Genomic DNA, 56,065 nt, shown 5'->3' on the forward strand with positions numbered 1-56,065 from the left:
TTCTCCATCTGAATGTTGGTCCTTTATTCCTAGAATTCAATTTTATTACTCATTTTCTCATCCAGAAGCATGGAGAACACAAGTATGAAAGGCTGCTTTGAAGTAAGATGCAGTAATCTGAAAATTTATACCCTCTCTCAGAATTCTTCTTGAAGCTGGTAATCTCAAATCATACCTACTTTAAGCATAAACAAATTCCCTAAGTATGAAAAAATGTATCTACCATACAACCATATTACCTGTGGAGTAAGAAAGTACTAAAGAACAGGTGATGTATCAGATCCAGGTCTTCATCTCACCAGTATTTAACTCACATTTAACTGCTATCTGTAAATTTATCTATAGGGACTTTTAAACTAATTCTTACCACTCAGTTCTCATATGTATGAAACACATAGGGTTTCCATAAGGCTACAGCATCTGACCAGTCTTAGCTTAGAGTATGAACCTTAAATATCAAAAGAGATCCCAGCAGCTGCTCAGCTTCTTGGAATGCCAATACCAATCAATACTGATTTCTGCACTGTTGACTGAAAAAGGGTGATGTAATCAGGCTGATTTGACACCTAAGAAATGCATGCTTTGGCTGCAATTATGAAGTTAACTGTTTGCAATGATGTTGTATTAATGTGTCAGCTTCTACTCAAACTCAAATCTTCCTGCAAATGATTGTTCAAGGACATGAACCTGCTTTATCAGTCTCAAGAATCTAAACCTGCTGCACCCCAGCTCCCTCCATGGGACCTTACAGCTCTGCTACCTTTCCCCCCAGACACACTGCCAAGAGTTTTGAGTTCTTGTGCCGAAAGCCAGCTCTGGTAACAGTATGGCCAAATGACTGGGGATCAGACTGCTTTCAGAAGAGCAGTGTGAGAAAGACCCTTGAACAGCCTTGCCAGAGGCCTGCTCCTGCTTTGCCTGGGAGCTGCATCACCTCAGTCCTTGCCTACATGATGCTGCAGGTGTGTCAATCCTGACCTGCTCACTTCACCGTGGACCTGCCTTGTCATTACAAACTTGTCTGTCTGGCATGTTGGTTGAACCTCACTGCTGTCACCCCACTGCTGCTCCTTGCTAACTGCAGGGCTGCACCTCCTGTCAGGGAGGACACTGCCCCTGTCTGCCTGAGTCCCAAGCCCGCCTTCCCTCACAGAGCTGCCCACTTGCTGCTCCTCAGTACCACAAAAACAAGGCTTGCAAGCAATCTTCATCCCAGTTTCACCAAAAAGCCCCTGGGCTCGAATGGGTGCCAGGCACAGCCTACCAACTACAGCTCACCCCCCTTTGCCCCAGAGTTCCAGCACTGGGCACCCTGAGGAGCCACGCTCGCTGTTAGCAAACACCTCTCCTGACCAAAGTCAGCAACACAAGGAGCACTGCCCTCTTTCAAACATTCAATAGTCCAATCAAAGCTAAGAAATCCACATTTCTGTGTGCCAGCTGCTGGCTCATGGAAGAAAGCACTGGGAGATTAAGTATTCGTTAAATTAATTTATGAATTTTAAAATTATATACTATAATTATATTTATAAACACTATACAAGCAGTATACATATATGATACTATAATTATATGTATAACTAAAATTATGTATTTCTTGTTTAGAGACATGCTGGATATTCATCTGCCTATATTAGAATGATGTGTGCTTCCTTCAGGATATAATGCAACAGGGAAACATCTCTGACACTGCAAGCCTGTTTCTGGTTTACTCTCTGTGGTCTATGAAAATCTGTACCAGCCACTCTTCATCCAGTAGAGCACAAACAGAGGTATAACTAAGATGGAGACTGCATAGAGCTTTTTATCTTCACCCCACACAAATGCCCAGTTCCACCCTGATCTCATGCAAACCCTCAGCTATTCAGAGCAGAGAGGAAGAAACTGTAATGAAGGACTGTTCACAAGGCAGGTGTTCCTGGACAAAGACAAGCAGATGAATTCACAACGCAACAGTCTCACAGCCCACCACCAACCAGTTAAGTTAAACATGCCATTCATGAATATTCAGATTCTTAAGCCAACTCTCACACTCTCATTCACAAATGCTATCTGTAACCTCCAGTTTTCCAGGATTCTTCTCTATAATGGCTGTTATCTACTGCTTGCACAATTATCTCTCATCAGCCTTATTCTAGCAAGATTATATAGTTACACACATTGTACATATAAATACAGCATACCTACAGGCAAAGAAAGCAGTGCTTTGGAAATCCCAAAGAGTAGGGACTATCTTCCAAAAAATAAGCTACTTAAAAGGACATCCAACCCATCTTCCAGCTTCCACATTTGCTTTCTATAATATTCAAATTGTGGTCACAGTCTTATCTTTCCAAGCATCTCACTGCTTTATGCCTCATATACTTAAACACTGTTTGAAGTGTATCCCAAATATCTTCTTTGTGAAATAAATGGTGTCTAAGGACAGTTTGCACATGCCTTCTCTCTAACAGTACAAATTATTTTCCTTTAATCATACAAGCTCCAACTGAAATACATGATCAATATTATCATAAGGTCCTCTGTAAGTGCATGAAAAGCAAAACACTGAACTACACCAATGTCAGAAGAATCTCAAAACAGACAACACACACTTTTTTTAAGCTGAAAGTTAATGGTTTCAAACACAGTTCATTGCCACCCTGAAGTCAATCACATCTCTTTTTTTTTTTTTTTTTTTTTTTTTAAATGTAACTCTAGCTCTTAATCAAGTGTAAGGAGCAAATTCCTTCAAATCCCTGCTCTTACAGCACCAGTTCTGCTACCTGATCCCCAGTTCTCCCTGTATCAACCAGAACAGTGGCAAGTTTTCACCAGTAATCTTTCTACATTCCACATAGCCATGTGTATGAAGTGAACACACCTGAACTGCATGCAGATCATTTTCAAGAGATAACAAAATGCTCCAGGGGAAAGAGGTTGCATTAGTACAAACTTTAACTTGTCATTTCACTTGGATTTCAAAGGCTTGAATGTTATAAAAAGATGACATTCCAAAAAACAGGGACATAGCCTGGAACAACCACAACTGCATTAAATTTTCTCAGTGGCTAAAGAGAAGTAATAATGGTACTTCTTGATATACAGCAGCAGTGAGACTGACACTGGAATAATGGTTAGTTCTGTGTTAAACAGAATGAGAAGCCTATGGACGCTGCAGAAAATTGACAGCTGGGGGTAAAAAGCAGGTATTGAGAGACTCATCCTTCAATTGAATGCAAGGCCAAACAGGTGGTGATTACAACTTTGAAACATAAAACAAAAATACCAGGTGTAAAAGGCATTTTTAGGCTAAAGTAAACAGTATAACTAAAATCAGAAGCAAGGGATTAGAGCAGGAAAAATTCAATCAAGGAGAAGAAAATAAATTTAACCATGTGGCTGATTCGTTAAATTAAATTAATTAATGTGGCTGATTATTCTACCGTCTAACAACAACAACAAAAGCATCAGGCTATGAGAAACCAAGGGTTTTAATTAAATAAGTGAAAAAATTCTACAGTAACATTGTTCAGGAGAGCTAATCAGATTAATAACCTCTCTGGTTTATAAAACAGAATGCTTGAGAACCTCCAGTTCTCTTCTCCCAAATCATTGACTCTTGTTGAAACCAAAGTTCACAGTTTCTTTGATATAGCAAAAAGACAATTTATAAAGCCTTCTAAGAAGCAATAAACAAAGCTCCTTTTGGATCAAAGGTAAAACCTGATTTAAGTAGTGAACTGCTTTTGTAAATTATAAAAGATAAAAAGATAAAAAAAATCAAGAATCTGCAAGAAAAAAAATCAAGAAGAGATGCTGTATCCTGATCAGCAACAAGCACTCTTCTGGGAATGAAAAATGAAGACATAGAAAAGAATAATCATTTCCTTGAAGTAGGTTCTAGTTTCTTTAGTTATTTAACTAAACAAACTTTTTGAAGAATAGGAGGCTGCTGACATGACCTTAGTGTGCTTGTGATTTAAACATATACCATGGCTGGCTTAACAAAGTATATTAAACCTGGTCTTAATGATTCTGAGTGAATGCAATACTCATAAAATTTAACTTAGTAAGACTGTCCTACTGAGAGTCCCCTCTGAACATCAGTGTGGCAAGAGAAGTTTCCTTCTTGAATGACTTAGAGGAACCAAGATTCAGGCATTCTCAGTTGCTCTCACAACAACCAATTTTACCTGCTCCTGGCTACCAAGGCAACCCAAGCATATAACAAAGTCAGTTTTTGAAAAACACAATTGGATGTCATCCTTCAAGAATCACAAAATAAAACTTGTTGTGTCCTTGTAAAGATACGCTTTAGACAAAATAACTTACCCTTGATCTTCCATCTAGGCAGTCACAAATAAAGATTTCATAAAGCAAAAACCCAGAGTTAAATAAAAGACAAGCAGCCTCATTGTATACGTAAATTCTTATATAAAAAATATCCAGGGTTACACAACAGTCAGTTGCTGGTGGTTCCTACACAACTACAGTTCATGCTGCAGTTTATAATTCAACATACTTGTACTTGCCTTTGGTCAGTATTTTTACTTTTATAAGCTTTTCAATAATTAACACAGGGTTTAGCAAGTCCTGGGTTTTGTGTTCAGTCAAAAATTTGTGGATCAAAATACAAATAGATTGGTACTGTGTCCCAATTATAAAAAGTCTTTTTCAAATTAAAAATGAGGTAAAAGAAGTTTCTTTAAAAATAACATAAAATACATCAATGGAACAGTCGTCCTCTTCCACGTTTACTCTTGAGATGACTTGCAGAACGCCTGAGGTTTCTCCTCTCTTGACGATGTTGTTTCTCAGCTTCCTGCTGTTTCTTTTGCTGCTCTGACTGGAATATTAAACAAAAATAGCCTCAGGTTCTTGTAAACTTACATATCACCTTAAAGTTCAAGTACCTATATATCAAGATAGAATTTCATTAGGTAAATCTGGAAATGCTGCAGAAAATGGTCCCATGCTATCTTGTCTTTCACGGTACCTGTTGCTTTTGGTTATTCCCAGGCATTATTGTTCCAAGTAGTTCAGAGCAAACATTTAAGACAAAGATATTGAAAACCAGTGAATAAAATCATGTATTTCAGATGAAAACCACTGTCTAACAATAGACTGTAAAGTTACACTCCAGAATGTATGTTTAGATGACCTTAAAAAGGTAGAACACGATTTGAGTATCTATGTTGGTTGAATTATATTATCATATTTAATATTTCCACAAATGGATATTAAAAAGACAGAACAATTAAGATTTGCTGAAACACAACAGGTTTCCCAAAAGGTATTCTTATGAGTTCTTGTAAGTGTTTTATATGCTGTATGTCTAGAAAGACAATCCACATGAAAATCTCTACTCCTATGGCTCATGTTCTATTAATTTTCACCTCTTCATCAAAACCACATTGAACCTGCTAACTACACAGATGAAAAGGCTCCTACAGATATGTCATCTTTGGAAGACTAAAGCTTATCTTCAAACGAAGCATAAACTGGAGATAAAAGACTTCAACGAGGCAAATTCAGCCAACTGTCCATGCTATAAAATACTTTATTTAGAATAATTGCAACAGCAGCATAGGATAATTGCATTAGGAGTGTGGCAGAATTACTGTGTATGCAGCTGCATCCCCACTGCACCAGAATTACTGTGTATGCAGCTGCATCCCCACTGCACCTAATTCTGAAACCAGCAGCATCCAATAATCAGGCAAAACAAGTAAGGCAGAAATAGTCCAAGAAATCCAGTTACTTTAGATTTTTCAGTCATTCTTGTGACAGCAGTTTTACCAGTAAGAATAATATTTGACTACTGGTAAATATTTGACTACTGGTATAGCAAAGAGGCTTACCTGAAGAACACAATTTTAAACTGAAGTTCTTTTATGAAATAATATGGGTCTTCAACTTTTATAATGTGTACTTTCTTTAGTTCTAAAGCAGATTTCTACCCCAAAATCCCCAAGTGTTCTGCAGCAGTAGCAGATGCACACTTGCATTTAACTCTGCCCATACGATAAAGGAGAACCTACAAAATTCCTTAGGATGGGAAATTAAAATCCTTTGGGAAAGGTAGACCACCCAACCACACACTTCAAATGAAATTTGGCAACGGCACCAGGACCAGACCTCATTCTTGTGATCCAATGTACACCAGTTCAGTGGCAAAAGGTCATCAGGAGCTCAGTTTTCATCCTGCTGAGATCCAGCAACATTTTCAACCAAGAGAAAGCCCCTGTCACCTACCGCATCCTGACTGCATTTGGACCTGCAGACCAAGATCTGATCAGTCTTGGTGCACAAGTCAGGTAAGGTCACAAACTTCTGATGGGGTGTCTGCAAATAAACTATTAAAAGATGGAAGCCAGCATTTTCCACCGGAACACAAGATTTTATGAGAGCTGCCTGAGTTATAAGGGTATAAACACACAGGAGTACTACCGGAGGCTTTCATTCTCTTGGCAAGAAGAGGAACAGTTGGCAGCTTATAAAGAAATGAAGAGGGACATTTGTTTGACGGTTTTAAAGTTCCTGTTCTTTCATGCAAAACTAAAGTTACTTGTGTATTATCTTAAAAAATTATATATATAGCTCACCTTCTTTAATTTGAATGTTGCCTGTTTGCTGCCTACTGTGGTATCAGACACATTGAGTGTGCCAAGTTTTTCTTCAAGCATTAAACGATCTCCAAGAGTTTTCCTGTGGAGAATAATTAACATTAGTCCCTATTTTTGCCATATTTTTATTATAATAAAGGCTGATAATGCAGTCAAAACTAAACTCAGTTTCTCTGAAACCCTGAAATGCCAAAACTCTAAAAAACCCCCAAACATTCAGTACAAAGAAAAGACGAGTTCAAATAATTCCATCCAAATACTGCTTTCAGTAGAAACACTGATAAAATTTATGTAAAGTTCATAGTTCTTTTCTGCTAAAAAAGCAACAGGACTCCTGCTAAAAAAGAAACACAACCTTCTATTGCTATAATTTTCTATTGAAATATCAGAAAAATTCAGCTACAGTAATAGATACATGCACAAATTTTTTAAAAGCTAGACACGTGGTTTTCTTGAAATCCTGCAATTTCTGGATTTGAAATACTTCTGAGGGAAGGAAATAATGTTAACTATATATAAGAATGAATTCACCACTGAATGAACCACTTCACTGTCAAAGATGAACTGTTCAGATACTGCACCTGCAAACAGTTTTCTAAACTGCAACGCAAACAAGTGAATGGGATAAATAAGACAAATCCTGACCCCAGAGAGGAGCTCCACACGAGCATAAACCTTCAAGCACATGGTGTTCATCAGTTTCTGTAAGCCAGCTGGTAGACAGCCTCCCCCTCTGGCACTGAACTCCAACTAATTTCTAAGGAGAAGGAGTTGGCTTTTGTGGTCAGAACTCGTACTGCTTCCAGCTCTTCTCCACTGGAAGTTGATGGCCCTACAAAGGCAAGACAGCAGGATATGCCCTAGTGGCTCCAACTTAGAAGCTGGTACCTAATATCATCCTTACTGAACTCATTTAAGCTTGGTATAAACTGGGACAGTTGAGGAGTGTAAATCACAGAACTGTCACTCTTAGAAAAGACCTTAAAGATCATTATGTCCAATTATCAACATCCCCCCTCTAATAAAAGAAATATCTGTATCATCATGCTCACTAAAGCATGTCCTGAAGTGCCTCATCTACATAATGTTTAAATGCCTCCAGGGATGGTCATTCCACCACTTCCCTGGGAAGACCATTCCCACACCTAACTACTCTCTTAGTAAAGAATTTCCTCCTCATATCTAGTCTAAACCTCCTCTGGTGCAACTTCAGGCCATTTTCTCTAGTCCTATCACTTGGAAGAGGCCAGTACCCACCACCTCACAACCTCCTTTCAGGTGGCTGTAGGGAGCAATAAGGTCTCCTCTCCTCTCAGCCTCCTCTTCTCCAAACTAAACATCCCAAATTCCTTCAGCCTCTCCCTACAGGACTTGGTCTCCAGACCCTTGGTTTGCAGCTTTCACCAGCTTTGTTGCCCTTCTCTGAACTCACTCCAGCAGCTCAATGTCTTTCGTGCAGTGAAGGGCCCAGAACTGAACACAGGACTCAAGGTGCAGCCTCACCAGTGCTGAGTACAGGGGCATCATCACTTCCCTTCTCCTGCTGGCCACACTATTCCTGACAGAAGCCTGGATGCTGTTGGCCCTCTTGGCCACCTGGGCATACTCCTGTCTCTTATTCAGCTGGGTATGAACTGGCACTCCTGGATCTTTTTCTGCCTGGCAGCTTTCCAGCCACTCCTCCCCAAGCCTGTAGAGTTGCATGGGGTTGTTGTGACCAAAGTGCAGGACCTGACACTTGGCCTTGTTGAACCTTACTGGCCCTGGCCCAGTGGTCCAGACTATCAAGGTCCCTTTGCAGAGCCTTCCTACCCTCGAGCAGACCAGCACTTCCACTCAACTTGGTGCCATCTGCAAACTTATTCAATCCCCTCATCCCCAAAACTGAGCCCGGGAATACCACAGGTCACGGGCTGCTCATTGAATTTCATGCCATTGACTACAATTCTCTGGGCCTGGCCATGCAAATACACCTTATTCCCACTGAGTCTGCAGAACAGGGGTGAAGCAAGCAGGGATGGTGCTGCCTTCAGCCATCCTCTGTAAAGGTACCTGGGAGTCCTAACATGACTCATCCTTTTTCTATCATGTTGGTCCTACCAAGAGGCAGTGCCAGCTGGGAATATCACATGGCTTGTATCATCAGACAAATCACTCTGCAACACACTTAAAAAACATTCTCGTAACTGTAAACGAAATTGGCTTCAGCAATTTGAGATGCTCCTAGTTGTGCCTTTTTAGGTTTCTCTGAAGAGGGCTAAAGGACTTTATTTTTTTTTTTTTAAAGTTTTCACATGGAAAATATGCCATCATAAAAATATGGACAATTAACAGTCACCGATGTCAATGGAATTTCCTATGGTTGAAGGGCTCATGAACTGTGACCCATGCATGAAGCCTCTGAAGTCCACTAAATTTTGGTTAATGAGCCATTTTATGTAACAAAGACTTTCTGAGATTAACAATGAAAAATTACTGTCAAGAATTACTTTATTTCTCATGACTAGGTACTTTGTACTTTTTTCTATAGTATATTTTTCATTGAGTACATGTAAAAACTTGTTCCATCTGTGTGAATTGGGAAGACAAGCTAAGCCTTAGAGCTAACTATGGCAGAAGATCAGTCACTGACATTGTGGTGGGATTTCTACATTCAAGTAAAGTCCCATTTATTTCCCCTTTGAAAATGAACCGGAGAAATATGGCTACTACCCAGCAATTATTTAGCATGACTGCCTAGCTACTGCTTCAGTCAGGAGAAAAATTAAAATGAGAAGATACTAGTAAAATGCTGTGGGGTTGCAATTTTACTGAATAAACGCTGGTATGGCTACATTTATCTAAAAACATGCAGACCTCAAATGATAGTGGATTGCACACACTGATACACAACCAAGTACAAGAGCTGGGTTGTTTGCCTTTGTGTTTTGGGTTTTTTTTAATACACCAAAAACATCCTCAACAAATTGATTCAAGGGATACATGAACAGTGTTATTAAAACAACTTCCCATACTCTACAGTAAAACCCAAACAAATGAAAGAATTGCCCAGGCACTTCTTTTTTTCCTACTGAGGAAAAAGAACAGTTTTTGAGGGCTTTTCCTGCTGTTCTACTTTAGCAATACCTAAGAATGTCAACTATGTTTTCACTGGCTTTTGTTGACTTTCTTGGTCACCTCTGAAGACATACACATTGACTGTCTTACTTTATAAAGCATGACTACTGTAGTTTTAAATTTTGACATGGCCTAACTTCAGTAATAAAACTTTTAAAGGGACACAAAGAAAATCAAAATGTTCTTAGCACACTGATAAAACCCCTTTCCTTTTATGGGCTCCTTTTAAGTTACTATGTAAGGAACTCGTGTAGTAAGTAAACAAAGCAGAGTTTTGCAGGTTTTCATATGTAATCACAGGAGTGCAAAAGGGGAAAATTAAATGCAGACAGATTTGACAAATGCATTTTTCACAACCGTGAGTACATTTTGCAGCTTTCCTGAGCAAAGAAATGTGTAGACTGTTGGTCTATGAAGAAATTTATAGTACACACCACTGCTCTAGAAGTTGGGCTTGGAGCCATGCTGAGTCAGTAACATGTCAAAAGAAACACCCAGTTTTATATAAGTCATAAACTGTTTCCTCAGGTAGAATATTATATGATTAGAGAAAAAAGAACACCTAGCCATTAAATGCATACTGAAGGTATTAAGGTGCTTAATTATATTGGTCACAGACCATCATTCTGTAACTCGGATAAATCAAATCCAAGCCATGCCAGCCTCACCGGATTGTACATGCCACTACAGTCTTTCCAATTTTCAGTACATTGCCCAAATTAATTATTTTTATGCTGACTACTTATCAATGAAGGACAGCAGAAAACATGTTTAAGTGTTTTCTACATCACATTCTGATATACAAAAATGCTTATTAACCAAACCACTCACCTCACAGCACATGAAAGTCATCATGATTACAGAATCGTATCAGCTATACGTTCTAAGAAATGGATACCAGCTGTCAATTTTTAAATTTCTTCTAAGAATTTGAGGAATATCAAAATCCATACTAAGAACAATGCTTGGATAAGCAGAAGTGGGATGACTGAATATAGAGCTAACTGCCTAGAGAAAAAAAATTTAAAAACATGAAGAGAATTTGATGACAGCAGCTCCGGAAGACAAAGGATGTAATGCTGTCACATTCTTTCTTTTTGTCATCTGTTTCTATCCTAAATTTTTTTAATTTTTTTTTTAAACTTTACATCCAATCTGTGTATCTACAATACAGAGGTTATCTTGCCTAAACCCCCCTAATTATGCACCACTCCTTGCAAAATTCTGCAGAGAATTAGTAGCTAATCTTAAAACAGATCCTCTTTTCCCTAAAAGTAATCTTTTAAAAGACTTTCCATGGTTTATTTCATCACTGATATTCCTCCATCCACTGGCCTGGCCTGTGGTACTTGCTTTCATTTTTGCCCAGCTGAAGCCATGATTCTTCTCCCTCTATGCACCAGATGAAGAATTTAATTTGTCTGTGTCAACACTGTGCTCATTTTTCTAAATGTTCCTCTACCTGGCACCTTGTTCACATTTAAGCTTTCCATATTTCAGACAACATGAAATCTTAATATTTCAAATTGAATGTTTTGATTATAGGTATAGTACATATATATATATTATTATAAAACTTCAAACTGAGCATTTCTGTTAAAGCTCAGCAGATGAATGTGTGTAAAAGAACAGTACATGAGTAGGCTGCAGCCATACTGCCTTGTAGGATGTATTTCAATGGCAATAAGAGTACAGTACAGTGTCTCAGGCTCCTTTCAAGTCACCTGTTAACATGACTAAAAATCTAAGTACATGTTAAAAATATCCTTGAACCTACAATGCTCTGTCGGAGTGTCCAGAGTGGATTTTCTCCTGATAAAGAAGAAAAACTGACAAAACTAAAAAGTTGCTACATCTTCTAAAAGAAAGAAAAATAATCTGAAGAAAGTCGATGGAGAAATCTAAGAAAATCAGAGTCCAAAATATTGAGTATATTCAATTTAAAGAAATTAGAAAAATCCCTGTGTGAAAACACTTGGTGACAAAAAACAGCTAAGGAAAACATGGCAATCAGTGCTGCAGAACAGCTATAAATGCTAGCTTATAAAAAATGTCACTTCTATTTACAGAGGTCTTAAGGTAAAACATGGAAATCATAGACTACTAGACTACCGCAGAAACACTCAGTAACACTAAAAAAATTATAATTTTATATAATAGTTGAAATTAAACTATTTTTTTAATAATAGCTCCCTCTTTTAAGGTACAGGCTAAAATTGTATCAAATCTTTCTTTACATATCTCCAGAAGATTTCCAGCATGAAACAGCCAGGTTGTAGAGTCAGTCATTAGAGACACAAAGAAACAGCCCCATTACATGTATTACTCACTTCCTTCTCTTTGACTGTATCATTTCAGTCTAAGCCATAATGGCTCTTAAGAGATCCATTTAACTCAGCAACTCATGTTTCCAACATAAGTCAAAATTCTGCTTTGCATTTAGTGTGCTGCTTTGAAGCTATTGCCTTTTATTATTTTAATATTAGTGTCTGTGCTCCAAATAATAAAAGGTTATTAAATCTCATCTTCTGAAGGGCTCAACTCACCTCCAAAAAAATAAAAATAAAAAAAATCAGCGATTTGCAGGCTTTAAGCAGCCCTATGCAAAGTCCTTCATTTGCTCTTTATATACTACCCAAATACTACAATTGATCATCAATTTAAGGAAGTCCGTAAAGGGTGCCATAAAAAATAACCAGACAAAATAATTTTCTTTTACCACCTTTATCCTACCCCCAAAATTGTGGCTAGTCATGCAGTATTCTACATCCCTTTTGGAGAGTCAGATGAATAACATACAGACTATGAACCTCATACTGACACTGGTGGAAAATACAACCAATCTCACAGACATCAGTGACGCTATTTGTGAGAGCTGCAATTCACCAATACCAAGTAAGGGATCCCCCAAATCTGTCTCAGAATATCAACCTCTCACTCATCTCATTTGTGTTGTCTTTCTGCCATACTTCCAACATCATATTTGTTTAACTGCAAAACAAAAGCTTTCAACAACTCTGTTGCTTTAAGTTATATCCCTGACTTGCCAGATGTGGCTTTACCAGTAAGTGCTCCCAAGCCAAAATGCCACTGGCCTGCACTGTAGAGAAATACTTGAGAACTGTTCACCCCCAGCTATTAAAAAAGGAACATATGTCTTACTTCATTAATTTTTGCTTTTTGGCGGAGTCTTTGAAGCTTCTGAATTCCTCTCCTTCTTTAATCTCATAAAACTGAGGTTTCAGTAATGTTTGCTGATCCTCCTTGGACCTTTCCCGCCGCTTTAATTTTTCCTCTTGGCGCAGAAGTTTGCGCTGTTTCCTGACCTCTTCAACCCAGCCTTTTTCATCATCTGAACTCTCAGAACTTTCTGCATCACTTGCTTTTCCTTCTGGTTCTTCCTCCTCTTCCTGCAGACAAAAATAGTATAAAATAAGAAATCATCAACTAATTTTCTTTGCAAACCATTCCTGCATTTAGAGTACGTGACAGCTTCTACATAGATGCAGTTGAAAAGAACTAAACCAGAGCAAAAATAACAAATGAAGAAGACATATTAAACAACTGCTTCCACCTATGTTTTCTACTTTTCAAACCTGTATTCATGTAGACACAACAGTGTTCACATCTAAAAAAAAAAGGATAACATAAATTACACTTAATTACTATAGCTGAGAAGGCATTCTTGCATTGCCTCCCATCTTTCTCCTAAGGTGAAATGCTTGAATTAAAGAAGAAAAAAACCTAAACCTATGGATCTTTCCTAATCCAAATGGAAAATACTTTACCTGTTCTTGTGCTTCCAGTTCCTCTAGGATCTTTAGTTTCCTCTTTCTTTTCTCACTTATTTTAGAAACAAGTGGGTTAAGTAGCCTAAATTCTTCACTCTGCTCATCCACCTGGAAATCTGGATTCTCAAACATGACCTTAAAACGATCATCTTTGAGAAGACTAGGCAGATTCTGGAAAAGAAGCAAAGCATGAATGGTGAGTTATAAAATTCTAAACCAGCTGCTGGTAGAGTAAGTAACATCACTTTAATTAAACAAAACTCAAAACTAGCATGGGAAATGCCAGTTGCTTAATCCTGCCAGGTCATATAAAAATCAAGATTTATGCTTATTATATTTTATTACTTTTACAGGATCAAATAAATATAAACCTAAGCTACATGTAAGCAAGACAGGCTTTTTTTTTACACTCACTATAGACACCTTAAATACATAATTACCAGCATTTTTGAATTAATATTTCTCATACATTCAGCCAGCTAGCCTGAAAACGTGTTGATATCTATCGACTAATCAGCAGTACCTCCAAGGCAAATACACTGTCTGATGGGGATGATTCTACAACATGTACAACAAATTATCAGGGTAAACATGCCTTTATGCAATGCTACTACTATTTTACTGTAAGTATGTAAGAGTAAGTGTTTCTATACAACTTCTAACACTTTTTATTCACTGCCCTCACAAACAGAATGGAAAAGGCAGCTTCATACATGTCAAAGTACAGTGCAAATTATGATACTCTTGAATGAGGAACAGTTGGAGCTAAATTTCAGTTTATATGAATGCCTGTTGTGATAACTTTAAAATCACTGAATACATAGCTTTTTATAATAAAAAGTTGATCTTTCAACATTGCCAAGCTTGTACCAGCACATCCAGCCCCCCCACCAGCTTTAACTTTTCATTGCTACCTGACAAGTGCAAACAAAAACAAAAACAAAAAGATACAGAAAGCAAGTATAAATTTCAAACACAGAAACTGTTGCAAATGTGTGACTTGTAGTCATACAGCCAAAAATTAAATCCCAAAGCCTAAAATAAATTGTTTTTCACAAAAATAATGCCATTTCAGGAAAATAACTGGAACCTGTCATTTTTATGTATATTCTTTTTCATCCTCTTAACGTCTCTATGGATTCCCAGAAAAATCAGCCCCCATTTATTGAACTCATATTGTCAATGTAACACTGGCTTAGTCAGTCTACATTTAACCACCACCTACCTTTTTATGCTTTCTACTAACTGTAACTCACAGGATTTTTTTAGATGCTGTATGAACACCTGACAATAATGAAAGCTACATTCCTGTGAGAACAATCATGTCATGAGTACTGCCTAGAGAAAGTTGTTGTGTCCCTCGCAGCCCTGATAATAAATGTTAACTTTCAACATCAGGAAGAATTCCTGTTTCATAAGGGCAAATCATTTGGGCTATAAAATGTAGTTAACTATGTGCCAAAAGAAAAGCCATTGTATCTTCAGTTTCACAGACACCACCTATCCTGTCCAGGTCACCACCAAAACACCAACAAATGTAAACAAAAGGTCTTTTCCAAGGAACTTTGGCTTTGACCCTGCATTAAGCTAGCTTCTGGAGTCCTATGAAGCCCATATCATCTTCACAGTAAGTATTTCATAACTTTAAGCTTTAAAGCTTACTGTATGCCCTTTTTGGTGCTGCAGCTACAATGAAGTCCTCCTTAAAGCCACCCACTAGAATAAGTTATTTATGAGAATAACAAAAACAATGAAATTTTTAATCCATCTGGCCACATAACAACAAAAAACCCAAACCAAACCCCGACTACAGAAAAATCAATAATGTAAACATTATTAGTACTTTGCTCCCAGGCAGAGAAGTCTCCAAAAGCTTACCTTCTGCTTTCTTTTTCTAGTAAGGTGTTGCTCTTCTCCTTCCTCTTCAATCAGTTTGAGTGCAAGCTCTTTATTGACTTTTGGAAGTTTCTAAAGAAGAAAGCAATTAATCAGGAAATTGTTCCTTTAAATATGTAAAGCCCTACATGCTTTATATTTGTAAGCATGGTGAAGAGAGAATTCTTATTCAGCTGTGTAACTCTCACTGAGAAGGCTCCTTGACTGGTTCAAAATATTTCTAGGTACAAGAAAAGCAGCAGAGTGTGGAGAGAACTTGTGCAAAACTTCTGTACCACCTTTTCCTTGTAATGCATCAGCTTTAGTGCTTTAAAAGCAATTATTTCTCTTTGTATGCTAAGCAAATTCAATTTAGAAAGGTACTAGTTAGAAGCAATACTATTTCTATAGATCTCTTCTCAGAATATTATGTTTTAATGGCTTAAGTAATTTAGTTCAATGACAGAGTAGAAACCACTGGTTTATCTGCTAGTGGCAAAATGTGATGAGAGCTGCTCTTTTCCAGGCTGGTATCAGTCTCCCTCATCTGTGGGAATCACAACGTATGGGCATTCTGCAGTTCTATGAAAAAAAATCTCTATACATTACTTTGTGTCTCTGATGATAAACAGAACCAAATTCTAAGTCACTGCACCTCTGAGATACACTTAAGGATATATTACTCTTTATGAAGAGTTCACCTAGAAGTATACCTAATGTTTACAGGATTTACCTTTAGTTGAACTCTTTGTGCACGTGTTTCTTCTATCTTCTGCCTTATTTTCTCTCTTCTGTATTCTTCATAGGCAAAGGGGTTGGCCATCATTTTTGCCTTTGAACGAGCAGAAGGAAGTAAAAATAAAACACCATTAATACAGGACACAGTCCATTATTTGGAAAAAGATCACAAAACCCCAAAAAACTTATCAAACTAGAAACAACCAAAAAAACCCCAACATACATATTTTATTGCTAAGATTAAAAATGGATAAGGATCAGCCTTATTTACCTTATGATAAAGTCGTATGTCCATGAAAAATCCATGCATATAGGCTCTGAGCAATGATGAACCAATGAGATGAGCAAGGCCTGGGAAAAAGTTACAGATGATTTTAAAGAACTTTCATATATAAAGAACTTCTATTCCAAGCCAGCCACTTCACTTACCCGATTCAAGACAAGCAAACACTGTCAATGCAACACAGTCTAACAGTCACATCCACTACATTAAGACTAAGTAAAACAGCAAATAAATAAATAAATAAATAAATAAAGCAGTTTGACCAGCAAGAAATTGGAAGCTCTTCAGAACAACAACATCAATTTTTCTTCACTTAATACATGTTACTGTGTGCTTTTAAAAAATGTTTGCATGCAATATACTCCATAAAAGTTTACAAAGAAAAATTTGAGAAGCATTTTTTAAAGTCCATAGATGCTTGACAGTCAACTTTTTTAGTGTGGTATAGGAATGTTTTTAATTAAAGATTTTTGCCTTGGGTCACTACCTTTGAAGAATTGACAATATGAAAAAAATACACTACCACATCAGGTCATAAAACTGTCACCCTAGGCCCTAACCTTAGCAAGAATGACAATACTTAATTAGTTCTCTGATTTTCCTTCCATGGAATTTTACAAAATTCCAAGACTGAGAAAAGGAAAAGCTTTTTATAGCAAAATATCCTTTACAGATCCCCAAATCTTTAGAAATTACGAATTAACAAACTACTTCTAAAACTAAATGTCAAAAAAGTGTGAAACTGCTATGTCTCTGAAAACAAAGTTGTCTCTCTGTATTTTTTTAACTGTTTCCAGGAAACAATCTTCCTGTGTGTTCCAAAATGAGAGCATTCCAGCTAACAACAATTAATAAAAAGAAACCCTGACATATGGAATACAAAATGTCCCTTAAGCTGGTTCTTCACTTAGAAGTCTGCATTTATGGGCAAAAGAATTTGACTAAGATACAGTGAATTTAAAGTCTCTGTAGATTAATACTAGGATTGCCTTATTTCCTTGGGATCAGGACAGGGGTCTGTGGGCTACATTCAAGCCATACACAATTCCAAAGCTGAAGATACAGGAGCTTTGGACAGTCTCCCCGTATAGCCTCCTGCCAGGCTAAACCCAACTTATGATATTCAGAGTTAATGAAATGAAACATTGTGAAAAACTTTGCAATCAAAATATGTAATGAACAGAAAGAGAACTAACTACCTTGGGAGAAGCATGCTTACCTTCTCTGCTATGTAATTTTCTCCCTTCCAGTTCCCTGAAACTGTATCTCTATCTCATCTAGAATGATTTGTATTTTCTGGAAACCACTACTCTATCAGGGTAGCCTTTGGCAAATTCTTCTCTGAGTTCCAACATACTATTTGAGCACCTCAAACTTACTTTAAAAATTAAACCAACTTCTCTTCCCATGCCTTCCACTCAGTTCCCAAAAGCACACATCACAGATTCCTATACATACTAAATCAGAAACTCTCATCATATCAGAATTACAAAATGTACATGTGTAAACAACCAACTGAAAAAAGAAGTCAGCTGAAGAGGATATTAAAGTGTTTTTACCAAAATTTTCAAGCTCTTTTCTGGTAACAAATTTGTAATCATCATAAACTGTGCTCTCTGGATTCTCCTCCAGCTCTTCAGTTAAGTTGTCCAAGAAGGAACACCATTTTGGGGCAGGTCCTAAAACCTGTGGATGAAGTTCAAATATTGTACATTCTAGCAGAAAAAAAATCTAAAATTAGGCTCTGGATCTCTCTGAAACAAAACAGACCTTCAATAGCAATAGCAGTTAGAGAACACAATTAAACCTTTTGCTTGCATTAACCATAAAGACTACTATGGATTATGTAAATGTTATTTTAATCTAGGTAATTTATTTCAGACCAACAGTCTAGAGATTTCAAGTTCAACTGTTTCAAGTGGTTCCAGTCTGATTTATTAAAAACTCAGAGCCAAATATCAGAGATAGAATTATGAACTAACAACATTAGACTAAAACTACCTGTAAAGCACTGTTGGATCTTGAACTCATTAGTTTCACTAGGCAAGCCTGTTAAATCCCATTCTTCCCTATTTATTTTTCTTAAAACACCACAGGTATATTTCATGTATTTTTATTCAAGGACAAACTAAGGCTGAGGGTAATATTACACAGATAATGGGAAATATTTAAAAACTTGCTTATCTCCACCACGAGGCCAAGGATTTATTTGAACAATACTATGTTGCACTATCAATGTCCTCTTCCATATAAGCTTCCTCCAATTTCCCAAGTTGATAATTAGCCCTCTTCACTCTTCCCTCTTGCTGTTCTGATTGAAATTCCTCTCTACCCTGATGCACAGAGTCATACACAACTGTTCCAGTTTATTTATTTTTATTATTATTTTTGAAGTTGATTTAGCTGCATGGAAAAATCCAACACTACTTTTTTCCTCTAGAGCAAATCAGGTATCATTTTAGAATGTAGGGTGGACAGCTAAATCCTGCAGTGGGACTTCTAATGAGGTTTCTGATTTTCTTGCAAAAAATTAATCTTACAAATTCTGCTGTCAACATGACCACAGGAATGGTTGGGATTCAACAATGACATTTTAAGATTCTATTTGATTACAGAAGCAAGTAGTTTGTTTTAACATGATAGTGTGGTAACAGTGTGAGATAATGCTGTTCATTTTAAAAGAAGTGTGTTACTGCTCATTCAAAAGTAATTTTTAAAGACAGTTATACACAAAAAATTGTACAATTGTATTCTAGACTATAATATTCCAGACTGTAACACTCCAGACAATAATACTGTCTTGCAGATCACTATTGTCTCTGTATCAAGTATGGTTTCCCTTTTTAAGTTTTCAGCCCTAGCTGAGAACCATAACATGCCAAATGAAAAACTACACTTTTTTATAGTGCTGTATATTTTATTCCAACTAGTAAAGGCTTCCAGCAAAAGACCTAAGATGTCAGTAACAGAAAAGACATTACCTACCTACTGAATTAGCCAAATCGCTGTCTGCTCCAGTAATACTCAGCTTAAACAGATTAATTTCTTGCCAACATTGCATAAGCTTTTATCTCCATCTTGTCTCCATAAGATTTTACCTTTTTCAGTTATTTCCCCAAACCCATTTCTTCAAAACTAAATGCCAAACTTTTACATTAGAAGAAAGCAGCCTAGATATATTTCATGCCATTTAAGAACGCAGTTACCTGTGCTTCATTACCAGACCATCAAAGCATGAGTGAGGTGGAGTAATCTTTTTTAAAGTTTTAATGCAGTTTTGTCCTGGATGAAACTGTTTGTCCTTATAAAAAACAAGTTGCTTACTAACTAAACAAAACTTCTCTTGTAATAAAATTTACACACAAGTTTCTCTGATGAAGATTATTAGAAATTACTTGAGAATTCTTGGCTCACATCTGTTCCCACTAAATAAAAATTTCCCCTTCATTCCATCTAACTGGCTCATCATGTCAAGATTCTCTATCACTTCACTACACCTTTTTCATCACTTCCATGTCTATGACACTACCGGCTCAAACCTCACAAAGCACATGTCACTTAACAGAACTCCAATCAGGTGGGGTAATACCCACAATGGAATCTTGACTGGTACAAAACATTGAACAACTCACTAAAGCAGAAGTTTCACAAATAAATAAAGAAAAACAGTTTATCTGCTCTTCAGCTGTAGCTCCACTCACTGTTCCAAGTACCACTGTACTCAAAACATGATACTGAGAGCAAAACCTTTCATGGCACAAATTATGTGCCACACACCAAACTAGAAGACCTGGTTATTCACTATAATCTGTGGAGTGAGTGGGATGATCAGATCAGAGAAAACAAGAGAGGGGAAATGAGATAATTAACGGAAAAAAAAACTGTGGCAAAATACCAGGAAAAAATAGAAAGTTCAACCATTATTCAAATTTCCCATGTAAACCGACAAAAAGGAAAACCCTACAGAGATGTCTATGTTTTATTGCCATATTTCCCTCTCTCCCACACTACAGAAACCACTTGCCTGCCTATTCTAGGACACCTTTTTCTTCTATACGAAAGCAGAATATTTTTTAAGCTTAGGAAGAAATTTAAAAATAGAAAAGGCCAACAATACCAGCCACGATGACAAAACCATAAACAAGAAATATCCCTCTCTTGCAATGGTAATTCTTCACAGAATTTAATTGCCACTGAATTTTAATTGCAGAGTTTCATGCTCTTCTGTCGTCCACCGCTAACCAACTGTTGTCCTAGGATGGTGACAAGAGCACTCTGAGATGGCAGGCTCTGATGCTCCCTGCCCAGGTACAAATGCCACTGTTCAGAGAGTTTGTCTGTACTTGGCCACCAAGGATGCAGCAGATGCCTGAAACCTGTCTGTCCTCTCCAGCTCAGGGGTTTCCACGCAGCAGGCACTCTCATCCTAAACCAGCCGGAGACAGCACACGTAAGGTACCAAAACACATTTCTCTGGCAGGACAGAGTGGTGGCTGAGTCCTACCAGGTAGGGAGGAGGCAGGTGAGCCATATGGACAGACTGAGCACAGGAGGATTCCAACTGTGATACACAGGTGATACAGACATCCAGCAATTGACTTTCATGTCTTATATCAAGCTACAAGAACTAAAGGTATGGACTTCATAACTACTATTACCATAACACCTAATCCAAAATTTTTGGCAGTACACATTAGAATGTTGTTTTTTTGGTTTGTGGGTTGTTTTGGGTTTTTTTTTTGGTGTGGCTCTTTTTTGTTTTTGTTTTGTTTTTACTTTAGACACAGAAAACACAAAACACAATGAGTAATTTAGCATGCAACTGAGTAAGGATGACAAATGCGAGGCCAAACTGTTCAAGAAAAGGAAAACGTTGCCAGAAACACATTTTTAAAATATTGCGAAAGCTTCAGTTTTTTGTATTCTGTTTTTGCAAGATGTTTAACTGAATAGTCTTGTAGCACCACACATTTTATGTGATACAGCTCTGCAATGCTCTGTTCTTATGGCTATGCCTAATTCCTGAGCACTTCTGTAGAAAATATCCTGTCATTGGTCTGTAATTCTCCTGAAATTCATGAAACTTAGGACAGAGCAGGTATTACTCCCACCCCACAAAAGACGTTCCTTATCTTTAATCTGAAACACCAGACAGCACTTGTACACTATTAAATTACACTCAGCAATTTGACAGCCAGCTCCACAGAGCCCTAAGAGAGACAAAAAATCTGGGTCTAATCCCAACTAGTACTAAACATGCTCAACAGTTTAAAAGAAGCCCAGCATGTGTCAAAGCTTCCAGACTCAGATGTCACAAGATTAAAATTAAACAACTTTGAATGCACATACACATGAGGATTGTTAAATGTCTGTCTGAAAGTTTCAGGGATCAATTTCACACAAGTAAACTGAACAGCTGCTCCCCTCAGAAAGCCAAAACAGGTTCTAAAATACATTTTTTCAGCATGTTAAACAGCAAATGCCTCTAAGTTTTCATACAAGGAAGTGATAAATCCTTCAGCTGTAAAGAAGATGCCAAAATATATTAAGACTCAACCAGCAGAAACTCCTCCCCACCTTCATTGTAGTGTTTTAGCAATCAAAAATATGCACAATGTTCACAGCATAATTATTTTTCAAATCTGATTTAACTAGATTTTGCAATGTTTATGCTGCCTGAATTCCCTCTAGAAGACTAACTTAATAGATGTGGACATCATTCAACAAAACACTTCCAAAGGCTTTAGAAAGCAGCTGCCACAGCAGAACAGGACAGCAAGATGCAGTTTCACAGCAACTTTGCAAATTCCACAAGAATTAACTCTGCAGTGCCATATCACACCATACCATAAACATAGCATTAATAACATATATGTAAGGAAATACATCATATCACTGCTCTTTCATAACATATTTTATAAGAAAAATCTTCCTTCAAAATTCTTCATATTGTTTGTTCTGCTACCTTCTTTGAATTCAGACTGTATGAGCTTTACCAGGTAGCAAAAATGTGCAAGTTAAATCATTCCCTGCCATACTGATTGAATACTGTCAATTACAAAAAACATAGCATATTTTTAGGACCTTCAACGGAACTCTGGATATTCTTAAGATAGGAATTTTAATAGCTGTAAGGAAAGTTAGGAATTAGCCAATGAAAAACAGCGTATGGTGAAAGGGGTGCTAGTGCACAGAGAAAAGGTTACGTGAAGCTCCAATGATTATCCTGTTAAATACTTTCAGTAATGACTGCCATGTATAGTGGGAAAATGCCAATAAAATCTGCTGATGACAAACTGTCAACACTAGAAGGGTCAAAATTAGGGAAAAAAAGCTACCTTGAAAATTAAGATGCTGAGAACTGGATGAAAAATACAGCACATCACTATCAGATGTAAGGAACAGAATAGGAAAACACTACACTATCTGATTATAAAACAATAAAAACAGTCATTTGCAGACATTGTATTAGTATAGGGTAGGAAAAATGACCCAGTGTAAATCTTGAACAAGTACAGGCAATAACATTCAGGATACATGAGTGCAAACTGCAGCAAGTACAGTGACAGGATGATAGGATGATTCCTGAAACAGCAGTGCTTGCACCAAAAAAAATTCATGCAAAGTTACACAGACACTGTAAAGTAGAAAAGTTAGCTAAGCATCACAGGAATGACTCTTCAACAGCCTCTAATGGAGATAACGAGGAAGAAACACAGCTGGTGTTCAGATGAAACCTGACATATTCATGGGAAAGACTGTACAATCTGAGTGTGATAACATAAGACTGGACTCTCTGATCCAAGGAAGCTCCTCCATTCCTTTGTTTGCATTTAAAAAAAAAAAAACCAACCAATGCATTTTAACAAAGAGAAATTCTATCCTAGGTTATTAGTTTTTTAAAACAAATATATATTATACATATTTTATACATGTGATTCAATGATTTCACACACCTATTTACTTGTAGGAGCCAAAGCCAATTCTTTGTAGGAGATGAATAACAAGAACAATAATAATAAATCTCCACTTTGTTGTTTTGTGGTGGTTTTTGTTTTGTTTTTAATAAAATGGCACAATAAAAAGCATTTTAAACTTTTAACAGGACACATTTCATGGAGAAAGCAAATGCACACATTTACACAAATATTCTCAGCTTCAATCATGCCATCTAACAGGAGGAGAAGATTATAGAAGGTCTGAGGGAATAGAAAAAAACCAAGCAATCCCCAGAGTGGGCAGTGATTGAAAAGTGCAATTGCATTTTAAACATAGTTAGGTCCCTAACTGCATAGCCAAGTTTAATTAATGCTATTATGCGAGTAATTAAATACTATTCATTTTAAGAATACTGTTTTCAATGGTTTGCACTCTAATTTTAAGAATTAGCTCTCGATACATAGTGCATCAGAAAAGGCAAAAGAAGAAAGAACAAGGTTACACCAATTGCAATAGGTGACTTTCAAAAATCAGATGGATTATTTCTAGTTTACAGACAGGAAAACCTGTGGCTCTCCTTGTTTCCATGCTTCTGGGCTTCAGCTATACCCATCCCAAGAAGCTCAGCATCACCTTGTTATGTTTCTATCTACTGTTTCAATATACACTGCATTTCCCTTAGCAACCAACCTACTCTGAACAACTTGTAATGCTAAATTTTATTCTGCCATTCCTTTCTCATTTTCTTTCTCTATGACAAACTCCAGTTGTACCCTGGTAATCTCATAAGGAAAATCCATCTAATGGACTGAATAAAATTATTTAATTCTCTAAATAAAATTGGGCTAATGAATAAACTCCAAACAAATCTTTCATATATTTTCATTTTTCATAATGCCATGCTCTCATTCACCCTTAGCTATATGGTGTATATTTGATGCTTTTATGGTAACTGAATTCCACAGCCATCAGGTAGCTCCCTGGAGTAGGGCTATGACCAGGAGAGACTGAACAGAAGATTTTTCTGTTTCGGCACACTACTGACAACATCACTGGGTTTGGTTTTGAGCCCACACACTCATAAATTTCACTGAACTATACAACTAATTGGCTCTTTCTCTCATCCTAACTCCAGCACATCCAGACATTTTTGGCAGATTCATTAATCTGAGAGAGGTTGGGTTTTCTACCTTTCATTGTGCTATGGAAGCTGCCAAATCAGCAATTTTCAGGTTTTACTCCTTAGACAGCATGCTAAAAGAAATGTTGCTTTTAAGGTCTTCCCAGTATTAAACAAAAATTGCTGCAGGAACTTGCACACATCTTCTAGGAATGAGACACTAAATCTTCCTGCCTTGGTAGTTACCAGATGGTAAATACTTTTTTCCTAATTGTAAACAGTTTGCTTTATACTGGATTTTTAAAAAAATCTGATATTCTCTGATTTGTCAGGCATCACAGTCTGTTATTCAGGCACAGGCTTGCTCTCATTTGAGTGCTCACCATCTTTCAAAGGAGGCAACAGTCCTATTGCTCAAAATGCCAGGGAAAAAAATGCCCTCTGAGGTAGAAACAGCAAACAATTTTTCAGCAATGAAAGTTACTCCTTAAAACCGTAAATAAATTTAGCAGAATAGTTCTCTTGCTCACAAGACAGGATGAAAAAAGAACACTTCTTACAAGTCACCTGTAACTTCAGGGGCATTAAAAGCAAGGAGTCTGATGCTCTCACCAATATCCTTATCACATTCTGACATGCTGACATACATAGAAGATAAAACACCCACCACTATTGTTACGACAATATATTTATCAGACTCCCTACAGGCTTTAGGTATTTAGCCAATTGGATATGAGATTCAAGATCTGAGGTCAGAAAATAGAAACCAGAAGTACAAGAACTCACTACCTTCACACTAAGGCAACTAATCAAATGAAGCTCAAGAGGTAAGAAGAGAAGGCTTTTCACAGCATGCCTTACAAGCATGATCTGCTTCAGCACTTCCTCAGATATATCAGCTGGAAATGAATTAAAAGTTGCCAAAAGTGTGCTCCTGTCCTAACAGAACACCTTCTGTTGCAATAACTTGGGTAAGTTACTCAAATTGTGTGCAGCAGGATCAGCTGAGACTCACTTCACAGTATTTTTATTTACCTGTGAACATTTGCTACAGGTCTGTCTCCTCTGGGAAAGAAAAAAAAAAAATATATATATGAAAGCATACATCAGAAAACTGTATCTCAAGATATGATACCATTTCTTGGAATACTAAAGGCACAGGCCATCTATGGACAAATCATCCATCTTACTTGTATGAGAGTACCATGCCTGAGTCACTTTAGTATGCACATAATAGCCTCTGATCGAAATCTAAATTAGCAAGTAAGAAGAATTAAGAATAAGTCAGAAACACTAAATCCCAGCAAGTTCCCTTTTCCATTTCTCTGATGGGATAGGGAACTTCCCACTTCCCACCATGACACTGTGTGGGGACTTGCCTCTTGTCCTTTTAAGTGGCCAGAAAAAACAGGGCTCTTGCAAAACAACAAGATGCCATGGGATGTCAGAGCATAAATGGTAATGAAAACAAAAGTTACTGTACTGCAGTTCAGAGAATTTTAATGCATTTTAATGAAACTTGAGGGATAGAAAATAATGGCCAAATCCAGTGGTATTTCTACCATATATAACTGACAAACTACTAGAAATCTAGGAATTAGTGAGCTTCTAGCAACTGCCCACCATGGCAGCTTAAATGCTCTTTGCAGAGCTGGGAGAAAGACTCTCTGTGAGTTCATACAGCTACTGCCAGGCAACACTAAGGGAAGGAAATGCAACTGCCTGTTGGGAATGTGCAGCTCCCCCAGACAGATACTGAAGATAACCTCAACATAAGCCTACTCTTTACAGAACATAATACTAGTGAGAAGAAATTTTATATAACTTAAAAAACACTCGGCTTTGAGTAGGAAACACCTTTCAAATATATATCTGAAAGCTTCCGTGTATTTGATTGGGTTTTTTCTTGCTCAGGTTTATGTGATAGAAATCTTAAATCAAGACTTTTTTTACTATTTTAGTATAAAACAGTCGTAACTCACAAAACATTTGGTTCACAACTGAGTGCAGTGCAGAAAATTATGATACAGATAAGCCACAAGTGCCACTTGCCTCTGCTTTTAAATATAATGAAATAGGTAGTTGAAATTACCAAAGAATACTGAGATGCTTTGTCCTCTCTGATCCAAAAGCTAGAAAAGACACCAATTCTTACTACATGAAAAACACTCTATCAGCAATTACATCTTTTCATTATCTGTGACTGTTTCCTCTTCACTGACTGAAGCTGAGCAACTGCACCTCTAAATCGTACAAAATCAGGTAAGAAATAAAAGGTCCAAAGGAAGGTACAACTACACCTAAAGCAACAAAAAATTACCTTTCAAAGACACAAGGCTTAAATTTGCTAACACTTCAAACAGGAACCAAAGAACAGAGGGGCCCATACAATCAATTTCTATCAAACATGAGACTCTCTCAACTGGCAGAGCAATCACCTTGTAATTCAGTAAAAATTCTGTTTTTAAGAATTTTCTCCTTTGCTCTACAAAGGGTATGATGTAAATTATAAGGAAGTACAGACTTAACAATCAGCATGCTGCTATCTACTGAAAAAAAAAATATTTTCAACCACTAGAACAGTGATGAGGGATCATACACCTTAATAATCTTCACATTATGCTGCACTACTACGTCACCAGCACAAAAAAAAACATTTACAACAAATTTCAGAGGAAGACCAGAAATTGTTTCCTGATCATCGCACCTTGGGTGTTTTCCTTCTATATCCATGTGATAAGTGGTACAGTGTCTCTCAGCTAGGGCATGGGAAATGCAGGATATCCTTTGTTGGGAATAAGCCCAGAATGTTATTTTTCACTTTGAAAGTGTTTAGGTTAAGGTAGGAAGGACACATTTCTGTTTGTGATGATAAACAACTTTTTTCCTATGCTTGTTAGTACTGCGAGAACACTAATGTATCATTCACCAGACATTCTTTTTGTATTATTTGCACAATTTTCTTTGTAAAGGATTTGACTCAGAATTAGCTTTTTATTAAAGGCAGGTTTTTTCTTTTAACACTTGGCAGACCCAAAGCACAACTGCAATATGCTAATTCATGATAACCCTGCATTCTAATAATTTCACACTTCTCAAAATAGGCAAATTAAGGTTAAGAGCAACATTTGCCATTCTATATTGTAACTAATATATTTTTATTTTTAAATATTTTTTCACAGGGCATGAAACACACTGTTTCGGGATCAAAAAAAAAAAATCTCAGCACAATTCAGTTTCACAGCTGCTTTCCACTTTACTTAAAACTTCTTAGCCAGGGATGTATAGAAGAAGAACAACTGTCTTCTAATAAATATACAGTCTCATGATACAATCTTCAAGAAGACAGCTGAGGCAGCATTAATTCAGAGTGATTCAATACTGCCAATCAGAAAACATGAGAACATTTCACACTCTCATCCTAATTTGTTCTATTAGTGTCAAAATGCCGGCCACAAATACAAAAAGAATTGCAACATTTCTTCATAGCCAAAAATCAGTTCAGAGGATCTTGCTTTAACTCCAGCAGCAACCATAAACCACTTGAATGACAGCTGATTCTACAGAACATTGGTCTTAAGGGCATGAAGTAACTGGAGTGGTGTTTTTTTTCTCTTATTGTACCCCGGCATATAAAGACCCAAGAGAGAGAAAAAGACAATTAGTAGAAAACAGAACTATGAAAGGATGAGAAAGCAAGTCTTAGATTGATAAAATTCCTCTGCAAGGCTATGACAATAGAAGTAAGTATGGACTGTGCCACACGAGAGTCCTCCCAGATCCTTTAAAGTGGAAAAATGACAGATTGTAAGGATAAATACCTGATTATTATAAGCCCTTGTAGAGAACCAGTGAGAGCACCGTCCCCAGACTGACAGAGAATTCCAACCTATCTCAGATAAAAGCTTTTTCTGTCAGTGAACAGAACACAAATCTTCAGTCAGTTCAGTTACAAGAAGTTTCATAAGCAGCTAACTTGGAAGCCCACAACTGAAACAAAGCATGTTCATCCTTAATTTACAATGCAGAACTCTCCCATACCAGACAGAAACAAAGGAGGTGAATTAAGGTATTAAAAAGCCTATCTTTACTTGTATTTCCTTCAGTATAAGTTCTCTCTATATATTTATTTCATTAGATACCCAGTGCATTTCATGAAAACATAAGCATTAGTAGAATTTGGTGCCTTAGCCTGTGATTATGTTTTTTACTGCAGTTTATCTAAAATATTTTTCTCCTAAATCTAAGAAAACTGCCTTTTTTTAATTTTTTTTTTTTTTTTTTTTTTTTTTTTTTTTTTTTGAGAGAGAGAGAAAAAAAAAGGACCATTTTTGTTGCATAGTAAAGGAAAAAAAAAGATGATGGTAAGGAAACAGTAATTAAAACAGGCAAGTAGGGAACCTGAAAAAAAGAGAAATAAATTATCTAAAATAGTATGTGTGAAAGAAAAGTAGTACCAGAAACGAATAATTTAGTTGAAAGCTATCTAATTTAAACAGGACAAAATTAATAAATATTTAAAGTGATAGAGACCCACATACCCAAGTAGGTATAGTATTAGAAACCAGACCTATTTTAAAGATATTCTTGGTTAAACTGAATCATTGAGTATGCAAGAAATACCCGTCCTTGTAACATTTCCAGTTTATAAGTCTAACCACCTTGAACTAGGAGAGTGCTAGGGTATAAAATGATTTTCCAAAACCACCTGAAAAGAAGCCAGAGACGCTTCAGGATTTATTTTTTCTTAGAGCTTAATATCTTCTCTGCACCAAAGGTACATTGCTTCTAGCCTCAACAGGGAGTTTTCTGCCAAGACTGCAGGAAAGTAAAGAAATCCAGAACACAGAATATTACACTCAATTAATTACTTGCTTAATTGCTCTCTTCTTTTAGCAGCCTAATGAATAGAGCAAGTTTCAGTTTCATTATGTATATGCAGCCCAAAATTTCAAGTCCAATAAAGGAGACAGGACTGATTTAAAACGTCTGAGCTAAGATCAGACATGTTCATGTAATCAGTAGTAAACACAATAAATAACACCTATCCCCCTTGCTTCCAGAGCATGCAAGAGCTCCGTAGGAGTTTTTCTATACAACCTGAAAAGAGAACATTTTATGTCATGGAAGCTAACAAGCTCAATTAAATCTATGAGAACCCAGCTTATCTTAGATGCCAGGCCAGAAGACCACCATGTGCTGGTAGAGCTTCTCCCTCTCTTCACTTATTTGGCCAGGACCTGGTTGCACTGTTGATTTAACTTACATTTCTGAGTCAGTAGTCTGAAAAGTATCCCAAGGCACACACAACTTTCATTTCAACCTTCCTGAGGAACACATCAAAGCAATATACCAGGAAGCCAGCTGGCAACAAGTAGGTTCCAAATGTTTGCATAAACTGCAAGTTCACTATTAAAGTATTGGCAAACAGCCCAATTCCAGTCAGAGGCACTTGCCCTCATTAAAGCCCAACAAAATAAAACAAAAACAAAGTCTCTAAGCTAAGCCATGTAAAACAAACATCCCATTTTAAGGGTCAGATTGAATTTGGCTTTTACTCACTCCCCACACTGTGTACCTACATAAGGCATCTTCTTGCCATTTAAAACCAAAACTGCCTGTCCTTTCTAGTAAAAAAAAAAAAAATCAGCTTGCTTTCCCTCCACTAACAGCTTTGCAAACACAGGAATCAATTCTGGTGATTTTTCTTTTTTTGTAAGAGACGCACAGTTTTCTCAGACATTCCTAATCTCAAATGTCATACTTGTTGAAAATTCTTCAGGAAAAGCTAAAGCATGCTGCTTCATTTACAGACAGCAGTATGATACCCATTGTCAACTCTTTTATAAGACTAAAGTTCAAGACACAGAAATTTTTTTGGTTTTGCAATGGAAATTTAGCTTTGGCATTAACAATGGGCACACGTACACAGATAACTCAGTCAGACATGAGCTCAGTCAGACTGTACTCCCAGCTGGCCAGACAGGAGCCAGCTCTGGTTCACAGGTCCTGTGGCTGTGTTAGCACAGCACTGTGCCCACACTGAGCAAGCCTGCTGAGAGCCTGGGTGTATCAGGCTGGGCACAGTCCTACACTGTCTGGACAGTTTCAAGGACAGAGGATGCTGAGTATGGCTGCACCCATACACATATATATATTTACTCTTGCTCTGTAAGGCTCTGGCTTCTGTGTATGTCTTCTTCTGAAGACTTTTTTTTTCTTATGCTGTAAACAGCACCATACGTTTGAGCTTTTAAATATCCTGTATCCTCCTTGACCATGATCAGGGTAATTTCTTGTAGCTGTTCCATAGAAGACTTTAAAGAAAAAGAGAGAGAATTGCTGGCACTACAGGGCAATGAGGGGCCAGGCAACTGAATGGATTCTATTTACACAAAAGTACTTCCATGAGTTCTGAAGCACAACTGTCCTTTATAGTAGTAGCATTTCCCCCAGGCATTTATTCTGTTGTGGAATTCAAGAATTATAACTCAGTTCCTGTCAACATCTCAAACACAGAGGATGCATTTTAAGTAGTATTCACTTCTATCTCTAAGTAAACAAACAGAAAATTAAGCTACTCATTGGAAAAACAGTGAATCCTAATTCTTACAAAAACCCAGAAAATGACACCATTAAAAGAGATCAGGTAATACAGCAAATAACAAGTTCTTTTAAGTTTTACTCTAAAGACACATGCAACTAAACTCATCTGCACATGCACAAGGAAATTAGTGTTCCAAGGATAGAAAACACCCTTGTCTTAATAATCTACAGACACAGAAACCAAAGGACAGGTGTGCATCTCTGAGCTCAAATAACTAGCACAAAAGATTAAAGAATAAAACTGTAACATGAATAACATTAATAACATTTGAGTTTCCTTAATAACAAATGCCCCATAGCAGCTTAAAGCTGACATGACTTTTCCATTTTATATTTTCTGAATTTAAAAAGATTAAAAAAAGAAGTGTCTCTATTTCAAAGTAACCTCTCACTACCATAAGAAAGCTTTCTTATTCTCTAAAATAAGCATTCCATGTTTTGAAATGAACTACAGATTGATGACTGAAAAATGTCATGCCAGTACTTACTGTTATCCTCAGCAGCCTTCAGACTAAAAGCCATTTACAAACTGAAGAAGTTTAGCTTATTCAAAACAGAAATTTGATCTGGGCAATGGCCTTTGAATAAAATTTTTAATTTTCTTACACACAATAGTATTTAAAAAATAGAACTTAAATCAGGATTTATGCTTTAACAGTTATCATCTCTATTCCCATGTGTCACTGTGGGTGTAAAGCCCACAAAACAGTGTGACCCAAACAAGTTCAGGCAGACTCAGATACTGACAATCAGAGAACAGTGAAAAAGGAAGATGGTTTAACTAATGATTTGCGTTAAGTTTCATTGGAATAGCCTGCATGCTGCAAAAATAGCAGTATTTGTCAGTATTTAGGTTTGCAATAATCTCTGTTAAGTATGATATGAGATCTACTACATACTGCTTATCTTTCTTAGCTAAAAATTACTTACCTAACTTTAGAAACATGGAGTTAGTATTCAGAGGGTTCCATGAGACTGAGATTTTTGGGAGAACAAAAATTAAGTATTTTTCATTTTTATTTACCATATGTGAAAGAATACTCAGTGCTGGCTAGAACAAGTTCCAACACCCACTTACTGCTGGTGACAATCAAGAGAATAAAACCATATTTTTGGCTAAGTGGCAATGTTGGATATGTACCTCTAATGTGCTACAGATGTGAAATCCACATATCATACATACCTACAAAACAAATTTTCAGTGCACCATATTCAGAATGACGCTGACCCTTACTCTTAGAGACAGAAGAAATGCTTCTTACATCTGAATTACTTAAATTAATAGTCCCTTCATTTTTAAAAAAATCTCAAGTCTTTGAAAAGATGGGAATTTTGCCTTCTCTGATTCTATGATTAATTCAAAAGACAAGAGTTAAAAAAAACCATCACTTGGAGAGCTACTTTCTAAACCTTACAAAGGATACCTTACAAACCAGAATCAAAGTGTTCAGTTTCTGACTACAGCTAATACTTTGTCTTAAGACAAACTTATTTCATCTGAGAATCATAGAACGGTTTGGGTTGCAAGGGACCTTAAAGCTCATCTAGTTCCAACCCCCCCTGCATGGGCAGGAACACCTCCCACTAGACCAGGCTGCTCAAGGCCCCATTCAACCTGGATTGAACACTTCCAGGAAGGGGGCAGCCACAGCTTCCCTGGGCAACCTGTTCCAGCATCTCACCACTTTCACAGGAAACAATTGTTCCCTAATGTCTAACCTAAATCTCTCCTCTTCAAGATTTCAACCTTTTCCCTTTTTCCTCTTTCTACACACCCATGCAAAAAGCCCTACCCCAGCTTTCTTGTAGGCCCCTTTCAGATATTGGAAAGCTGCTATGAGGTCACCTTGGACCCTTCTCTTCTCTGGGATGAACAACCCCAACTTCCTCAGCCTGTCTCCATAGGGGAGGTGCTCCAGCCCTCTGATCATTTTAGTGGCTCTCTTCTGGACATGTTCCAGGACTTCTGTGTCCTTCTTATGTTGGGGACTCCAGAACTGGACACAGCACTCCAGGTGGGGTCTCACAGGGGGAGAATCACCTCCCTTGACCACTGTCTGTGCTTCTTTTGATGCAGCCCAGGACCTGGTTGGTTTTCTGGGCTGCAAGCACACACTGATGGATCATGTTGACCGTCTGAACTACCACCACCCCCACGTCCTTCTCCTCAGGGCTGCCCTCAATCCTTTCTTCTCCCAACCTCTACCCTTGTGTGGGATTTCCTCGACCCAGGTGCATGGAATAGCTTCAGTTAACAAATTGTAAATTCTTTAGAGAGGAATTAAGTAAATTAGTTGTAATTTCTATTTGAGAAACAATGTGATATAAATTACAACCAAGTATAAAAATTCACCTTTCTTTAAATGCAAAAATCTAGTAATATAAATAAATATAACCATATAATAGAATTGTTTGGAGGATATGCTGCTGTTAAGACACCAATACATAACAGGTTCATAGTGTATATTCTACAAAAAAAAACGTAAACTGATGATTATCTACCTTAAGTGCAACCACAACTATATGGGGGAGAGGGACTGGAGCACCAGGGACAATAACAACCCAGAAATAAACTACTCAAAATAAAATTAATTTAAATTTTATTATCTGAATTAAAACTTCTCAGGTAGTTTAAAAAATAAATTTAAAATATATTTAAAACTTAAAAATTTTATAGTTTGTCCTAAATGTGAATAAAATTCCTTAAGAAGAAATGTATTTATTTTTACAGTCTGGTTAGCTATTCTGCATGTAACAATCATGTATATATCTTACTAAATATCTCCTATGACGCAAAAAAGAAACCTACTGAATGCAATGTAGATTCAAAATTAAAACGAGTGAAATGCAAGGGTAGTTCTTTGCGCCCTAACAGCAGAAGGCACAGAAGGCTCTTAAGTCTCCCTAAAACCAAACTGCAGAGATAAAACAAACACTTACAGTTTTACAGTTTTCTCAAGAAAAAAGCTGCAATTCAAGCACCGATCAGAAGCTACACCCAAGAGCAAGACTTAAAGCCACAAAATAACAACTCTCCATCAGAACAGAGAGTAATATTTATTGCCATGCTTATGCCCCTGTATGCCACACACTAAAGATGGTAATGACATATTTCACAACAAAGCAAAATTATTATCTTGAAAATAAGCTATATAGTTCCTATTAAGGCATTCTTTGCTGATCAGATGTCAAAACCTGGTTTTGTCCAGCAAAGCTCTACTTGAATTTCCTACTGTCACTAACCAGTTTTGTAACTGGTAGTAAAAGGCAAATTACAGGCTGGTCTTTTTAGTAATTCAGTTTTACATTAAGAAATTATGGTTGGCTTAAATTTACTTTATCATGAAAAGTCAAAGAATGTAGACATGATTTTGCAGGACTAATTTACCAACATGAATGGCACCAAACAACTGAGTTTTAAAAGAGCCTTATCAACAACAATTTATATTACTTACGGGTATATAGTAGATATTCATTTTAGGAGCTTCATTGGCAGTCATTAGCATTCCTAAAAAGAGATTTCCATATTTAAAAATACTGGTTATAAGAGGATAACACTACTTTTTTTTTTTTTAAATATAAATATACACACATATATTCACATGAAGTAGATGTGTACACAGGACAAAATATCTTCTGTGAAAAGAAATGGAAAAAATAGAGAATTTTCTGACACAGAAAAGAAAAATAAAAAAGATTGGCAACCGAGAATTTGTAGGTAAAGAACTTTTATGAGTTAGGGAGGGGTGGGTGAAGTCACACAATCTGTAGCACTCACATAGGAAATATTCTTGGCCTGCAATGGAACAGTTAAGTGGGACCCATAATAAACTGTAACCTCAAAAGCTAAGGAAAAACAGATCTGATAGCATGATTAACAAAGTTTCATTTCCTACATAATCATGCTTTTTGTCCTCAATCTTAATTGTTCAGCACCACTTCAAGCAACACTGAGCCTGGACATCTGTGGGCTGCCAGTTTTCATAATAAATTTAAATAGTTCACCCCATAACACTGTTTAGAATAAATCCAGTTTGTGTTATACTTAAAATCTACCTTGGGCCTAAACCTCTATTACTAATACAAGGGGGCATTTAGTTTTTAAACACACACCTGTAGTCTAAATGAAGTTATAAATCATGACATGGGTTACACTGTTATTCATATTTCATCTTGGGGAATAACAGAACAGCAGCTTCTCAATACAAAATGAGACAGGGCACTGTGGTATCAAATACAGTAATCCTAGTGATATTAGCCAACCTGGGCAAATGGAAAATTTGAAATATCTATGTATATACCCAAGAAACACCATGAATAAAGGCTATTGAGTATAAAAAAATGCCTACAGTACAAATATAAAAATCCATAGAAAGTCTCCAGCCTCTACAGGACTTCATGTAAGTTGAAAATGAGAAATACCCTCAATTTCCTTCTACATAGGAGAGTAATAAGGACATTTGGCATATACTTTCATGTTTATCTCAGTTTTGTCTTTCCAGCTCAGGTGATTACCGGGTAATACAAGAAATGGAATATGAAGAAGAGTAATCGTGTTAGATAACATTCTGATCTAGAAGTATTGTAACATATGCCACTGAGACTACAAATAATTAGGTCAATTACTACACACCCAGAGGGCAGAAATCTAATTTACACCCAACTAAAGGAACGCAATTAACATGGGTGGAGTAATCCTTCCTATCTAATCCTTTATTAAAAATACACAACGCAGCTGGATTTAAAATGTCAGGAAAAAAGGGGGCTTGCTTTCCCGGCAAAGCAAGAAGTTTGTGAAAGCTTAGTCAGCAATCTGAAGCTGAAAACCATACCTGGGAAGGTGTGCAGGCAATTTGAGGAAAAAACAAAATAGTATATACATTTATATATACACATAGACAATGTATTATTGTGTATATTCCATACTCCCTTAACATATCAGTAGGATCACTACAATTTCAGGAGACAAAGCATTTCTTCACTGACTGAATGTGACTAGAGATAAAATGACAAATCAATTATGCAGGTGCTTCAAACATGACAGTAATAGGAAAAAATTCCTCTTTGAGAGTCATCCACCAACAATTAAAGGAAGGAAAAAACAGTCTTCAGAATAGTATAAGGGTATATTCTACAGAGGAAATAAAAGAATTTTTAAAAAGCTACTGCACACACCTTCATGGTTTCAGCTTGCTAGTTTCAACCACTTTTTATGGGGAGACCACACCCTAACAAAGTACACAGCAGTCTAGTTTGATCACTTTAAAGGACAAATAAATAATAATTTTTTCAGAGATGTTTTAAAAAGATTGTATTTGGAAAGACTTCTGAATTCAGTATCATCAGTTTAAAGGAATGAAAACACAACTATGAAGTGGCAGCAAGTGGCAGAAAGAGTTTTAGAAAACCGAAATGTTTAACTTAAGTTTTTTTACAATAAGTGAAACAAACGAGGCAGAGATTTTTATACACTGAAGATACTATTAAACTTCACATATTCTACAACTTAACTGAATCTGAGTCAAGGCTGCTCATGTAGACTGGAATGCAGTCTACATCACTGATCCAGATGTAGATGACAGACACATCATAAAAGTAATGTCCAGTGAGGTACCAGTGTCTTTTTTGAGGGCTCAGAAAAACCTAGCTCCATTCCTAAGTAGTGAAACACCACTCTGTTTCAGAAGGTGATAGCTAAACCTGAGCAGCCTGGAAGTCAGTTAATATTTTAATCAGCAAGATACTGCAGACCATTACAGTTTTGCTGCCACATAAGGTCAAAAATGTGCACCATCTCAGCAGGGATCAGTATTTAAGCGCTCATCTTCCAAATAAAAGATCATTTTAAAAAGGACACATTCCTAACTGAAATTGGCAGAAAAGACAAGGTAAGTTTTAACTCGTTAGAAATCTCAAACTCACTTATCTACAATCTTCAATGAAAGCTGCTAGCATTAATCAAAGTCCAAGTCACTGTCTTTGCTGCTACCTCTCTCTAAAATTAATGTAATAGCAGAGTTTGCAACACAGGCATTCACTGGATGAGGAATTTTGTCCTGTGCCATCCTACTGGCCTTGATTTTTATTTCATATTTTTCAGTACTGTTTTCTATGGTGAAAAAAAAAAAAAGCAGTTGTCCAATAGTAGTCCAATAGAATTAAAAAGCTTGTATCAAGCAGGGAAAATTAAGGCCAGTTGTAATCTGAGGTACAAAGCACATGTGCACATACAACCACCATTTAGTAGAAATATCATTACTTACTGGAAACTTAAGAAGTGACCCTGAGTTCTGACCTCTAAAATAACATTGTGAGATGTAACAAATTTGAAAACAGTCTCAAAAAGCATGCAAATCTCTGCACTTAGAAATCTACAACTAAAAATCCAAGGTATTCCATCTAAGGAAGGGCACAGTAAGGGCTGTATCCAAAGCAAGGAAAGATCAAACATACCTGAATTTGGATACAGGCAGACATCATTGATATCATATTGTGGCTCCATTGAAGTAAATATCTTCCCCTGAAATTGTTAGAAGAAAATTAGTTATAAAGAACTTAAAGCAATAATATTAAATAAATAAATTTAGTAAGAAATATTTATGAGATAAAGATGGAACAGATTTTGCAGAACAATAAAGTATTTGAATATAATAAAAGGAACTCAGTATTGTGCTTTGTCTCTGATCTGACCTTTTAGAAGAATGTGTAGCCTATGGCTTATTGAAGACACAGCCATAGGCTGTGTACAGTAACACCTCAATGCCTCAGCTCACACTTCTGTGTTGAAAACATTTGTACCAGATTTACTTTGTTTTGTGCAAGAGGAGGTGAGGTCCATAAGTACCTGGCATATTGTCAGTGTAACCCTCATTTTGCCCAACTTCAAATATGGTGGGTTTAAACTATTATATGTGGTAATTATCTCCAGCTGAAATGATGGATTGGGAGTGGATTTTAATTCTGAAGCTTAGTTCTGCCACCCTGCTTTTGTCTACATGAAATTAAATACAGCTTAGCACTTTACTTATAATTTATCATAGAATGGTCATAGAATAACAAACAACTCAGTACTAAAGAGGTCTAAGTACAAAATAAAAGTACTGAAAGCATTCAGTGGTATCTAGCTTAGATCAGAACTGAAGTTATAAAGGTTATTTCGGAAAGCGGTACAAGCAGGAAACAGTGTTCTCAAAAAAATAAGAATTGGAACCAAGTCTGAAAAACCCAGACAAAATACAGGTGCTCTTATAAGCCAACACACAAGACAGCCAGGCAAGGAAGACTCTCAGAACTGGGCTACAGAATCTGAAGCATGAGAGTACATGCCTACACAGCTCTAAATGAGGGACAGGAACAGAGCAAATTTTGATCCCGTTCCTCTTTTTTTATCCCCTGCAGCAATCCCACCTACCTTTCTGGGCCCTTCCTTTCTCTCCCAGTTACTGCTGTTACCCCACCCACCTCTGGTCTCTCCTCAATGATTAATAGGAGTCCTCCCCCACCCCAGTCTTAGCAGACAAAAGCCTCCTGCTCCCCACCCCAAGGCACGTCTCAGCATGGGGCTATATTGGTATCAAAGCCATATGCTCTCCACCCCACAGTCTGCCTCTGCAGTTGGTTCCAAGCCAGAGATAGTCAGGAACCAATATCTGGGAGAGGTGGAGCCAGCTGGAACATACTCTAGGAAGGAATCCAAAGTTACCTTTGCCTTCCAGCAGTACCAAACCCTCCCTTTTCCCACTGCAGAGGCCACCTGACAAACCTTAGAGTGTTTCATTCTCAATAAGAGAAGCACATATACCTAGGAAAAATTGAGACAGGCCACTGCAGATGTTTTAAATAACAACCAGTAACTTATTTGCTCTCTTAAAACAATAAAAAATAACTGCAGAGGAGTTTACAGAAAACTGCTTGCAATTACAGAAAAAATAAAAGGCTGTTGAAAGTTCATGAAAAAGGACAACAATAGAGAAATGAATGCCTGAAATGGACAGAAAAAAAGTGCCTCTAAACTACTACAACTGCTCTAGAGATGTTTCACTATAAAGCTAGAGTAGCACAGAGAGAGCATGGTTTTCAGTGACAATAGACAGCACCTCAAACCAAACAAAGCTGCAGTGTAACTATGAATCTGTGGGGTAATATATTTTTATGCAAGCTTCACTGATGGAAAGATACAAAAAAGAACAAACATGATATAACAAAAAAGAGGTCAAGAAAAACAGAGATTTCAGTTTTATTTAGAGGTGCAAAAGAGAGGGATAAAGATGTTGCTTACTGCAACAGAATGTATTAATACAGCATTGTACACACTGTTATTTGGATCTAGGCATTGCATTTGCTTCAATACCCCAACAGGTTTCACTGAAAATAAGCAACACCTGATTTTCATAGGTCGTAAAATAACTGATCTACCTTTTACTTCTATCTGCCCTTCTTTGAGCAGGGAATTGGAATCACCATGTTTTCACTGATGAAAAACTGTGATGGGATGTGTTCAAGCACACTGTGAGAAATCCACAAACCAGGGTAATGGCTGAGATACTCCTTTTTGTGTAAAGCCTTCTACTGAAAGAAGCATCTTAGGCAAACATGTATAAACAGCTAAAAAAAAAAAAAAGAAGATTATATCTTTATACCCAACAGGCTGTTGAATAACTTACCAGCTGTTGGTTTATTTAGTCAGACAAGACAAAATGCTGTGCAAATTAGGACATATTAAAAGCCCAGGTTCCTACATTAAATTTCAGCTTTATTATTCAAGCTGCATGAAAAAAAAATGTATAAATGCAACAACATAAAATAACTTACTGTATCTTTGTTCCACAATTTTATGATTCGAGAATCTGCAGAGATAATTAAATCCAACTGATGCTGAAACTGAATTGACTTAATAGGCAGGCCATAGTGATGATCTTTGACTATTAATGGATTACTAGACCGGAGATCATATAATAAAACCTTAAAGAAAACAAAATAGATTAAATTTACAACACTGTCAGAACAAGAGGAAGTTACACACAACAGAGGTTCACTGAAGTTTTAACTAAACTTGATGTTTTTTACTTAAATACATGGACAAAGTTTAAGTACAGGGAATAATTTTAAATTCTGAAAACAGTTTAAGTGAGCCAAATGTATCCTGGAAATACATTTTAACCTCAGCACGCTTCAGCCTAGAAAAATTAAGAGCAAATTTGAGAGCTTGACATCTTTCTAAGGTCTTTTGCACTCTGATTGAATTACATTTCTATTCTGTTCTCAAGGCTCTTCATATTTCTTAATTACTAGTATCTCACTTTTAGCTTGTGCTGCTCCTGCAAGGTTTGTATTTTTCAGATTCCCACATTTTTTGAGTACCACTTTCTTTAAGTGCATCACTACAGAATGAAATTTTTTTATGTTAAAGAAAGTGTACAGAAAGAGTACAGGTCCTGTCTTCCAGAAACCTGCATTTTTATGTCCAAAGTTTCCTATGGAAATCTTAAATCTTTCACATGCAAAGTGTGAATACTAATAATTTTTGTGAAAAAAATATCAGTTTGCTTTATAAAAATCATAATAATTATTTTAAAATAGTTATATATTACAATAGTTATATAATAATTCTTTATAAAATAAACTTGCATTACATGTATCGTAACATTATTGCAAATACAACTCTTAGAGATATAATTGCTCTTGAACAAGATACAGTTTTCTAAACCCAAGAAAAGACTGATGCAGGCAGGAAAAAATCTCCATACTCCACAAATATGATGGCAACAAAGAATAAATGAATTAAAATGATCCCTTATAGAAAGATAATACAGCAAAAATAAGCTAAAAGATCATTTCTTCAAGAAGAGCATATATGTTGCACTGAAACTGTACTACTGCAGTCTCAAAAGCCAACAACTTCCCCACATATTTGACTCTTCAGCCATAAGAAAGATGTAGAACTTAAAATGATACAGTATGTAGGTTGCAATGATTTTAAGTGGCTCCTACAGTAGTGTGAAGAGGAAGACCTTTTGACAAAATAAACTGGCAGTTTAACACTACTACCACCTCTATTACCACATGTAATTTATGCTCCTGTGAATACTTGTATTGATATATTAACATTAGAGTAAGCACACAATACATATGACAGACTTGGACTGGCAATTGCAAGAACAGGATCTCCTAAGAACTATTACAGCTGAAAGTCTACCTGCCCAGTGGATGTTCCAACAGCCATATTCAATGCTCCGTCAAATTTCAGCGCTGAAATTGATGGTAAACCATCTATCCTGAAAGGCACAATGCTTACAGTTAAGAAATTCTACCATTAAAGGCTGCAAATAGTTTTTTAGATGTTAAAATAGCTAAGCTTATGAATGTAAATTAATTTACAGATATCACTCAGATATACTACTTCAGAAAGCTGCACTGTTTACAGTCACAACTTGTGGTTGCAGAGAAAATTAGCTGCTACTACTCAGATCAATAACTAAGAGAATCCTTTATGACTCAGAAAGCCCCTTATTCACACTAGTCATGTGAATAGAAGACCATGGCAAGGTCATTTTAAGTGGGATTTGTTTCTAAATGCAAAACTTGTGAAAAAAAACAGAAGAACACATTTGGAAAAGGCAGCCTTTACTCACTCTGTGTCTGCTGTCACACTGCTCAAAGCACAGTCCAACAGCCCAACTCGATTTCTAGTTCTAGGATCCCAGCATTCCACTTTACCCTAAACAGTACAGAAAATACTTTTCAAGCTCATGCAACAGATGTCTGGTATTCTGAAAATGTTTAAATAAAATTATGAATTTTTAAATCCATGAATAATTAATCAAGTTTCCTAGACTGACGAGTTGTTCTAGTAATGGCATACAAGCTCCACATATTTATCTTTTAAAATGTCATCTGATTCAAAATCATTAACACTAAATTTCTGAAGATTAATAAAGTACACATGCTATCTAATTTCTACAGATGGCTACACTGTAAAGCAAAATAACATTATTTTCTCTCCCATCTGCAAAGTCTCAAGCATCTCAGCAACCAAGGTAGCTCAGAAACCATGTCTGCATTATGCTCTAAGAAGTCATGTTGTTTAATTGATCTACACTTAATACAGCATTTAAGATAAAATTAATTTTTTATAATAATGTCATGTCATATTTATAGTAATGTCCTAATTTCTTCTTATCCTCATGCAAACTAATATAAAAAAGAAACAAACAGCACTGCCCTTTTAATAAAAGGAATATAAACATTTACCTCAGCTGTCCCCAGAGCAAACAAGAAGTGCACAGGATTTATGTCACAGACATTACTCTCTCTAAAACACAAAAAGGAACAAGTTTAATTACTCACAACAGTTTAACACAAGAAGAGCTAAAACAGTCTCTGTAATCATGTACACTGTTGCTCAGCCTGGAAAAGCAACAGCTGGAAGAATGGGTGGATGGCAACCTAGTAGGAGCTTTCCATATGAATCTTACCAAGAATTACCAAGAATTTCAGAGGCAGTGCTGGTAACCTTAAACCTCCTTTGTTCCACTATATTCTTAAACTCATTTATGTCAAAAGGTATTCTGAAGCTTGTATCTCCAAAGGCCTGCCTGCCTTTCCCTCACCCAAGTATCCTGTTTCTCAACAGGAACCTTGTATTTATTTCTCCAAGTCTTCCAAAGTACAAATATTTATCTATACACCACACCACTGCACTTTCCAATTTCTTCCCTTCAAAGCCCTGCACCTCTCTTTCTATAACTCATCCAACTCTGCACGTCACAACCTTCTCACATCTTCAAGCCTCATCTCTCTAACTCAGCTTTCACACTACACCCTTAGCACTTCCATTGCAGGATTTTCCTCCTTTTTTTTTTTTTTGAAACAAATATTGTTCCAGCCATTAAGCTATCCTACCCACTGAATACCAGCTGTTGCTCACCAACAAGACACTTTATGTGTTCAAGTCTGTTCTCATCTGCCTCACCCCACATGAAAAAAAGCCCAGCTCCTGCTCTGGTAGGGTTTTTAAAAGAATCAGACACATGCTGAAGATATAAAAAATTTCTCCAGGATATTCCAAGAGCATAAGGACAAAGACATGTCTGGGAAAGTACATACCCTGTGGGTAGATCTCTATGTGATGGCTAAATTGAGCAATAATGGCAAAAGTTTTAATGAAATGCTCTTAAGATCACGTTATATAATTAATATGTTATATGAATATATAAGCCTATATTAAGCACTTTTAGAACATTCACAAAAGAAAACTCAATTAAAACAAAAACTAGAACAAAGAATTACAGAATATAAAATAAAATGAGGCTCAGACTCCTTTTCAACTCTGCAATGCATTTGGGCAGTATTCAGATACAGCACTGATGGTGAGCATGTCAGTAGTTTGCTTCCACCTGGTGGAAAGAACACAGAGAAATGGGAGGCACTACAGTTAACTTACGAAGCATCAGTTTGCAGGGAGTTCAGAAACCTTCCTTGTTCCAGATTTAGCCTGTATACTTCTGAACTACAAAGAAAAAATCAAAAATTACTCCTTTCTCTTATGGATACTGAAACATACCATTGTATTTTATGATGATTATTCCAAGTTAAGGGAAGTTATAAAAATTCTTGTAACCAAATACAGAATTTTCAGACTTCACAACCTAAAACATAAGAAAAATCCACCCTTCAGTTTTAAAAATAGAGAAGAATGTACATGTTCACCAAAGACATTTATTACACTGCAATATCCTACCAATTTTCTGAGAAAAAGATGCATCAATTCCTTTCTTAAGATCTTTTAATTTCATATGATTTATGTTACATCTTGAATTACTACTTATTTTGTTTGTAAACCTAAAGACCTATTTTTATTATGTCTTCTCAGAAACTCAATTAATTATTCTATGTGATTTGACTTACACTTCCAACAGCAACAAAACACTAATGAGGACAGAAAAAGTTCTTTAATTTTCCTTATTTAGATGCTAATCATTTTTAAAACAGCACACTGTATTGCAATTTTTGTAATAGATTTGTAAATATATGATGTACCTGGTTTAAGAATTAAAGAAAAAAGCCAGTACAGGAAACTGAATAAATCTTACTCTTCCCACATTCTTCCCTCTTCACACTCTCCATTATTTAATTTGGAAGGAATTGTGACTTTTCTAATTTTTAACTTTACTGGTATTTTAATGTTCATTTTTTATTGAAAAATATTGCTAAGAGAATTGAAAAAAAAAATCCATTTACTCATACCTTGCTCCTACAAAATAAAGGTCACACGATGGATAGTGGTAAGAGAAATCTCTACCAAATTTTGGTATTCTCGTCTTGTAATAATGCCCATCTTGTGAATGAAACTCCACAAACCTGCCACACTGCAAGAAGACAATCTGCAAATAAAATAGAAAGCACTGAAATATACAGATGACAATAACCTTAGATGGTTTTACAGTACAAACTCCAGTGATCTTTTTTTTCAAGCTGACAGTAGTTTATCACAACTCATTTAAACAATTTCTATTAAAATGACAGAGCCAACTTCATCGTTCTCACTACCCACAACAAAGAGCTTTAGTAGTAAAACATGAAATGAATATTCATAAAAGTATCCGTGACACCCTGAAAGTGACTCTGCAACCAGAAACAGTATAGTCAATGTGGGTGGGGGCCTGCACCAAAATTAGCATCTGTACTTCTTTCAGACACCAGAGTTAATAATTTCTGCCAGGTACAATGCCATGCAGACACTGATAGCTTCATAGGTACTGAGCACTCCTGATGCATGACAAAATTCCAATAAATGACACCAACAACCTTTCTGCATTTCTTGTTTGCCAACTGAATAAGCATATTGTTTCTTTCTGAAACTTGGACAAACATCTCAGTCCTAGAAGAGCCCACAGGGATGAAGTGCTAGTAAACGAAATAGGTGAGAATCTGTCCCTACAGTCCTGCTGGCACAACTCACATGTGTATGAATGAACTCTTCCCACTGCAAACACAGTACCAGCCACACCATTTGTTACACTCACACAGTATCTCAGGCTGTGCTCAAGCACCCTGTGATGGAGGAACATGTGGTGGAAGAACACTTGGACAAGGTGGCCTTGCCCAAACTTGTGCCATGATGCACACAAACAATTAAGTGATGTGGATAATCCCAAGCTAACTCTTAACTCTGAGCCTCATTCTATTTAGGTTTGATTAGAAAAGTGCTCATTGACTTTAGAATATGTATAGTCCAAGCATCTTCTAAAAGCAGTAGACAATGAAAATTTTAAATATCCCACTGCTAGACTAAATTGTTGACAACACATATAGGGATGAGAAGCTCAGTAAAGGCAAGGTACAAAATTATTCTGAATCTGTCATCTTTACTTATAAATCTGTGTATTTTCTCTATTAGCATTGTACAAGAAGAAAAGTCTGCACCTCTATGCAGTACAGAAGTTAGATGAACTGTAAGAACACAAAATTAAAGCATATTTAATTTGAAAAGATCAGTGTCATGGTCTCTTAGTTCACTACCAGTGAGCCATCAAAAACCTTTTATCAAGAAAACAGAAGATACACTTTACTTTTGATGAGAAAAATTGATTTTCTTCTCACCTACTTGAACTTCCAAAAAGATTTGCTGGTCAAAAGCAACCAGATACTCTGCTAATGACTGGGCCTCCCAACTGAAGAGGTATATTGAGAGCATCAAGAGGGCTACCAAGACAGAAAAAGGGAAGAACAGAAAACATACAAAGAAAGGTAGGAAGAATCTTAACTACTTTACTCAGGCAAAGAGCACCCTGTAGGACAACCTCGTAGCAGCCAGCGACTTGAGATTAAGAAAATGGAAAGAGTCAAACTCTTTACAGTGAAAATTCCATATTTTCCTGGGCAGGCAGGACAGGAAGCAAAAATTCTTTATGACAAAGTAGTGCAGCACTGCAGTAATTTATTCAGTGAACTTGTGGAACCTCCAAGCCTGTAGTTTTTGACAGTCCTGTTCAAGGATTAAATGACATCTAAAGGTCGCCTTCCAATCAATATTTTTACGATGCTAAGCATTTTGAGTGTAATTTCTCAAATACTGTTCCTTCTTTTTAGTATGTTTAAAGCATTATGACACTACCTGACACTATAACACTTTCTTTCTAATAATTTGGTAAGTTTTATGAGAATAAAATGGAAAGTAAGCTTGTATTAAGTTGTGAAAGTAGGGCTTCAATTTGATACACAGTACCCATTTCAGCTGAAAACACAGAAGTCTTACCCTTTGTAACCTGTCAGAATATATTTCCAAACACAATCTGTCCCTTAATCTCCCAAATTTCTGTTTGGTCTGTACAACCAGAAACATTCTCCCAAGGAAAGACAACTGGGAGGCTCCTGCACTTTATTACTCACCTTCTACAACTTAAATTCATACACACTTTTTGAAATCTGACAGGTGGAAATATTTTAAAAAGACTAAAGCTAATCTAGCTGGCTAGAAGGCTACATGATAACATCTCTGACCAAATAGAAATATTTGTACAAACAAACCTAAACCATAAATTCTAAGGTTTTTTATCTCAGGAGAAAAAAAAAAAGTATCAACTACTTAAATTAAAAAAAAAATTATTAAATTCCATATTTAATTTGAAGCATAACTCCTCGATTAAACAGCAAAATTTACAGAAAGATGCAACATCTTTTATTACACCAACTGGTGCAGCTGGAAAAAACAAATGAGTTTTCAAGAACATAAGCACTTTTCCAGGTGTGAAACAGAATTAGAAGTGGTCACCATATTGGGTCTAAAAAAAGGGTTGATGATCCTAAGAACTGAACTGTCTGTCTTCCTCAGGTACAGTATTGGAGGAGAAGATAAAAAAGCAAAAAACCAAAAACACTAAAACAAAGACATTACTTCTTCCCATTCATCTGCTTATATCATCATGTCTACAATAGCATTACAATAAATCAGGCTTTTAACTTATCTAGTGCTCAAAAATGGTGCATCTGTGTATCAGTCTCCTAAGAGTTTGTGACTAAATGCTACCCTAGAAAGAGTAACGAATTCCATTTTTCACATTTTGTTTGTAAGTAATGTTTCACATTATTCTAACTTCTTCCCTACTACAGACAAAAGACTTTACAAGTGGTAAGACAAATTATAATACAAAGAGACGAAGAAAATAAACATTTTGAAGGTACAGAAACCTTAATCCCGTTTGCTTTTCTAAAAAACTTCTTCTGTTCCAAAATTGTGTTGATTGACTGCCTTTACTATATATGAAAATGCATTTTAATATACATATTAAACATTTTTTTCATTTATACACTGAAAACATTAAACATACCTTTGAGTAATCATCTGATAAAATCTCAAACGTAACCACTAGAGGAGAGAGAAAGAGAATTTTAAGTCAACTAAGTAAGCAAATTTATTTGCAAACATTGGCATCAATACTGAAAACATTTACAATCATGCTAACCTTTAGTCATATAAGTATTCCCCACAGCTGTCAATGCATAATGCAGGCACTTTGATAAAATCTTTAATTATATAACTTTATTTGCAAAATAGCAAGTAATTTTCTAAAACTTTAGAAACATATGAAGCATCCTGTAATCTTTTTATCGTTCTTGTATACTAGACACGCTCCTCAAAATAATGCTCAACCAGGTATTTATTGACTTAGGGAAGGTTTAATCAAATGGTTTTCAGTGAGTGTGTGGTCCACGGACCTTTGGTAATCTGTCAAAGATGATTAAAAATGTGAGTTCAGATGTACTAGGCACAGACCTGCACATGTGATCTTCCTAATGGGTCAGTCAGCACTTACACAGAAATAGCTTTGAGGCTTAAAAAGCCCAAAACAAAACAAAACACAAATTTGAAGGATACACTGCATGGTGAACATACAACATATTGCACTTTGCCTAGTTTTAAATAAGCTGAGCTGGAAACATCAGGGAGTAGCTGCTTCAGATAAACTGTTTCCATTTAAATGAGGTAACTCATTTAAAGTTACCTGAAGTGACTCTATACTACATAGCAAATTAAATACTCTTCTGCAGTCTAGTAAGATGCCAGTAGAAAAAGCACTTTAAGCTCTAATTACCAGCAAGTATTTACTATTACAATGATTCCTGCCCTTTTAAAACACATCCCATTCTCACCATACTTAGCTTTCCCCAGCCTCTCTGAACTCTACACAACTCCTCTCTTACTATGTTGTAGCACTGTCCCCCCTTCACCCTGTGTAACTCCTTGTAGTCCTGAGGCACAGGGTAAAGAAACACTACCATGCTCTAATCCCCTTTTCCTACCTAATACAGTAGTTTTCAATTTTTGCCTTTCACATCATTTTCATATACATCACAGTAAGACCAGTTTCATTCTTCCATAATAACTTTGGACTTCTGCCACTATGTGCTCATTCCACCATTGCTTTGGTCACCCCTGTATATCCCAGTCTTCAGCCATCAGTCCTCTAACATCCCAAAAAACCCCAAAAAATCCACAGGCTGTTCCCCAAATCTATGCATCCTAAAACTTGCCAGCTACAGTAGCTCTGACCTCTTCCCCCAGTCTAACAGTCTCCCTTTCCCATTGTCTAGATGGTTCCTTGCCATAGCTGTTCTCCAGCCAAAATAGCAGCAAAAAAGGTGTAATTAATGCTACCATGTATCCCCAAGTACTCCCCAATTCTCTTTACCCTGTACCAAGCTTGAAAAACAGAGAGAAAACCAGCAGAAAAACAGAGACAACTCATTCCAGCAATTATGATGTACAAGTAATGATGGTACAATCATGATGCCTTCTCCTACCTTACTGCTTCACACAAGAGGAAAGGAGAACTGACAGCTACCCAGCCTTGGAACCCACACTGTAATCCCCAACAGAGCACAGCCTCCAGCCATACGCATTCTCTGAGCCCCACGCTTCCTGGATCAAGGTAAATCTTACATTCCTCACACTGCTCCAAGAAAGGAACTTTGAAGGAGGAGGAAAAGGGAAAAATACAGAGACAAAGGCAATGTGATGCTTTACTTGGGATTCCTGTATTCCCCTGAAGAACATTCTGTTCCCCCAGCACAGGAAGGAAATTTCCACCTCACTCCAACCTGAATAATAAATAAAAGATAGCTTGTACAAACAGCCATAGCTTATACTAACCTTCAGAATCTAAGCATCTTTCAAATTTCTGGGATAACTGATAGGTATCAAAACAGCGGACCCTTGGCTTGTAAGTTCCTGAAAGAAAAATTAGATATTTGTTAACAAAATTAAGAAAAATTTATTTTAAAAAAGCCCTAATGTTATAATGTCTTACATATACAGACTCTACTGCATTTAAACTGCAAGTATTCTGATCTTACCAAAGTTTCTGTGACTGGAAAAATATGCCTCTTGGTAACATAGCTTTATGGTCTGGTTTTTGCCTTTGGTGCCTGAAAGCACTCTATTGATATGTATTCTTCTAATTATATATGAAAGACCAAGTCTCCTAATGATATTAACACCTACTAAGCTATTCATGCATGGAATCTGCTTTGCCAGTTACAAAATGTAGCATTAACCTCCATTCTTTAAAGAAATACTCAAGCAACAAAGTTCAGAAGCTATTTAATGCAAATTTATGTACATACAATTAAAAAAAAAATTAAGAACTTAGTTTTTAACTCTATTATAGACAGTTTAGTTTACAATTGTACTGTAAGCTTACAGTGGTAGGGAGGCTGAACTAGATGATCTTCAAAATCCCAAACCTTTTTATCATTCTAAGAAGGTCTGTATTCTAATAAGTGTTTCACAATACCACTACCAAGACAGTCACTCTATCACATCTTAAAAGTAAGCTTTCAAAACTCTGTCCAATGCTACATTTAAAAATGAACTCTTACCAATTCTACCTGAAATACTAAGTCATGCTGCAATCATGATTTTCTAGCACTTTTGGCCTCTGCTACAGAGAGATCCTTTGTTAACTCACCAACTGCCATAATATACTGTCCATCTCTTGATACTTTAATCTTTGTGCTAACCGTAGGCATTTCAAAATCTTGAATAAGTTCAATTCTTCTTCGGATATCTGTAAAGAAACAAAATTATTTTTAAAGGCAACATGATTGTATCAGCCCCCCAAAACAGCTTTCTTATGGAAGCATGAAAAGTTAACTGAATATAAGGAAGATCTTTTGATATCTTTCAAGTATAAGTAACACATTACATAAGTAACAAGCAGATTAATACAGTCTGGTAACTCTGAGAGGCAGCATACCTCCACGGGAGATAAATGCCTATTCTGCGATGGTAACTACGTAACACATGATTATATAAACTACCAGCAAATATTTACCACACCTTTTACAAAACTAAGATGTTGCGTAATATACTCCATTCTCCTGTTAACTCTATGTCTTTTTCTTTGGTTGAGGTTTTTATACAAACCCTCTTATGGTATAGAAATAGCCATATTTAATTTTATTTTGAATAACAAATTTAGACTAAAATTATGAGGGTCCTGCACAGTAAGATGAACATAATATACATGGAGGAGCTTATAGCTGGACTTTATCATAAGGTACGCATGGGAATTCATCCATCATGTTTCTCTACAGTCACAGAATCATAGAATTTTCAGGGTTGGAAGGGACCTTTAAGATCATCTAGTTCCAACCCCCCTGCCATGGGAAGGGACACTTCCCACTAGATCAGGTTGCTCAAAGCCCTGTCCAGCCTGGCCTTAAAAACTTCCTGCAATGGGGCTTCCACCACCTCTCTGGGCAACCTGTTCCAGTGTCTCACCAAACTCATAATGAAGAATTTCTTCCTAAGTTCCAATCTAAATCTCCCCTCCTCTACTTTGAATCCATTCCCCCATGTCCTATTACTACCTGACATCCTAAAAAGTCCCTCACCAGCTTTCTTGTAGGCCTTCTTCAGATACTGGAAGGCTACAATAAGGTCTCCTCAGAGCCTTCTCTCTGGACTGAATAACCCCAACTCTCTCAGTCTGTCTTCACAGGAGAGGTGCTCCAGCCCTCTGATCATCCTTGTGGCCTTTCTCTGGACATGCTCCAGCACCTCCATGTCCCTCCTGTAAAAGGAGCTTCAGAACTGGATGCAAAGTCTATAACCCCGATATTTAATAGCTGAAACTTAAAGCAATATAGACAATACACTGTTTATATAAAGGTGTGTAGAAAGTTGAAGCATGGCCCTCTAATAATAACTACTGATACCTTTAATTCTATAGATTTTTTCAAATATGAGCTAAATCTAAGTTCCTTGCATCAGTTAGTAAAGTCTCTCCCTAGACGTGGATATTGTCTGGGTGCAGCTGAGTGTTCCTGAGGACCCTGTGACAGGAAAACTCACCCACATCTTTCTTCTGTAAAGCTCTCTTCTTCCTGTCTGAAAGCCACTGTAAGAAAATACATGAATCAGTCCTGAGCTTGTTACACATAAAGGAAACAGAGAATCACTTAAAGTTTATCAAATTTGCAAGCATAAGAAATTTAGGCCACTTATCCTTTTCTCTTGATTATTTTTACATTTACACTGGTAAGTTTAGCCATTCCACGCTCAGAAAACTTACAAAGCAGGAATTTTTTGTGAGTTTGTGGGGTAACACACCTACAGCTAGCGATGCACGCATACAAACTGCACTTTGAGTTTAAAGAGCACCCGTAGCCGGTTTCAGATGACGATCCCCCCCCTCAACACAAGCGCACATGGAGCCGGAGCAGCCGCTTTGGAGCTCAGGCCCGACCCGTCTGACCCGCTCCTAGAACCTCCCGCTGCCGGCACTGCCGGACGGCACCGCGGGACAGGCGGGATGGGGCCGGTACCGCGACCCCGCGCCGCTCCCTCACCTCCGGGAGGCTCCGGCCAGCGCTGAGGCTGTAGATCTTCACTTCGTTGAGGCTGGAAACCTGCATGTCTATGGCCTGACCCGGCCCGGCCCGCCTCTTCCTGGGCAGAGGGGAAGCGGAAAGCCGCTCGCTTCCGCCGGGGCGCCGGGAGGCGGCTGTACCGGGCTGGGCAGTGCTCGTAGGCGAGGGCAGAGGGAGGCGCGGCGGGAGGTGGGTCTGGCCCGATTCTCGTGAGGAAGAAGCGAATCGGTCTCATAAGGAAAGCAGCGGATCCCCGATGCACGTAGCGAAACAAGGCGGCAGCTGCTGGCGGCTTCCCCGGGCCTCTGTTCCGGCTGTGCTCGGGGAGCAGCCGGGGCAGGGCAGGCAGCATGGGCCGCCCTGGCACTGCCCGGCCCGCGGCTCTCAGACCCGGCTCGGTGAGACCCAGTGCAGAGGCCGCCCCCTGGCTCTGCCCCAGAGTGAGGCGTCGGGGCCATCCCGGGCGGCCGTACGGGTAAATCGGGAGGGCAGGAGTCGCTTCTGCAGGCTTGGTGGGGGTAGTTTTCTCACCCCACGGCAGACCGTGGCCCGTATCTATGGAAAAACTGTGTATCCACGAATTGGTTGATCAGAACCTTGCCAGCAAACGTAAAAAGACCTGGGTTTATTGCTTTGTATCACAGCTTAAAAAAGAACAGCCATGCAACATTCTGACCATTCCTGTTCTAACTGCAAGAGCAACAGCAGGCGCTGAAATAATGTGCATCCAATCCATGTACATCTTTAAGGAACTATGAAAATCACAAATTCTATCACAACAATGTTGAACTCCACTGACGATGCAAACTGAAGCTCTTACAATTAAGTCTTATGTCTGGGATTCCCAGGATGATGTATTTCAACAGTGATGGTTCCAACACCATGTCTAGAAAGCACTCTTGTAACTCAGACAGTGTTAGAGCTGAGATTCACATGAGATCAACACACCTAAACATAGATGTCCACATGGGTGCCAGATGTCTAAGCTCCATTTCAGAGAGCTAAGGCTTCACTTGCTTAAATGCAGGTTATCTGGCATTTGAGATGCCGTATGGTATTCAGGACACCTAGATGGGGCTGGCACAAGACCCATGGAAAACCCATGCCCTTCAGCGTGAGCTGGAGGCCAGGCGGGATGTGCAAGGACGTCTCAAGTGACACTGGGAGCTCTGGCAGCTCCATCTCATCCCTAGCAAATGCGGTTGCTGAAGGCTAAGGAGCAATGTAGGGCAGTAGCCACTAGATGTCTTATTCGGGGTGAGCGCCATCCTTCCCAGGTTCCACTGCCTAGGTATTTATACCGCCGCTGGCTGTAATTCGCATTTAAAGTAGAATTCACTTGTCCACACACAAAGGTCTTGTGGCATGCCGGATGAAAGGAATCCCAGACGTCCGCAGAGGGTTGGCTGACGTGATACAACGTGTAGAAGACCATCATCAGTCCCGGAAAAGTATCTGAAAGTCCATGAGGATGCTCCAAGGCATTGCAAAAAGCATTAGGTCAAGAGGACTGAACCCATAAGTGTTGTAAAACTCTGGGCATTCTTACAGGCTGGAGAATTTCGTGGCTTTCTCTAAGTGAGGGTGCTCAAGAATTCCTGGCCCTTTCATCCATTCTCCAGATGTATTTTACTGACCACAGTTAGGACAAAGGGTAGAACCCAAGGCTTCTGGATGGACAGCAGGAAACAGAATTTTATTTCAATTTGCCTGAAATAGTTCTTTGTTCTTTACAGTCCGATTCAGTTCTCAGGAAAAGTTTATAAATCTGACCCTGGCCAGCCATACACTTAAGCCTTTGTGAGAAAATCAAAAGGGAAATGATAAACTAGAATGTGAACTATTAACATTTCAGTCCAGATAACTTAAAAGCAGCCAAGTCTGACTGTTACTACAGAGCATAAAAAATCAGGATCCGAATAATGCAGGAAAAGCTTTGGCAAAGCATTTTGCTTCCTGTAAATTATTAATCTTTTTGGTGTTTAGTTATGATATCCCTTATAATTTTCATCCAAACTAATACAGGTGAGCAGGTACTAACTGCAAACATATGTGATACAGAATGCTTTCAACCAAAAGCAAACAATTTTGCTTGCTTTTCCTTCATTTTTCTACTGTCAGAATCTGCTGTGTGTATTACCTGGTGATAGACATGGTGCAGTGTTCTGAATCAACATGGTGATAAGCAAACTGAATGTAAACTTTGCTGGATTTAATAACTAGACAGTGCTCCTTCAGTACATACATACATATGATTAGGAACTGTCTCTTATATTCACAGTGAAACATTCTGTCACATTCAGTGTATAAAAGCAATTAATCAGGAAAGTCCTGCTGCAGGTACAGGGAGAATGAATAATCATTATTTCAGTATTCTTTAACATAATTAAGAAATAGATAGACAGCTAAGGAATTATAAGTAGTTTGCACATAACTCTGAAAAATACATAGAAAAATGTTTTCATTTAAATAATATATTATTATCCATTATCAAGTTGTTTAAGAGTTCCTCCACTGAAGTATTTTTAACTAAAATTTTAAGTACATTGCTACAATAATAATAAACCACATAGGACTAAGATGGAAGTTAATTCTTTCTAAGCAGAGGGAAAAAAAACACGTTACTAAAAGACTTAACAGATAATGCACATAATAGATGTATAGATCATTTTACAGAGAACTGCAGAGCTCTGTAGGTGATGTTTTGCAAGCCACATAACCTTTCCTATCTACATCAATATCATAATTGTCCAGGTAATTAATTTTGGTTGCCTGTCAGAGAAATTTGTGTTGAGAGGTACTTCAAGTAGGATATTTCCATGCTCTGAATGACTGGAGACAGTTTTGCTCCTTGGTGTGACATCTGAGGAAGAACTCAGAGAGAGAGGCAAAGTCAGAGGACAGTTCTTGGCATTGAGAGAGAAGAAAGACACATGATGGTCACAAGGGAATTAGACAGCTCTGAGATCACATGGCACAACACACAGTACCAGCCAGGGAAATGGAAGGGAACCATGAGCTGCAGTAGCTGCTTTCCCACCAGAGATTCAGCACACTCGCCATATCCCATGGCATGTGGTGCTGCATGCTCCTTCCCTCTTCCATATACACTGCTGCTTCATCCATCCTAAAAAACAGTATGTTGGTCAATATATACCAGTAAAAAAAAAAAAAAAAAAAAAAAAAAAAAAAGACTAAAAAGTCACAGTAAACCCAGAAAATGGGATAATAGAAAGCAGCCAATAGGATATTGTGTAGCCATTAATGTCAAATTTTTCTATTAAAACAGCAAGTTAAGTAGCAAAGTATTTTCCACTTTAATAAAAGTAACCAAAGCAAACAACATTTCTATATGAAAAAATAAGAAACAGAAAAATTAGGTAGCTGCAATGAAAGCCTTTAGAAAGCAAATGACAGATGCTGTAGAATACAGAAATCCAATGACCCTTCAGCTTAGATTTTACTTTATTCACTGTAATATTCATGCACAGAGAAGCATCCCCAACAGCTAGTGCCACTGCAGCAGCACTTTTCTTCTGTTAACACTAGTGTCAACTGGCACAATTCTAAATTTAAGAAGCTTATGAGAATGTAACATTCCTAAAATAAGTCATGTGAAGCATTTCCATGGCTTGAGATTGCAACAAGAATCCAGTGAGAACTGAGTTTTGTTTTATAGGGGAAAGAACTTAACTTAGGTGGTAAGGTTTGCTCTACCTTCAGGCCACTGAATGTGGGTAGAAATATACATACTCAAACATTAGCTAATTCTGTTTTCATTATTAAAATGTTTAGTAAAAAGAAATTTAAGAAAGTAAAACTGACAACCATCACTATTTCTGTGAATGCTGTCACATACATTGTTATCTTGGAATTTCAGCAAAACTTCAAGAAAGTCCTTTGTTGTGCCCATGTATCTTTCATTGTGATTGAAAGGATTTAGGATAGTTGTAGTTATGAGCCCTGGATGTTTAAATAGCCCACAAAGGTAAAAGAATAAACCAAAATAAGCAAGAAAAAAAAAACAAATCCAAAAACATAAAAAAAAAAAAACAAAAACAAATGAACAAACAAAAACCCAAACACAAAACAAAACAAAACAAACCCACAGAAA

At 37.2% G+C, this 56,065-nt stretch overlaps 1 protein-coding gene across 1 annotated transcript; it reads right to left on the minus strand.

Moving 5' to 3' along the window:
- Positions 1-4,564: 4,564 nt before the first annotated feature.
- Positions 4,565-52,040, minus strand: NOL10 (nucleolar protein 10). The gene is made up of 21 exons (XM_008495122.2): positions 51,931-52,040; positions 51,434-51,479; positions 50,046-50,144; positions 49,229-49,306; positions 47,406-47,443; positions 44,323-44,459; positions 43,520-43,585; positions 42,328-42,388; positions 41,709-41,794; positions 41,273-41,351; positions 39,889-40,038; positions 37,531-37,597; positions 34,533-34,585; positions 17,972-18,098; positions 16,401-16,480; positions 16,125-16,223; positions 15,395-15,484; positions 13,514-13,687; positions 12,888-13,135; positions 6,588-6,690; positions 4,565-4,828 (listed from the first exon to the last, which is right to left on the minus strand). The coding sequence occupies exons 1-21, from the start codon at positions 51,994-51,996 to the stop codon at positions 4,709-4,711; spliced, it is 2,067 nt and encodes a 688-aa protein (XP_008493344.2). The 5' UTR covers positions 51,997-52,040; the 3' UTR covers positions 4,565-4,708.
- Positions 52,041-56,065: the final 4,025 nt, after the last annotated feature.

Source organism: Calypte anna, chromosome 3 (assembly GCF_003957555.1).
Source record: "Calypte anna isolate BGI_N300 chromosome 3, bCalAnn1_v1.p, whole genome shotgun sequence".
In the NCBI taxonomy this organism is placed as follows: domain Eukaryota; kingdom Metazoa; phylum Chordata; class Aves; order Apodiformes; family Trochilidae; genus Calypte; species Calypte anna.

What these genes read in the sequence shown, in the direction of transcription:
- NOL10 (XM_008495122.2), bottom strand. Translation starts at nt 51,996, where the DNA reads ATGCAGGTTTCCAGCCTCAACGAAGTGAAGATCTACAGCCTCAGCGCT. An exon ending in AAGATGCTTAGATTCTGAAG is followed by an intron (nt 47,444 to 49,228) that starts GTTAGTATAAGC and finishes TCTCTCCTCTAG; the next exon opens with TGGTTACGTTTGAGATTTTA. An exon ending in TGAATATCTACTATATACCC is followed by an intron (nt 18,099 to 34,532) that starts GTAAGTAATATA and finishes CTTCATCCACAG; the next exon opens with GTTTTAGGACCTGCCCCAAA.